The 71,353-nt window shown below is 51.8% G+C and overlaps 1 long non-coding RNA gene across 1 annotated transcript; it reads right to left on the bottom strand.

Annotated features, from left to right (window-relative positions):
* Positions 1–33,467: 33,467 nt before the first annotated feature.
* LOC132015229 (uncharacterized) lies at positions 33,468–58,796 on the bottom strand. The gene is made up of 3 exons (XR_009403597.1): positions 58,714–58,796; positions 35,972–36,046; positions 33,468–33,664 (listed from the first exon to the last, which is right to left on the bottom strand). It is a non-coding gene; the product is annotated as an uncharacterized LOC132015229 (long non-coding RNA).
* Positions 58,797–71,353: the final 12,557 nt, after the last annotated feature.

Genomic DNA, 71,353 nt, shown 5'->3' with positions numbered 1-71,353 from the left:
GCGATGTTGTTGACATGGCTTCAGCTCAGGAAGTCCTTGGAGAGGCCTCCCTTGCCTGCTCTTCCTTTTGCTCAGCATGGGGGCTAATATGAGAACCAGACACCAGGCGGGGCTTGGCCAGAGGCTGAGGAACTGTTAGAGCTGGAGTGCCCAAGCCTGACAGCTGGATCTAAACCCCGAAACCCAGACTCCCACAGTCCAGTGCCCAAGGTCATCCATGGGGGTGGTGGGGCCGAGAGAGGAAGCCAAGCCCCGCCCCCCTCCTCCAGTCCTTCCCAGGGCTCTACTCTGCCCTTCTAGCTCTGGATTCTAGGGAGAGAGAAGAGTTCTGTTCATTTGTCTGGGGCTTCCTCACCTTCATTCGCTGGGGAGCCCTTTAGCCTGCCTCCTCGCTTCTGAAATCTGGTGTCTCTTCACAAAGAGATCTTGCAGTAGAAGGGGTTACAAGATGTGCAAAGCCCTCCGGTGTTTCCCCAGGAGGGCGGTACTCAAACACTCAGGGGGAGAGCGGCGATTTTTTCAAGTGCCCAGCCCCACTTGTCTTGCTCCTTCAAGACCTGAGTAAAGCATACTTCTGTCAAAGCTGAGGTCTCTAAAATGATTCTGGGGGGGTGGGCTGGAAGAGCTGGCAGGGGCACAGTTACTACAGCCTGGACAGAGCTGGATTGGGAAATAGCAGCACTGATTCACAAAATGGGGGTCTGGGGGTCTGTGTATTTGGGAAGTGGGCTGGTGACCTGGTCGATGCTGTGAATGGGGGGTTAGGGGCCACGTGGGTGGGTTGAAGTTGTGGCAGGGGTGGCTGGGTGCTGAGCGGGCTGGCCAGCAATCAGGGTGGGTGGATGCAGCTGGAGTTGACCTGCGTAGGGTGGTGGCTTGGTGTGGGCAAGGCGGATACCCCAGGCTGCAAGGGAGTAGAGGGAAGTGCTGGGAGTCTGGAAGGGGACTGGGAACACGTGTTCAGAAGGCTGGCGGGTATCAGCTGGATGGTGGCAGGTAAGAGTGGGCTGGTCAGGTGGGTGGGTGGCTAGGCCACCTGTTGGGAGGGGGTTGAGTACACAGACTGGGATCGGGCCCAGGAAGGCACTTTTAGGCTGAAGATCTGGACTCTTCACTCCAATATCTCCTTGGCATTTGATGTGTGGCAGCTACCGGATCAAATGCCAGGCTCCCCTGCTGCCTCCTTCAACTGCAGACCAGCTTCCAGCCCCATGGACTCCCCACCTGCCAATTAACCCGCTCTGGTGCCGAGGGAGTGGCCCTGGGGCGGAACGGTGGCTATTCAGGGCAGTGGTCAAGGCCCAAGCTACTTGAGCCAGACCAGCATGACCTCTGGATGCTTTCCAGAAACCTCTGGCAAGCGTTCTCCCTTCTCATATTGCACTGGCTCAGCTGTTTGGGGAGGACGCAGCGTCAGGGAGGACGCAGAGGGCTGCTTTCCGCAGGGAGAGGCTGTAATCAGGACTCCCGCAGAGGAGCAATGGGGCTGAGCGCATGGGAAGAGAGGTGCCAGGGTGGGGGGGGAGTGAGACCAGGGCAGCTGCAGGGGAGACCCACAGACCTAAAAAGATCTACTCCAGGGGCGCCTGGGTGGCTCAGTGGGTTAAGCCTCTGCCTTCAGCTTAGGTCATGATCTCAGGGTCCTGGGATCGAGCCCCGTGTCGGGCTCTCTGCTCAGCGGAGAACCTGCTTCCCTTCCTCTCTCTCTGCCTGCCTATCTGCCTACTTGTGATCTCTGTCTGTCAAATAAGTAAATAAAATCTTTGGAAAAAAAAAATCTATTCCTGTAGCTCCTTTGCAAGAGGTCACATGTGAATATGAACAAACTTGGGCTTTTGTATCACCCAGGAAGAAAGAGCCAAATCAGAGGACGAGTTAGGACGGAACAGGATGACAGAGGGCCCCCTCAACCCCCTGAGAGTGCAGAGGCCATTTGCATAAGTGCTGGAGAACAGGGGCTGTGTGGTCAGCCTGCTGGCTTTGTGACCCAGGGCAAGGCACTCAGCATCTCTGTTCCTTGTTTATTTCATCAGTAAATTGGGGATAATATGACAATACCTAACTCATGGGCTGTGAGGTTTCAATGAATGAACGTGTCAGAGGTGCTGAACAGAGCGTCCAGCCAATGGCAAGGAGTATATGAATTCACCATTATTGTTATTTTATTGGTAATATTATGAAGGCAGACTTGCCAGCCACTTCTCATTGCCTGGCTACCTACCTGGGCTTGTCTCTAGAGTCTCTGGTCTTTTCCTTAAAGGGGAGACCCAGGGACAGCCAAGCGCAGCTCTGTTGGTATCCAGTCACGCCACTGCTGAGTTTTGCAAGGCAATGGAGGTACATTCATTAATTTGGATATTCTTCATCTATATCAGGACTCACCCCCCCAAGTCTTATCCCCCCCAAAAAATCAAGCCGCACTGCCTAATGGAGGAGCCCCTTTCTGGTTTAGGGAAGACTAAGGAAGAGAGGAGGCTCCTGCCAGGCCCTTGACCCCAGGCGTGCCAGGGGACAGATGCGGAGACCACAGGCCGCTGTGGACGGGGAGATGTGCAGGGGAGATGACAGGCTGGTGGGTGCCCTCATCGCCAGGCCCCGTCACCCCACGAAGGCCTGGGCATCAGCTGTCCTGCCAGGAGTGGCTCCTGTGGAAGGGGCTGGCCGCCGGGGAGGAAGTCCAGGGTGTGCCAGGCTCCCTGAAGTCCAGGTCAGGGGCCAAGGCCAGCTCTCAGGCCACAGCTGCTCCACTGGCTCGCCCCCCAGGAACTGTCAAGTGCACAGTCATCCCAGCTCGGGGCCAGGTGCTCACTCTGGAGTCCCACTCGACTTCCAGCCACTTCCTGCTTCTGGTGTCGGCGACTTTCTGCCCCCAGCTGGGTCTCAGACACAGGACAGACCCGGGGTCCTAATGAGGTGACTTTGGAGCTTCTCCAAGGCTTGGGGAACAGGGGCACAGGTGGGGCAAGGGAAGCTGGTGAGGGGTGGCAGTGGGCAACATCACCCCCTCCCTGTAAGGGCCTATGGAAACCTGGACAAGAGAAGTGACCTCTCGGTGCCTTCTTGCCCTTAGCCCTCAAGTAATGGATGAACTTCTTTCATGGGGAGGGCTGGGAGGATATGTTAGTGATGTCCAAGAAAATTGAAACTGAATTTTAAAAGGAGCTGATTACCAGAGCCATAAAAACACAGCTTCCTTTCCCTCCCCTGCCGTGCACACTCAGCCCCCACCTCCGTGCTAGTGCACGTGCACCCTGGCTCGGCACAGGGGGCCCACTCTGTGGCCCGGCCCGGGGAGCTGAAACAGAACTAAATCCAGGCCCCGAAGTTGGCCTGTTCCCAGCAGAGGCAGGTTTCAAAAGTGTTTTGCGGGTGTCCTTCTGCCTGCCTTTCAGGGGACTCATGGAGGACCCGCATTGGCCCCCAGGCTCTGAGCAGTTCATGCCTTCTGTGCCTGGCATGCCGTGTAGGCCCTCATGGGGCGGGAACATTCTGCAGGCCTTGGCCTCCCTGGACAGAAGGCTCTCATGGAGCTACTGTTTTTCACTCCAAGAGTCCTGCCTGGACTCTCCAGAAAGGGCCAAATGGACCGGTGAAGTGAGGAGCAGAACAGCACCCCGGGGGTCTGCGAGGATGGGGGAGGATGTGGGAGGCGGTGACCCCGCTGATCCTGGCTGCTCTGTAGCTGCGGCTGAACAGTGGGCTGTCCCTAGTCACCTGCGGCCAGGACTGGAACCCCTGTCCCCTCCCAGTCAGGTGAGGCCTGGCTGCAGCCAAAGCATCCAGGTCAGGAGAGGCAGAACAAGGGGACTCCTTGAGCTGCCTCAGGCCAATGAGTCACTGTACAGGGGAGGAAATGGGGCCCAGGGAGGGGAAGAAGCTTTTCCAGATCGCCCTGCAGGTTATGGGAGAGCCAGTCTCCCCGACAAACTCCTTGGTGACCCCTGCCTGCGTACCCCCCCCCCCCACCAGCACCACCCAGTTCTTTCTCTACTACAGCACCCAGCTTGGGTCTGACTGGTGAGCTGGTCACCGAAGGGGATTGAAGGTGGTGTCCCTGGAAGCCAGGTCCCAGTCCCCAGAGCACAACACCCAGAGGATCCTGTCCCCTTCCTTCCAGAACAGATGATAGCCCCATGGCCCAGTATGCTGGGGAGGACAGAGCCTAGATGCTGCAACTCTGTGGCAGTTCAAGTCCAGGACAGCAGCCCAAGAGGTGACATGCACACTGGTCTGCTGTCTCCCTTGGCCGGGGCAGCCAAGGCTTCCCCAAGATGGTCAAGGAGTGCCAAAGAGGGACAGAGGCTTCCCTTCCTCCCAGCACTGCCAGGCAGACAAGCAATTTTAAGGTCAAACACCCCAGGTCCAAGCTCTTTTATCCCTTTGCTACTTGGTATAGTCCCGGCCAGGGAACCATGGTGGGTTGTGGGGAAGGCCTCCGCCTTGGCCAAGAAAGCCCTGTGGACAGCCTCTCAGGAGGCCCTTCCAGAGGTGGGAAAATTGTCAGTGTTTGCATTTGGCGTGGATCTATTAACCTGTCTGAGCACAGGCTTAGCACTGACCTCATTCAGCCCTGGACAACCCAGAACCTTCTTACCCAAGGGCAGCTGAGGTGGGGTGGGGCAGTGCAGGGGTCCCATGGGGAGTTGCTGGGAGGGATCCTCAGTCCCTTCTGACATCGATCCCTTCCTCCAAGAAATGGTCCCAGGAGGACGGAGGAACCCCAATGCACAGGAGGAGACAACTCAGAGTCTGGTGGTCACTTTCTCCCAAACACCTTCTATGCCTTAACAGAACTACTTTTTTTTTTTTTTTTTTAAGATTTTATTTATTTATTTGACAGACAAAGATCACAAGTGGGCAGAGAGGCAGGCAGAGTGAGAGGAGGAAGCAGGCTCCCTGCCAAGCAGAGAGCCCGATGTGGGGCTCAATGCCAGGACCCTGGGACCAGGACCTGAGCTGAAGGCAGAGGTTTTAACCCACTGAGCCACCCAAGCACCCCAGAACTACTTTTTCTTGATAGTCCCCTAGCTGAAAGACTACAGGTTCTGGAAATGATTCATTATGGGCCCAGGAGACTGCTGCCCTCTCCCCACCTTAATACACCATGTACCTCCAACTTGCCAAATTCCTACCACCTCACCCCCACCCGTAACACCAAGCCTTCACTCGTGCTGCTCTCCCAATGCAAGACTCCATCCTCTTCGCCTGAGTGTCCCTGAAGGACGAGAGCAGTGGAGAGACAGGCCAGGATGGGTCCCGTGCTCCGTGAGACGGGAGAGATGCGGAAGAAGCAGCAAATAAGTGAAGGAAGAGAACCAGGAGAGCAGTTCCCAGGAGCCAGCGAAGCAAGTCACAGGCTAACCGGCAGGTCAGTGGCAGAGCACGGACTTGAGAGCCCAGAACCCCGTGTTTGAGTCCAGCACCCTGTTCTCTCCGTCCACTACCCCAGGCCCAAAGACGATGTCCTTGGAGGGCATCAGGAACATGTGAGGGATGTGGAATGTCTCTGGGCCCATCATCCCTGAGCCATCATCCAGGGTCAAACCCCAGGGCCTCCACACCTTGGCTATGAGGCTGCCCTGCTCAACCGTTTGATGGGACCCCTCCCTCCTCTGAGCCATCACCTGTCCCAAGTTCTCTGTCCCTCTCCTCCACAGCCCAGGGCCCCCACCACACTTTCTCTTCAAGAAGCAGCCTCTCTCTGCCTAGGAAGTCCCCGGACACTTGGCATCCCCTCCCCCAGCCACCCACCAGTGAAGGGGGATGGGGGTCGTGCCTGGCTTGACTTCCTACCATTTCCACCCCCCACCAAGTTCCAACCACGAGGAAAAAGGCCACCTCCCAGATTCCCATCTTCACAATGAAAATTCTCTCAAATGCAAATGATATTGGGGGAAAGAAGCATCCCAGGGCATGCTGGGACTGGTCCTGAGAAACCGCTGAGGGTGCTCTTGGACAGAGAGGGGAGGGGGTAAACCCAGCAGGATCACCGGCTCACTAGGTGAGCCTGGGCCGCAGTGAGCCTGGGCCAGTGATGTGACCTCCCTGTGTAGCTGCCCAGAGGAGGGGACAGTAAGTGTGCTCCACCCACAGCGTCACTGCCAGGGCTAAATGAGATGCTGGGGCAGAGCTCAGATGGCGGGTGCTCGTGATAAGTCAGCTAGTGTTATATTTATGCACCCTGGCTGCGGCCCCTAGGGTCTGGTTCCTATTCAGAAAAGGCCACATCTGCCCCACTTAGCACACCACATGGGGGTGGGGGGCTTGGGGGGGAACACTGCCATCCTGAGGCTGCACCCCCACCCCCAACTTGGGCCAAATTACCCTGACTCTGCACCAGATACACCCTCTCCTCTCCAACATAAGCATCAACCTCCACCCAGGGGTCTGCTCCCCCCTGACACCCAGCCTCTAGCTCTGCGAACATCTGGGTAGTGTGTCTTGGCTCTGTGCGAAGTGGAGATGTCTGGGCAGTGTGCGCACTCCGCTTTCCGGCCTGCCCCAGGAGTGGGGTGGGGGCCCGGCCCATTGTGGTGAACATGTGGGATTGTGACAAAGCCCAGCCCCTGCCCTCCCTGAGCTGGGCCTCCGCCCCGGAGGCGGGGGGCACATGGTGGGAGAAGTGGGTTGGAGAGAGCCCCCTGCTCCAGGGTACTGCCTGCCACGGGCAGAGCCTGGTGCTTCCAGGCCCTGCAGAATAGGAGGGCCAGCGGACCCCCTTGCCCAGATGAAAGTCAGGAGGGGCACTCAGGGGCAGGAGGTGTGGGAAAGGGGGCAGGATCTCCATGGAACCGAAGCCCAGGGACTGACCGTCAGGAGATGTGGCTTCTGGCCTTGGTTCTCCTGTGCCATTGCTGTGTGACCTTGGACAAGTCACTCTCTGTCTCTTGGCCTCCATTCGGCCAAGAGCGACAGGCTGAGTTAGACCAGTGGTGATTAAATCCAGCCAGCCTCAGAACACCCAGAAAGCCTATGCAAGGTTAGCCCTCCTACCTGGGTCACCTCTCCCTGAGATTTACTTTCACTAGGTCTAGGGTGGGAACAGGGCTTGGGAATTTTTAATTTTAAGGTGTGCTTCCAGGTATGGGAGCCACTGGCCCAGATGGTGTGTAAGAACCTATTGACCTTCTGGTGGCCTCCCTTGGACGCGGTTCTCACAGTCACTCCGGAAGGCTGACATCAGCTTGCTCTGGCCCAGATAAGCACAGTCGCGCTAACAGGTCAGGAAGAGCCTGCAGGACATGCCTGTGTGAGCGGAGGTCGGAGTGGGGCTGCGTGTGTGACAGTCAAGGGTATGTAGCTCTCTGCATGTGTGGGGAGTGTGATCATATCTGTCTAGGGTGTGTGCCTGGGTTTGTGTGTCATTAGATATATGCACGTGTGTCTCTGAGAATATACTGCATTACACTGAGCTTGTATGTGTGCGTGTGTGTCCATTCGGCACCCATTTTTCTCCTGTCACCTCTGTGAGAACTGCTGGGGGAGGGACAGAGGCTGAAATGGTCCAGGAAGTTCCTCTTGCCCCCCCCCCCTGCTCTCCAGGTAATGGAGGGGACACTTATGCCCATGGGGAGTGGCAGGGCTAGGCTCTGGCCCTTATACACTGCAGGGAGGGGATAGGGAGGGGTCTGGGCTGGGTCAGATGAGGGACAGGTCAGAAAGCCAGGCCCCGGCTACTCAGCACACTCCCACTGAGGTCTTGACCAACCTGGAGCCTTGGGGACTCCAGGCAATAGGTCACAGAGATCCTCCCTCCTACGCGACTTCTAGAACATATTTGTGGATGGCCCTGAGCCTGGGCAGAAGTCCCAAGGACCCTTTGATCCTGCCGATTTTCCTCCATCCCCCTCTGAGGGTCTAGGAGGTTGAGAGACTTGGGCAGAGGAGATGGGACCATATTCACTGTCCAGGTTGCTGTCCCTAGCTTGCCCTCTTCACCCTACCCCGGGCCCACATGCTCTTTCTTTCCCTCAAAATGAACCCGTCTCCTCCAGCTGCACACGCATGCACATACACACGCACTTTCACAGGAGGGAGACCAAGCCCAGGATCTCCTGGCTTCAGACCCCATGTAAGTGCCTGGCTGGTGAGACCTTCGGCCGCCTTCTGCCAGGGCCAGCACGAAGCCCCCACCTGACAAGGCACCGATGCTCTAAGTCTGGAGGCTGGCTCTTAGCTCCTGGCACAGCCTTGGCCTTGCTGGGGGACCCTGAGTGAGAACAGGGCCATGTTCAGAAGTAGGCAGACCTCAGCCTCCTTCGGGGAGATTAAGCGATAGGAAAAACGATTAGGATCTTACCAAGTACTTCCTGTGTGCCAAGCACACTTTACACAGAATGACTAATCTGACCTTCACTAGGACCCTGGGATAGATACTATTATGATCTGATCTTGCAGGAGGCCACTGAGGCCAGAGATACTGTAGCAGCTTGTCCAAGGTCACAAAGGGAGTGAGTGTTGGAAACGACACACAGCCGTGATGTGCGTCTTTAACTGCTGAGTCAGGTCGCTCAACAGCAGCTTTTCCACTCAGGGGCACTAATGATGTGCCAGGTGCTGTGCTGAGTACTTTCCATCTGTTCACTGATTTTGTGGGGTCCTGCTCCTTTAAGGACCAAAGCTGGAGGAAGAGGAAGCAGGAGGGGGCATGACATGTGGTTTGGGAAGAGAGCCAGGGAGAGCTGAGGTTATGTCAGAAACCTTTGCTTTAAAGGGCTGGACAGTAACTATTGTAGTCATCTTGGTCGCAATTGCTAGACTTCGCCACTGCACAACCAAAGCAGCCAGAGACAACTTGCTGGAGAATGGTCGTGGCTTTGAGCCAAGAAGATGGGATTTATGGAAGAGGAAATTTGAATATCATAACATTTTCATGTGTCACAGAATATTCTTGTTTTGGTGTTTTTCCCTTTTAATTTGTGGGCTGTTACAAAAACAGGAGAGCTGGATTTGGTCTGAGGGCTGTCACTTGCCAGCTCCCAGAAGGGCTCAGTTTCCACCAGGCCTCGCCTCTGGGCTGGCTCTTGCAATTCTCCAGCTGTCCCAGGCTGCTGTGCCCTGACAGCATGCTGACCCATGAGTTCTGAAGGAGTTTTGAAGAGTCCCATGAGTTCTGACAGCATGAGTTCTGAAGGAGAGTTAGACAGGGGCTCGTCCTGACCCAGAGCTGGGATCCAGATCTAAGCCAAGAACTCCCCTTGGGGTCTAAGTATTCAGTACTACCATTGCCTGCCTGAGGCACATTGAGCAAGTTTCTTAACCTCTCAATTAGCTGGGATTCCCTTCAGGTGCCAAGGAGAGAAATTCAACTCAATTGCCTAGGCTAGTAAGGAGATATCTTGCCTTCCGTATGGAAATGTCCAGGAGTAGATCTCACAGTTTCAGGTACAGTTAGATCCAGGTGCTCCAATGGCATGGTCTGGAGTCTCCCTCTTTCCACCTCTTTGCTCTGTGTTTCCAAGTTAGCTTCAAGCTCCATTAGGGTCTTTCCAAGAAGTGGCAGACACAGCTATCAGCAGCTGAAGACTCGCTTTCTAACCGTTTGGCAACGCCAGTTGACAACAAAGTCCACTTCCCCAAGCACTTAGCAAGTTTCCAGAAGATACTCGCAGGCTCTTGTTGGCCGAGTTTGGGTCATGGAACCCCTGCTGAATTGATCAACATGTCCAGGGAAAATGGAATGTCTGGTTCAACTCTGGATCTTTGGGGCAGGGTCAGCCCCCACTGGATCAGCACATGCTGGGAGTAGAGGAGGTTTCCCAAAGGAAAACCCAGAAGGAGGGCGCGTAGAGGCTGTACGCAAGAACAGCGGCTGCCTGCCATAAAATCGGACGGTCTACAAGCTCTTCTATGAAAGGGGGTAATGACTGTACCTCACAGCCAGTTGGCAACCCTGAGCCACTGTAAAAAGGAAAGAGGGAAATTCGGTGCATCTGGTGGGTGTCTCATTCGGGGGACCTCTTATATTCACACCACAACCTCCTATTTTACAGGAAAGTCCCACACAATATAAGATGGTGCAGCCGCTATAGAAAACAATATGGAGGTTCCCCAAAAAGTTAAAAATAGAACTGCCGTATGATCCAGCAATTCTACTTCTGAGTACATACCCCCAAAGAAACGAGAGCAGAGACTCCGACAGATATTTGTGCACCCGTCTTCAGAGCAGCACCAATCACAACGGCCAAAAGGCAGAAGCAACTCAAGTGCCCATCGATGGACAAATAAATAGACAAAGAAAATGTGCTGTAGTCAGACAGTGGCTCACCATGCAGCCTCGAAAGACTTCCTGACACACGCAACAACATGGACAAGCCTTGAAGAAGTCATGCCAAGGGAAATTAAGCCAGTTGCAAAAAGGACTCATATTGCGTGTTTTCATGTACGGTGCCAGGAATAATCAGATGCAGAGAGACAGGAAGGAGAAGGGTGGTCGTCAGGGGCCAGGAGGATGGGGAACTGGAATCACTGGGTCATGGCTGTGGGGTTCCGGTTTGTGATGACAAGAAGTTCTCGGGGATGGTTGCACACCAGTGTGATTGTATTTAATACCACTGGGCCACACACCTAAAAATGGTGAACATGGTAAATATCATGTGTCTTTCCGTAATGTTTTTTTTAATTTGAAGAATGTCTTATAGAGGTCAATTCTAAATTCAAGGATAATTAACTCAAAACTCCTTTCAGGAGCAATGGAAAGTCGGGGGTGAAGGTGTCATTGGGGCAAATTCCTCCCTGAAGCCCTCAAACCATGCCGGGTCAAGGCCGTCCCCACAGACTCGTGGGTGGGAACCCTGTTTCTCCGGGCTAGTGGGTGGTCGAGAGGCTGCGGTCTGGTGTTGTGACCCTGGCTGAATGCTCCTTCCCTCCACGCAGACACAGGACAAAAGCAGTTGCTTCCAGCACTGCCACATGCCCCACCTGAAAGTGGGTGTCCTGCCTCCTGCACCCCTACACAACAAGCCTCCAAGGGCTTCTTGCCTGAGAGGACAACAGAGGTTCAGGGCATGTGCCTGGGGTTGCACACAATCACTTGGTGGCAGAACCGTGCTTGGACACTGTGGACATCATGCCAGCTGCCGGGGGTGTTGGGGGGAGGACAGCCATGCAGTGTGGAATGACACGGCACTTACATGGGGGGGCGGGGAGAAACCAGTCAAAACACCGTTTGTACTTTCTCCCCACGTGGTGGCTTGTTCTGGACCTAGTGGTTCCACAGGACCTTTCTAGGGACGGTCCTCAGAACTGAGCAAATGGCCACGTTCTCTGAGACACTGAGGCCAGCTTGGAAATACGTCGCCTAGGCGTTGCATTCCTTCCACCCTGCTCTACTTCTGTCCCGTCACTCTTGCTTCCTGGGCATTGCACTCACCATTAAGCACACAAGATTTGCTCCAGGTTCTGTTTTCTGGGGGAACTCAAGCTGAAAAGGGTTGACTTTGGTAAATCCAACACAACACTCAGCAAAAATAAGTGCCGAAGAAGGGTGGATGGATAGATGGATGGACGGATGGACAGATAGGTGGATGGATGGAAACCTTCACAAAAGACAGAGTGAGGAAATGCCTCTTAGAGATGCAAACGTAGATACCTACATATTCAAGCTAAAAACACTGGTGCAGAAAACCAGGGCAGCCCCGCCCCACTTATATCCCCCCCACACCCTGTTCCCCTCTCCTATACTAAAAACACACATTCAGATACTCCCTCTGACCTGCGTACAGCTCTGCTTCTTCCAGGTCAAGTTTCTTATGCGTGCACCAAGAGTTGGGAAAGAGGTCTCTGACACATGGATGAAAACTTGCCAGCGGCTAGATAATCCTCTTGAAAAATGAGATCAGGGTGAACACACGTGCTCTTGCATACCAAACGCCGCTCCAGGCTCCATGGGTATAAACTCACAGGAGCCTCCCAGCACCATGTGAGGTGGGTACTATTACTCCTTGCTTCTTATAACAAATGATGTAACTGAGACCCTGAGCGGTCAAGTACCTTTCCCCCAAGTCACCCAGCCAGTAAGAGCCTGAGATGGGGTTTGAACTCCAGCCCTCCGCCTCTAGCTGCTGTGCTCCTACACACGTTCCTTTAGAGAGTGCAGACAACACTATCCTTGTTCACCAGCCTGAACTAGTGGTTCTGGTTTTCCCATCATCCCAGGCAGGGCAGCCGTTGAGAAAGCGAGGCAGGCATGAGTGACCTCTCTTCCAGGTGCCCCTCGCACAGCCATGTGACAGCTGGCTCCAAGGGGAGACTTGCCCCAAACATCCTCCCACAGCAAGACCTGAAAGATTCCCTCTTCTCTGCTTGGGACTGTCAGAGGAGGAAGGAGGAAGGGGCAGCTTTAGTCTGAATGAAGATATATGAGTCTCCATTTGCAGACTTCTCCATTCTCCAGATGGAGGGCCACTGGGGATCCCGTCTCGGAGGAAGGGGAAGTGGAGTAGTGGTGTAGAGAAAAAGCAAGGAGTGATGAAAAGAAGCTTAGAGTGTGAGGTGGCCTCACTCCTTTCCTGCCAAGCCAGTGAGAAGAGATCCATGTCCATGTGGCAGGCTGCTGGTCATTCAGGTGACCTCTCAGATGTCATCTCCCTGGAGAAGACTTCCCTCATGATGGTCTAAAGCTGTCCCCTCACACCAGCCTGCCAAGGACCCTCTGTCATTGTCTACACTGTACCCAACCTTCTTGAACTGTCTTGCCTATTTGTCTGCCTGTTTCTTCTCTGTTTCCCTGAACTATAACTCATGCTCCATGAGAACAAGGACCTCGGTCTCGGCTGTACCCCAGCACCTACTGCGGTGCCTCACCCACTATAAGTGTTTAATAAATATTTGTTAAATGAATGACTGGAATGTCAATAAGTGCTTGTTTAATTAAGGCTCAGGAAAAAGAAACCAACAGTGGAACATCCTTCCCAATTTATGGAATAATAAAAAGGGGGCTCAGATAAGTGTATTTTGTTTGCCATTCCTAGTTCATCTGGTTGAGGCTATATATTTTTCTTCTTTACATAAACTCAGGAGATGGGATTCTAGGAACTTAGGTGGATCATAAACAGGCTAGGTTATACAGCTGAACAGGCTGTGTACTGTACAACTCTGGGGAGTGCCATCCATTGGGGTCCTGGGGAAGATCAGCCCTGATACCTGTATGGGAAGGAGAAGATGATAGGGAGTGAGAGAAAAAGATGATTCATTCGTGAAGAAAAGAATCAGAACGGACCTGGGTGAGCATCCATGTTAACTGTTCTTTTTCTCATTTTACAAATAAGGGAAATGAGCCCCTGAAAAGTGAGATAAAGCAGAGAAGGTGCAAAGCCAGCCAGAGCTCCACAAAGTGCCAATGACATCACTATCATCATGTCTCTTACTATATATTTCATCAACCTGTAGGGATAAAGGAGACCTTTCACTCCTTGTAGAGACAGCAGTGCTCTGCTCCAAAGCTGAGAATTTAAAGTCACAGGCAGGGGTGCCTGGGTGGCTCAGTGGGTTAAGCTGCTGCCTTCGGCTCAGGTCATGATCTCAGGATCCTGGGATCGAGTCCCGCATCGGGATCTCTGCTCAGCAGGGAGCCTGCTTCCCTCTCTCTCTCTCTGCCTGCCTATCTGTCTACTGTGCACTCTCTCTGTCAAATAAATAAATAAAATCTTAAAAAAAAATAAAAAATAAAGTCACAGGCAGCATACAGATCTCCAACAGAATAAGTCACAAGTGGTCAGACACCATGTCTGTCTAGTCCACCGCCACAGCCCCCGCCTCTGCCCAAGCTCAAGGCCAGTATACACGATCAAATGATACCACCACCCTTTACTGAAAACTAACTACCTTCCAGGTGCTGTTTCAAGGACGTTATACCTACTAACTTAATGAATCTTCTCAACCCTCTTATGAGGCAGGTTTTATGACCATCCTCATTTACAAATGGGGAAAATGAGGACCGAGGAAGTAAGTAATTCACACATGGCCCACAGCAAGTAATGAGTAAATAAGTGAACAAATGAGCCTGTTACATCATCGAGTCTTCCTGAAATATCCCACCTAGGACCTCAGAGAGCACAGAGTCTGCCCTTGAGGCAGCAAGGGGTCTTCTCCCTGCAGGAATCAGCATGTGCAATGGTCCGGGGTAGGGGGAGTCTTAAAAGTGTCCAAAGATGAGATGGGATTGGAAGGGCTTGGTGGGGCCAAGGACGTAGCAGACCTGTAGAGGAAGTGTATTTTGTTGGTCATTCAGAGGTGCTAAGTGGAAGGTGGCAGAGGCCCATATACACACTCACACACACATAGTGTCTCCAGCTGACAGGAAGAGGAAATGCCTTGCATTTTCCAGCCGCTTGTCCCCAGGCCAAACCTAAATGCCAGCCCTAAAATAAAAATACAGCCTGGAAGCAGAGCTATGCTAACAGCTCCCTCCTGTCTCTGTCACCCTCCTCCCCTCATCCCCTCAGGTTTATTTTTGAATGAGGACACTTCATGAAAGTAACTTGATGCTGGAGAAACCTGAGCTTTTCTCTTTCATGTCTCCTTCCATTCAGGTTTCTGGAGGGAGAAGAGAAGGAAGGAGGAAAGCATGACTGCTTTTGGTTTAGGGGGAAAACAAAGGGCACACAACAGGCCCTTTCTGTGTGATTCGGTGACCTGGTTGGCACTGAGGATTTGTCAAGCTGACCAACCACGCCAAGCACAGCAAAAGGATTGGAGTCAAATATACCACCTCTGCCCTCGAGAGGCACTTGAAGTCGCCATGATGCACGGCCAAAACACAGGAAAGAAGAGCACACTGCCCAGGGCTAACTCCAGGACCCTCAAATCAGTCCTAAAAGGCCACCCCTTTGAATTTGTCTAGAACTTAACAGGGCAAATAAAAACCAAGGATGAATACCTTCTTACTATGTGTGACTGGAAACAAGGAAAGGAAATCCATTCTTACTATTCTTATTTAACAGTATATTGGGGTTGAAGCCAATGTGATAAGGCAAGAAAAATTAATAAAAAGCATCTCAGTCAAATGGAAGAAGCAAAACTTTATTTGCAGGCAACATGATCGACTACACACAAAAACCTATAGCAACTACAAAAAACTTACTAGAATAAGTGATTTAGAAAATTGTAGAATGCAAGATTGATATGCAAAAATTACTTGTATTTCTATGTGCTAGCAATGAGTAATCAGAAATTGGAATTTAAAAATACTGCCACTTAAGGAGCATGAAAAACTATGAAATTCTAAAGGATAAATCTGATAAAAGATGTGTAAGACATGCACACTGAAAACTATGAAGCATTGGTGAGAGAAATTAAGCAAAAGAACCAAATAAATGGGGAGATATGTCATGTTAATGGATTAGAAGATTCAACATTATAAGAATGCCAATTTTCTGCCAAATTAATGTATAGATTCAATGGAATCCCAGTAAAAATGCCAGCAGGCTTCTGGGAGAAATTGCCAAACAGACTCTAAAATTTTATGGAAATGCAAAAGATTTAGAACAGTCAAAATAACTTTGAAAAATAACAAAACTGAAAATCTTAATTTGTCTGATTTTATGACTAATTAGAAGACTATAGTAATCAAGACAGTATGGCATTGGCATAAAGATCAAGGAAAATGGTGGCCCAAAAGTGTATGTATGCGTATATATATATATATATATATATATTTTTTTTTTTTTTTTTTTTCACAGTCAATAGATTTTTGACAGAGGGGCCAGGCCATTGGTAAAGGATAATCTTTTCAACACATAGTCCTGGAGCAATCAGATGTTCATATACAAAAAAAAAAAAAAAAAAAAGGACTCTGATTAGTAATTTGCACCATTTACAAAAATTAACTGAAAGGATCATTAAGCTAAAGATAGAAGTTAAACTTATCAAACTTTGAGAGAAAAAAAAACTGGGAGAAATCCTAGTGACTTTGGGTTTCTCAAAGACTTCATAAATAGGATACAAAAAGCACAAGCTATAAAAGGAAAAGGAAATAAATTGAGCTTCATCAAAATTGTGAATGTTTGCTTTTCAAAAGATGTGGTTAGAAAATGAAAAGGCAAGTCACACTCTAGGAAAACCATTTTCAACAAATCTATCCAACAAAGGCCTGGTATCTAGACTGTACAAAGAACTCTTCCAATTCAATAAGAAGACAACACACAACCCAATTTTTTTTTTAAAGATTTTATTTATTTTATTTGACAGAGAGAAATCACAAGCAGGCAGAGAGGCAGGCAGAGAGAGCGAGGAGGAAGCAGGCTCCCCGCTGAGCAGAGAGCCCGATGTGGGACTCGATCCCAGGACCCTGAGATCATGACCTGAGCCGAAGGCAGCGGCTTAACCCACTGAGCCACCCAGGGACCCCACAACCCAATTTTTTAAATGGGCAAAAGATTTGAACAGACACTTCATGGATGATTTGGATAACAAAGCAGCATATAAATAAATGTTCAATGTCATTAGTCATTAGGGAAATGCAAAAAAAAAGAAGAAGAAAGAAAAAGCAGAAGGAAATATCACTACTCACCCAGTCCGATGGCTAAAAATGACTTCAAAAGACTAACCTCAGTGTTGTACGAGATGTGGAGCAACTGGAATGGTCGTCCATTGCCAATAGGAATGCAAAATGGTGCAACAATTTTAGAAAACAGTTTGGCAATTTCTTTTCACTGCTGGGTATCTACCCAAGAGAGGGCAAAACATATGTCCACACAGGTATGTATTCATGAATGTTCATAGCAGCTTTATTCATAACAGCCAAAAATCGGGAATGGATGTACAAATTGTGGCATATCCACACAATGGAGTGCCACTCAGCAATAAAAAGTAATAAACTATTGATAGACACATCAGCATGCGTGAATATCAAAATAATCTGGTTGAGTGAAAGAAACGGGACACCCTTCCAGAAAAAGTACATATTGTATGGTTCTACTAATATAAGATTCTAGAAATGAATCTATAGGATCAGAAAGCAGACCAATTTTCAGGGCAGTGGCTGTGTTCATTGTCTTAAGTGTGGTGATCATTTGACAGAGTATACAAATGTCAAATTTACCAAGCTGGACACTATAAATATATAGTGTGTAGTTTATTGCCTGTTAGTTATAGCCCAATAAAGCTATGATAAACAAAGGTGCTTTTGGGGGGAAAAAATAAAAGCCGAGGATGGGCTTAGGTATGGATTCCCAGCACTTTTTTTTTTTTTTTAATTTTTTTTGTTACGGCCCTCTGAGAATCTGATGAAAGCCCCAGATGACAATCTAGTTTTAAAAAAAGAAAGAAAGCCCCAGAAAACCCCACATGCAGAACTCCACATAGGATTCCAGGTGAGTGTGTGGGTTTCTAGAATACCCATGAAGCCCATCCTCAGGCCTCAGTTTCCACGTTCCTGGTCCACAGCAGCATCAATTACTCTCCCCAAACGTAATGCCCGAGGGGTGCCTTCCCTCAGTATTGTCCACCTTGGCCTGGTCTCAAGCATGCGCGTGTGATAAAGCCAAGGGCGATTACAACAAGGCGTTAAACCCAGAGACAGAGCCAAAGCCCTGGACCCTCTATGGATCACACCCATGAGGCATCGTGCATGGATGCCTTGCCTCTCAGCCCCAAGAACAGTAAAGACTCAGAGTGGGCTGGAAGAAACCAGGGCTGTCTCTGTTTCCAGCATTTTCTGCCCTGCCTATGTCTCCCAGACACTGACCTCCATCACCATGGGCAGACACATGGCCAGAGGCTGTAATGAGATGGACCTGGCCACTGGTGCTTTCCTGGCTCCTGAGCCTCAACCTTGGACACCGCTGACCCCAAACTTTGCAAGAATGACCCCAGGCCCTAGCCACAGGCTGACCCCTGGGCCTAGCCCAGGCCCCAGACAGAATGCTAACTCCCATCACAGCTGGTCCTGACACTCACCTCTCCCTGGCCCCACGGGGGAGTCTAGACAAGGAATCATGGGAGCTCAGGGCTGAATCCCTCTTGGGGACACACAGCAAAAGTCATGTTTTCAGTTCCATTGCCTCTAAACATGAGCCTCTACATGTGGCCCAGTGACATGAGAAGGAAAAGGTGGAGGGGCAGGAAGGGCCTCAGTGCCATCTGGCTCTGTGAGCAAGTATTTCCCGTCCTGGAATAGGGAGATCCAGAGGAGACCCAGAACAGCCCGCCCTGTTTTGACCTTGCCAGATTTCGGGTGTGTGTGTTGGGGGGGGGGGGGGGGAGGTGGTGAGAGGAAGTGGTCTCAGGGCCACTCTTCACCCTGGGTGTCCCTGGGGAGAAGTGGTTCAAACGTCCAGCAGAGGGCGCCGCATGCCTGCTGAGTGGGCACTGGGGACTGTTTCCTGGGTGCAGGGGTGTGGGTGAGGGGCCTCGGTGAGCCCTGGCCCCACCAGGCAGCTGCAGGAGGAGGGAGCTCGTGGCACCCGTCTCCTTGGGCTCTCCTCCCCACAGCCAGGCCTTCCCGAATTCTGCTCTGCCTGCGACAGGGGTGGGTGGTGTTGGTAGGTTCAAAATCCTGTCTGGGCTGGGCTGTCGGGGGCAGGGGGTAGGGGGGAATGCCCTCCCTTGACGCCCTCCAAGTGCTCTGACAGTTAGTAGGCACCCAGTGTGAAATGCGAGGGTGCTTTGGACTCCTCTCACCTGTCCCTGTGTCCCGAACCAGACCCTGTCCTCCAAGAGCTTTGAATCTACACAGTCTGGATCACAGCGCTGGTCCCGGATGCCCGTTGGAGTCACCGGAAGAGCATTTCCAAAACTACCAGTGCCTGGCCCACCCACAGCCATTTAAAAGGGGGGGTCTCGATGATTGAGAACCAACTGCTCTAAGCAGGGCCCCAGGGCCAGCCGCATCAGGGTCACCTGGGCGGAGGTCAAAAAGGCAGAGTGAGGCCCACCGTCCTAATGAACCTGGATCTTGGCTTTTCAAGATCCCCAGGGGGGTATCGTGAGCACATCCAAGTCCAGGAAATAGTGACTCAGGAGCAACGCCACAGCTCCCGACCTTAGCAGTGACTTCTGTGATTGCCCTGTGGGGAGACGGAGGTCTGTGTCTGATGCTGCTTGACAAGGGGACAAGAGGGAATAGAACGGGGGCAGTTGGAGGACGTTCAAAAGTGGGTGCCCCCTAAGGGCTAGAAGAGTCTGACACTTCTTGGCAGAGATGGCCGGTTGAAGAGGCATTTGTGGAGGAGGAATGGCTGGTGAAGACCATAGGGAGAGGCCCAGTGCCGGGGGGTGCGGGGCGGGGTGGCAGCCTGGTGGAGAAGGGCCTCCTTGAGGGAGAGGTGGGGGATCTACCTGGAGAAGGAGCCTGGGGCCGGTCCTAGAGAGCTGTGCCAAGCAGAGCAACTGGCCTCTTTCCTACAGACAAGGGGGAGATCTGGAAGATTCCTGAGCAGCACAATAACCTATAAATAAGATCTTAGAAAATCTGGAAGATAACGCATGGTGAAATGGAAGAGAATGGCCTGCTTTCCCCAGAATCCCGGGCAGAGTAATTAATAATGAAAATAATGACAAGGAAAGGAAGAGCTAAAAAAGGTTCTGGTGCCCACTCTCTTCCCAGCACAATTCCAAGTACTTGTTTGGATGACCAGTAGGGTGGGGGTTCAGCTGACAGACTCCGGCAGGCTCCTCGGCAGTACTTCACTGATGGGTCAGGGTCCCCAAAGCCCCTGTTGTCAAAATTGAGTTGAATGTCGTCTGTGGTTAAATCTAGGCCTTTGCCGAATGGACCACACACAACGTGCAGCATGATCAAACAGCACAGCCATGGGGAGCCCCCATTTCTCTTGTGTTAAATGGGGTTAGTAAGAGCTGCCCCTCACGGAGCTTTTGGGAAGATTCAGTGAGATTGTTTACAGGGAGGGCTTAGCGAGATGTCTGGCACACAGTAGGGTCAGTAAATGGAGCCATTATTACCTGACGCAGAGACACGGCCGTGGGGGTGATGTTGGAGTCTGGAGATGGGCTGTATCATCTGGACCTCAGTGCAGACTCCTGGACTGCTCGCCGCCTCTGCTGGCCCTCATCCCACCCTAATCCAGCACCCCGCACTGGGAGAAGGGCCCTCTACATGCTCTTCCTTCAGCCCGAGTCCCCGACCTCCTCTCCCTTTGGCTTAACTCCTCTTCACCCTGGAAATCCTAGCCCAGTGGGCAAAAGAGAAACTGAGTCATGGGGCATCGTCCCTTGCTCTGTGACCCCCCATCACCCAGTGGTGGGTACTGGCGTCCGGTGTCTGGCATCTTTTCCACTTCCCTATCCCCTACCCAGGCTACTCAAGGGCTCCCTGGGGCCAGGAATTCCCAGGCTCAGCCTGTGACCTGAGAGCTTGGCCCAGCCACGGCATGGTGCAGGCAGGCAATAATGCTGAGTGATGGAAGGAATGAATGAATGAACATTCCCTCCCAGGGATATTTCCTCCAAACCCGGTGTAATCCCCCCAGAGCCCCTGCTTGATGGGGAACGTCATGTAACGTCATAAAGAGCAGTCAGACAGCTTGGGGTGGAATCCTGGCTCCCTTCCACATTGACGAGTCGTTTGACTCAGAGCACGCTATGCGATCTCTCTGTGCCTTCATTTCCTCATCTGTAAAATGGGCTCATATGGTTGTGGCGAGGAATAGATTGATCAATATGTGCAGAGCACTTAGCACAGGTTCCGGCACTTGGTAATCTCTCAATGAATAAAATCATTTTGATAATTATTATTATTAATCCTTAGCTTCCGGGACTACAACAAGCTTAGCTCCTCTGAGTAGAGGCATCTAAGGTACAGGAGCCCCATCACCCTATCCTTGGCATCTGTGAGAGATTTCGGGGTAGGCATTAAGCCTGGTCTGCAGCCTGGAACAGTGTGCTGGGAGGAGGAACCCCACCAGTGGCTCCCTCTTGCCCACACACACAAACCCCTCTGGGAGTGGATGGAGCTGCCTGGGGACTGCCCTTGTCAGGGACCTGAAATCTCTCACACCTCCCAGCCGGAACCTGGGCAGGGTGCCCTGACTCCTATTCTGCCCCAGTGCAGAAAAGCTCAGACCAGGCAGAATGCTCCTGACCCTATTTCCCTCACTTTTTCCTCCAAGTCATAAATCAGTGCTACCCAAAGTGCCCTGTAAGACACAAGCTCTTAGGGCTATTCCCAGTCGAATGTTCCAGGTCACATTTCTACCAGCATCCCTAGCACTTCCTCGTGAATATTAGTTACTAAAGGCCCTGACAAGTTCTACAATAAAGAAATGTGTTTCCCTCTTGTGTTAGTTTCCTAGGGCTGCCATAACAAAATACCACAAACTTGGTGACTTAAAACAATATACATTTATTGTCTCACAATTGTTGAGGCCGAACCCCAATATCCACATGCTGGCAAGGCCAAGATGCCTCTGAAGTTTCCAGAGGAGAATTCTTGCCTCTTTAAGGTTCTGGTGGCTGCAAGGCATTCCTTGGTGAGAGGCGGCTTGACTCCTCTTCGTCCTCATATGATCTTCCCTGCGCGTCTGCCTTTCCTATGTTGTTGGACCTAGGACCTACCCTCACCCAGAGTGATTTCATCTCAACGTCCTTAATTACATGTGCACAGGCCCTTTTCCCAAATAAGCTCACACTCAAGGTTCTGGGGATGAGGATTCAGACATATCTTTTTGAGGCCCCCATTCCACTCTCTACACCTCTGCTCAACCCAGAACTTCCCAGATCACGGAACCGCATCCTCCCGACCCCACCTTTTCATGAACATTAGCGAATTTACAAAACACAGCTTAGAAAGTGCTGTCACATATCCCAGTGTCCTGGAAGCTGCAATCTGACCATCCTGCCCACCCCTGCCGCCATGTTAGAAAGGAAGACACTGAGGCTTAGAAAGGTGCTGTCCCTTGTCTAAGGTCACCCAGGGTGTCATGGAGGCCCGAGTGTAGGCTAGGGCTTAGAAGTCCCCACAGCCATTGTGCCATAGGTGCACCCTCGCAACTCTGACTCCTGGAAGGTCACCTCACTCCCAGGCCCCAGACAAGCTTCTTGTGGGACAACGTCAGCCAGATCGTCCATGTAGCAGGACATCTGCTGGCCAGGCCTCAGAGAGACCCAGAAAATAAATGAGAAGGGTGGGTTGGGGGCTTGGACCCCCCGCACCAGAGATTGATGTGGCCACATCCAGAGCCACATAATGGGCCTTGCGGACTGGCCAGGCGGGAGATAAAAGGCAGGAGACATAAATAACGCAGAAAGAAAGGGTGAAAAGCTGGCCCAGAGGAATAAATCCCTGGTCCCCGACAGGCTCAGTGTGGGAGTCAGAGCAGTGTCAGTGGGCGGGGGGGGGGGGGGGGGTTCTGGGAGGACAGCGTGGCGGACTGCCAGCTGCCCCCGCAAGGACCCCCGGTCACGTTCACCCCACACGTCACACTCACAGAGACAAGGCTGGGGGGTGAGTCCTATTTCCATCGCCAAGTCACACAACTGGCGAAGTCACCCTCTCTGCCTCTTTCATCCTCAGTAAAATGAGATAAGGATCAGGCCTGTGCCTCTGGAGAGAGTTCGAGGACCACCTACATTAGCATCGCCCAGGCAGCTTGGTGAACATGCAGATTCCTGCCCCACCACAGACCTGTAAATTAGGACCTCTGGGAGGGGGTCCAGGATCAGCATAGCTAACAAGATTTCCAGGTGTGAGACCTAGTGGACTCTTTCATCATATCGGTTAGATACATAGATACATGGATGGACCATTGGATGGGTGGATGATAGAGGGATGGGTACATGGATGGATGATGGATGATGAATGGAATGGATGGATACATGGATGGGTAATAGGTACATGGGTGGATGGTGGGTAATGGATGGATGATGGATGATGGATGGACGGATGGATGATGGATGGACGGATGGAGAGATGGATGGATGGATGGATGGATGGATGGATGAGTGAAGGATGGATGATGGATGGATGATAGATACATGGATGGATGGATAATAGGTGTTTGACACCATTTATTAACTGTTGGCTGTATACTAGGATGGGTGCTTCGCTTTTTTTTTACCCAATTCAGTTTTTGCTTTATTACCCTCACTTTACAGAAGAAGAAAGGGGTTCAAAGAGGTTCCATGACCCATGTAGGGTGAATGCAGGGCAAGCATTTGGCCTGGATCCATGAAACCCCAGAGCCAGTGCCCCTGACCACCACAGTGACCACCACCACCACCCCATGATGAGGGAACATCAGGGCTATGGGGGGTGGGGTGTTCATCCTCCAGTCGTTGAGCATTACAAGTTTATTGTCTTTATGACACTGATATCCCTTAGACTACAATCCCAAAAGCCCCCATCCCTACCCCATGGGGTCCTGCTCTCTCTGTGCCTGAGGGCCTGGGTGAGAGGAAGAAGTCCCCAGAGATGTGGATGGCAGCCTTCCCCTTGCACCCACCCGACGGCAGCAGTGACACTGAGGAGGAGCCTTGAGCTTTTTGAATGCTGGTTCTGGATCACCCGTGGGCAGTCTCACAACCTCAGGGGAAGTAGACACTCCTTTTCTGTGACATCCATGAGTCCTTCCTTCTCTTTTCAAATGGCCCCAAACATTCTCACTTCCCTAAGTCTCCAAGGACCCAGCACGCCTGCCAGCTCCACCCTTTGCCCTCCCCTCTGACATGGACCCACCTGCTTCCTAGAGGTCCTGGGGAGGAGAGGGATGAGCGAAGGGTTCTGGGGGATTTCGTTCAGGGTGGCCCGACCCTGCCTGGCCTTTGGGCATGATTTTCCAAGAGATACAAAGAGAAAGGCTCTGCTTCAGTTGGGCCCGCTACAGAGGGAAATGGAAACCAGATGCAAGGGGCTTGGGGGAACAATGTACTCAAGCCTGGGGGCATTAGCACCTCGTTCCTACTGTCCTCAGCCTTGGTGTGGGGTCACTGGAGGGAGCACAGCCTTCAGTGGGTGGGGGTGGGAGGGCTCCCAGCTGCCTCCTTCACTCAGATGAGACAAGAAGGGAAGAGAACCCTCCCGAGCTGTGGAAAACTGCAGGACCCCTGGGAATTCTGGGCTGAACAGACAGACCAAAACGGGAGGTCTGCCGGCCAGAGCCAAGACGCAAAGGTCTCGGGCATGAAATTGCTGGAATGAGATCGCGTAGCACCAGCGTTTGGGCAAAAGATGACCTGACCGTTCATTCTCCCGCTGGAGGTCTGCCACTGTCATTTCTCTGGGGCTAAACAGGCCCCCTGTGAAAATGAAGATGCTTCCAGGAAGAGGACCACGGTAAACCATTCCCAGCCATTCCTCCCTGAGTTCAAGTGCATTGCTCACAGCCCCGAATTTTAGGGTGGGGGCTAATTTTTCATCCTCTAGTGTAACGGTTCTCAATCCTGGCCACACATTGGAGCTTTAAGGAAGAAAGTAGAGAGGTCCCAGTCTCTGGCACAGAGATTCTGATTCAGTGACTGGGGTGGGGCCAGGTGTATTTCAGATTTTTCCAGGTGATTCTAAGGTGCATGCCCACTCAGCGTCCAATACAGTGAAAAACCTGTATAGGTTGGCAAAACCTTTCAGCCTCGCTCCTCATGACTTCTGGACCAGCAGCATGGGCAACGCCTGGGAGCTTACGAGAAATGCAGCCCCTGTGGCCCCACCTTAGCCCTCCTGCACCAGAACTTGCCCTTGAGCAAGAGCTCCAGGAGATCTGCAGGTGTACTGCGGTGTAGAAAGTGCCGGCTTAGGGGGAATGCAGAACTTTGCTCTCACCCTCGTCCTCAGGCCTCTGGGTGGAGAAGGTGTCATCTGACCTGTCCTCCCTTTACCACACCCAGAACGCCACCTCCCCCCTAAATCCTTGGCAGCCACAGAAGTTGCTTATCTGCCATGAGAAGGAGTGTAGGGTGTTCATGTAGGAAAGCATCTTTCTGCTCAGCCCCAGGGCGTCCTGAGCCCTCTTCCCTTGAGGGAGTGTGGGTGATTTACTGTTTCAGACACTGGGCCAGAGGGGCGGGAGTGCCACGAGACAGGGCGAGGGCTGGCAGCCGGCCTGACCAAACACACGAGTGTCAGCAGCCGCCGAGGCCCATGAGAAGCCCCAGCCCTCAAAGATGCATTAACTCTGCACAGAGAAAGATGAGCTGTTTTGTTTTTCTCTTTTAACAAGCAAGGCTTGTTCCGGGGACTTTGAGCATATGTTGCCAGGCCTGGGCCGGCCCGGGCTGCACCTGCTAATTCTGTTCTCAAGATGAAAACACCCTCCAGTGCATCCCCACCCTCGTGCTCCCCACCCCAGCTACTGCCCCCCTTTCTTCACAAGCCCATCAGCTTCTGGAGTTCCAGGAAAGAAAGCCTGGATTGGAGCTGACAAGCAGGTGGATTGGGGACAACATAAAGGAGCAGGGTGGGACAGAGACCACAGGTCCAGAGTGGCCCTGGGCCCAATGAGGTCCAGGTCACAAGGAGAAGCCAGGAGGGAGTGTCCCCAACCCCCCAACTGGAAGCAACTAGACACCCGGTCCAGCAATGCCAGGGTAAATCCATGTGGGAAGGAAAGGCTTACAAGTGAAGAAAGGACCTTATTTAAAAAAAAAAAAAAAAAAAAAAAAAAAGATTTTATTTATTTATTTGAGAGAGAGAGAGAGCATGAGAGGAAAGAGGTCAACTGGAGAAGCAGACTCCCTGCCGAGCAGGGAGCCCGATGTGGGACTCGATCCTGGGACTCCAGGATCATGACCTGAGCCGGAGGCAGTTGCTCAACCCACTGAGCCACCCAGGCGCCCCAGGGACATTTTTAATGGGGATCCATGTGTTAGAGGTGTTCTCTCAACTATATTACTCCTGAAAGGGAAGGCCCTTCCCCTGTCTTCTGTGAAGCATCTTGCAGGGGGCTGGAAACAACACAGTGGTCAGTGGAGAATGAGTAAGGGATGAAGGAAAGATCAACGGAAGGGCAGACGGAAGGATGGATGGAGGGTGAAAGACGGGAACTTCTGGTTCCAACATTATGGCGAGCTAGGCACCTGGCAAGGCCTTCTTACTAAAGAACTCGATCCTGGGTAAATTACAGCACACATTTTTTTAAAAGATTTTTTTATTTATTTGAGAGAGAGAGAATGAGAGAAAGAGCATGAGAGGGAGGAGGTCAGAGGGAGAAACAGACTCCCCACCAAGCAGGGAGCAGGATGTGGGACCGATCCTGGGACTCCAGGGTCATGACCTGAGCTAAAGGCAGTGGCTCAACCAACTGAGCCACCCAGGTGCCCTACAACACACGTTTTTAAACATGTTTCTGAGCTTGCAGAATGTTCAAGAAATGTTCAAAGGAGGGAAAAACTCACAAGAAACTGAAACCTGAAGGTGATACTGACCTGAGGGTAAATATGTTGATTGGCAACACCAAAAAGAGCCACCTTCAGGTCGGGGAGCTGAAACAGATACTCCTATGTTATGTCCAGGGTCCCTGAAATGGCCCACAGGGGTTCCTGGCCAGAAGAACCTCTCTGGCTCCCAGCCAAGCACGAATTCTCTCTGGGGATGCATTCCCAAGGCAGATCCTCATGAGATCCAAAGATTAAGTTTACCAAAATGTCAACTTACAATCAAAAATTACCAAACACACAAGGATGTGAATGACCAGAGATTTAGCAAGGACCACAAAGGTTAGGGTCCTGGGATCGAGCCCCACATCAGGCTCTCTGCTCAGCCCCACATCAGGCTCTCTCTCTTCTCTGCCTGCCTCTCCACCTACTTGTGACCTCTGTCTGTCAAATAAATAAATAAAATCTTAAAAAACAAAATAAAACAAAAAAGTACAACTCTATTTTTAAACAATGCAACGGAGTAAATAGGAAATCTTAAGAAATCTATAAAGAGGTTACTAGAATTATAGGTGAGGTGAGCAAGGTTGCAGAATATAAGGCCAATATGCAAACATCAATTAATTTCTATATACTAACAACGAAAAACCAGAAATTGAAATGGAAAAATACCTCTTGCAATAGTATCTCAAAGTGCTTAGAAAAACATTTCATGAAATATGTCTAAGACCTATATGCTGAAAACTACCAAACATATGGTGACTATATCAAGCTCACAGGTCAGAAGACTCAATATTGTAAATATGTCAATTATCTGCAGTTGATTGGCAAATTTAATGCATATCTAATAAAAATCCCCAAGAGCTTTTTTTTTGGTAGAAATTAACAAGGTGATTCTAAAATTTACATGGAAGTGCAAACAACCTAGGATAGCCAAAACAATATGGAAATGAAAAGCAAAGTTAGAAACATACACTACCTGTTATCCAGACCTGTTATTAAGGTACAGTAATCAAACCATGTAATAGTAGCATAAATATAGAAAAAATATAAATCAGTGGGACAGAATGGAAATTCTGGAAGGAAATCCACACATATATGGCAATACATTGATTTGACAAAGATACTAAGGTATTCTAATATAGAAGGACTAGTTTTTTCAATAATGGTTCCAGAATTGGATAGCCATATGAAAAAAAAATTCAACCTTTACCTCACACCATATACAAATACTAAAAATGGGGCAAAGATATGAACATAAAAACTAAAACTTCTATGTGAATATATAGGAGACAGTCCTTGTAACTTTGAGTAGGACACAAAAAGCATGATCCATAAAAAATTTCATAATTTGGACTTAATTAAAATTGAAATTTTCTACTTTTGGAAAGACACCATTGAGAAAAAGAGAAGTCAAGCCACAGACTGGGAGAAAATATTTACAATACATATATTTGACAAAGGATATGTATCCAGAATATATAAAGAACTATCAAAACTCATAAGAAGATAAGCAACCCAACAAAACATGTGCAAAAATTTGAGCTGTCATGATCTGCACGTGAATGTTAAGAATCTCTTTATCTATAATAATTCCAAACTAGAAACAGCTCAGATGACCACAGCAAGAGGATGGATAACAAATTCTTCTGTATCCGTATGATGGGAGGTATCCAATGGGAACAGTAGTGCATCAGTAAAAGAGAGCAAGAATACTTACACATGTAGTAGCATGAACAAGTTTCTGATTGTTATGCTGTGGGTTGAATTGTTCTTCCAGAAAGATGTGTCAGAGTCCTACCATTACCCTGAGACCTGTGAGTGAGACCTTATTTGGAAATGGGGTCTTTGCAGGTGTAATCCACTTAAGATGAGGTCATACTGGAATAAGGTGAACTGGTGTCTACATAAGTAGAGAAGAGAGGCAGAAGAGACACAAGGACAAGATGGAGGCAGCAGTTACAGTTTCCATAAACCAAGGCACTCCAAAAACTGCCAGCAACCACCAGTATGAAGAGAGAGGCCTGGAACAGATCGTTCCTCAGAGCCTTGGGAGGGAACCAACCCTGCCAACATCTTCATTTCAGACTCCTTTCCTCCTGACCTGTGAGAGGATGAATTTCTGGTGCTTTAAGCCAACCAGTCTGTCATGCTTTGTTATGGTGGCCCTTAGGAAACTAATAGTGTGCAAAAGAAGAGAGATACAGAATACATACTATGCCAGTCTGTTTTTATGAAACCCTAGAAAAGACTAATCAATTGTGGCAGAAGGCAGGTCAGTGGTTGTCTGAGCATGGGATGGGGATTTATTGGAAAAAACCATAAAGGAGCCTTTTGGAATGACTCTATCTTGACTCCGGGTGGTGGTTACATGCGTGTATAAAAATTTGTAAAAACTCAACGAATGGTGCCCTTAAGATGGGTGATGGCTTTGCAAATAAATCAGATTGAACTTTTGTAAACAAAAAAAGTATGTGTAATTGTCCAAATTCAAAACTCAACGTATAAACCCTGTTGTGCTGGATTGGAGTCTGAGCTATGGGTATGAATGCACACTTATCTTAAGATAAATGACAGATAGATATGTGGCTATACATAGGTTAATATACACACATGCATTCCTAGCTCTGTGCCCTGAGAGCATCTAGAAGCAGGGACACCCAGTAACAATAAGCACACTTTGTGGCCAGATCTTGGTTTCTAAATACCATCATCCAATAAAAGGAGCCAATCTCCTTGGCTAAATGTCTAATTCTATGACTGGGGCAGAGGAAATAGAAGAGGAGCCTAAAACATCTTGTGGTACCAAGAAATAAGGAGGTGTCTTTTTAAAAAAAACAAAAACAAAAACAAAGATAGTCAAAACACAGAGGCGTTAAACTGAAAGAATTTCCAATGCCTGAGGCTGCAACAATTTGTCCAAAAAAATAAGTCCCCATGAAGCTAGATTGATATAAATGAGTGACTTAATAAGTAAATGGTGGAGAAGAGAGAAATCTTTCCTATAGAAGAATTCTAATTAATAAACAGGGAGAGACTAAGGGAAAAAGGAAATCACTATTAAATATCAAGATAATATTTCGCAGGCCAAGATCTACTGAGGGATGCTAAGATGAATGGGCCAAATGACAGGAAGAAACCAAATATTTGTGTAGCTGCAAATCAGTTCCCCCAAAATACTTATTAATTAATTACTATGGTGCTTCTAACACACGTCCACAAATTCTTTGATCCTCCTTTCTCTGGGAGGTTAGCTTAATTCCCCTCTCGGCATGTGTGGGCTGGATTTAAGCCTCACTTAGGGTTAGGGAAAACTGTAGCATTGATAGTGAGAAATCTGGGCACTGCTGCCTTAACCACAGTGATACGATGTATTGATATCACAGACCCTCAGATTCGGTGCTATGAAAAGGCCATGTTCCCCTGAGGAAGTTCTCCTGCACAACCGTAGCCGCAGTCTAATCATGAGGGGAAAAAAAAATCCAAATTGAGGGACATTTTACAAAATGCCTGACCAGCATTCATCCAATACATCAAGACCACGAACGACATGGAAAGACAGAGGATTGGGGACCTAAGGAGACATTATCATTAGAGGCAATGTGGTATCATCGACCAAATCCTAAAACCGAAAAGACATCAGTGGAAAACCCGAGAAAGCCAACTGAAGTTCATAGCTTAGAGCATAGTATTGGCCCAATGTTGAGGTCTGGGTTTTGGTGAGTGTGCCACGATTTAAGGTGTTCCCACCATGGGGAGCTAGTGGGAGGAAGGGCACAGGGAACTCTCTGTACTATCTTTGCAGCTCTTCTAAGTGAGTCTAAAATCCTTTCAAAATAACAAGTTTTAATAAACTAGGTATAGCTCTGTAAATACATGTATGATGTGGGATCAGCGTGATGACCATGAGCTTGCGCATCAGGTTGTCCATGCCCAGGCAGAGGCAGACGTCACAGCTTTCCTAGCATTTTCAATCATCTCCAGTATAGCAGGGGAGAGTGAAGAGATGGAGAGCTTAGACTGTAGTGACTTTTTAAAAAAGATTTTATTTATTTATTTGACAACACAAGCAGGGGAAGCAGCAGGCAGAGGGAGAAGCAGGCTCCCCACTGAGCAGGGAGCCCAGCGAGGGACACAATCCCAAGGATCTAAGCCGAAGGCAGACGCTTAACAAACAACTGAGCCACGCAGGTGCCCCTAGACTGTGGTGACTTTAAGAAAGCTGCCCTTTCGTCTCTCTATGCTAGTACCCCATGGCTTTTATCCTACATTGGACCTCAGATTGTCCTTTCATCTGACATTTTCCAAACTTTCAGATTCTTAAGATTGTTTTCCCCTACATATTTTGCCTGGAGATCATGTTTTAATCTCCATGTCTTCTCCTAGTTTATTATCTAATTATTATTTTTTATTATTTTTATATATAGCTCTAAATCCACACCTTTTACACCACTAAGCATGTATCATCTTGCAGGTGCAGTGAACTAAAAATCTTATTTTGATTTGCACTGTTTGATGGACTGAATGGTGCCTCCTTTCCTGCCCCAAATTATAAGTTGTTTGGGATCAGTTTTGCTTTTTTCTTTTACTTTTCCCACATCTCTTTCATGATGAGCGTATCACACTGAAGAAAGATTACAAGCAGGTTGGTCCCAAATGGCGCACTGAGACACACCGGGGCGCAAAAGAGGATCCACAGAGACCCTGCAGGGATATTTTAAGTTTTGAGGGAAACACAGCGACACCTGTTGGGTGCTCTGCAAACTACTAGCTCTCGCAGTCCACAGCTTCAACATGAGATCATGCAACATTCCTTTCAACAATGTCATAACTTTATGAAACCCGGATTTTGATGGTTGCTGTGATAAAAAGCAAATGCCATGTGAAAATCATTGTGGTGCAGGAAGTGAGGTGATGAGACACGATTCCAAGGTCTGAGAGTCATGCGATGCCCAACTCATATCCCATTAGTAAATAACTGTGGTTAAGAATGAAATATAAATGGTTTTTCCTTTCTTCGTTCAATTTCATTTATTTTTTGATGACTAAATAATATGCTTTGAGTTATTTAGACCAACCACTTAATCCAAGGACTTTGAGGGTATTTCCTTTGGCCTAGAGAACCATAAAAACGTCGCTGACACTAAATGGGCAACAAACAGAGAAAGTCTGGGGACTTCTGTTCTAGGCCATCTGGTTCTAGCTTTTCAGTAAATACAAAGAAATGTGTGTATCTTCTTCATACTTGAGCTCGTGTGGATATGCAGATTGATAATGGGTCCTAGGATCCTTCATTTTATAGTTGAAGAAGCTGAGCTCCAAAGGGAAGTCGTCATACAGCTAACCAGAACCCTCTTTGTCACACCGCACTGTTTCCCAATCTGAGACTCCAAGATGGTAGACCCCTAGGGTTCCATAAGCACCAGCCTCACCAGTCGACATTTGCAGGGCCTTAAGATTACTCTGCCTTACACTAAGCATGGTGTGGTCCCTGATTCACTAATAAGAAATGTCTCAACCTTACCCCATTCTTACCCCAATCTTACTCCATTACCACTTTATTAAATTTACCACTTTGCTGAATCCTAAATATCCATCTACCCTTCTTATGAATTCTTATAAATAGTAGATGACTCTGGAAATGGAAAAACCATTGGGCTGTTATCTGTTGGTACCTGCATGTGACTGAACTTATCACACACAGCCTTTCCTGGAAGAAGGCTGGATAAGGAAAAAGGATGAGCTCTCTGAGAGCAGTGAAGAGAGAGGGTGTCTCAGACGGGGTTCAGTAGAAACAGACTGATTCTACGTGCAGAAAGTATGTATAAAATGTTTACAGGAGCTCCAGGAACCAAGGAAGGCATGCCTGGAGCGAATGGGGCTGTCCCATGCACTTGTAATCCAGGCCTGAGCCATCCTACAGGACACCCGGGAGCTGAGATGGCCCCTCAGCATTGTCTCAGATGGAAGCAAGAGGGCCACGTCTTCATACGCCAGCATTAGCCGGTCACTGTCTGAGAGTCGCCACCAGAAGGAGAGGTACGTGGGCGAGGCAGCTCCCTGCAGACTGTGCTCTGCATCCCAGTGAGGGGTGCAGCTGTGGGCCATCAACAAACAAGGGCCCCAGCAGAGGGACACTAAAGCAAAAGTTCATTACAGCCATGCTGAGGGTCCTGAAGGAGAATTCTAAAGAGCGTAAGTGTAATAAAGGGAAACAGCAAGTCCCCTAACCTCAGCTGGAAAGGTGGGGTGGGGGAGAGCACTGCTTCAAGGAAGACTCCCTGGAAGAGTGACATTTAAACTGAGGCTTCTGCTTTGTGGAGAGCTAAAAAGCTGGGGAAAGCAATAATGGACAACATGTGCAAAGGTCCAGAGGCAGAAGGAGCATTCTGTAGCAGAGCCTGGGGCAGGAGGGACCATCACAGATTGAAGCTACAACGTGGGTCAAACAGGACAAGGGTGCGGGGAGAATTGGCGACCATATCTTTAGTGGAAGTTCCTGACCAGGGAGGTGAGTAACGTGATCACATCTCTCTTTTCCTTTCCCTCCACTCAGGTTTAACCAATCTCACCTGGATGTATACGGGCTTTCCCCTAAGCCCCCACCCACCCTGTGCCAGGGTCTCCACGGGAGCCAACAGCCTCTCCTAGAACCCCCGAAACCCGGGATGTCCCACACACATCTGAGGATCACCACAGAAGAGAACAGAGACGGGGAAAGAAATCATTGTCCTCAACCTTCAACCTCCTCCCAATGCCCCTTCCTGCCTGGAGCAGACAAGGCTGCCCCTCTCCAAAGAGCCTTGTGGGGGAGGTTGGGAGGGAAGTGAATAACCCCTTTGCCAACTTCTCCCAGAAAACAGGGTGGAACGAATTAGCAGAGCTCAAAGGTCCCATCTGGGAAACCACTCAGGGTTTCCAGGATCTGACCCCGTGGCAACTCTGAGGGCACCGGAGCAATCAAGGAAACAGTGGAGGCAAGTCTTCCGTCCCACGTCTGCCCACCTCCGTGGGAACTTCTCCCGGAAGCCTGGGTGGGGGCCCAGAACTGGATTGGCACACACCGGCCTGCCAGGACCACAGAGGTGACCGGTCACCCTGAGGAGAACAAGAGCACTCACCCAACCCCATCAGTGGTTTTTAAAAATGCTCCATACAGCTCAATTAAATCTACAAATCACTTTGACTGCTTTCCTTTCTGCCTCTTTAGGATAATGCCAGGGAATCTTCTCTTCGCCCAAAGCAACTGTTTAAATCAGCTGATGCATGATTTAAACTAGTCCTGTAGGGCTAGTCCTCCACACACAGTCAGCCGAGCCTGGGTGGCCTGGGAGTGACACTGACTCAGGTAGCCTTTCTTCATGGGCCAGGTGTCCTTCTCTGGCGGGCAATGTTACCGTCCCTGTGGCAAAGATGCACAGATGAGGAATCTGAGGCACAGAGACGTTAACTAACTTTCCTAGGACCACAGTTGGTAAGTGGCAGACCTGGGTTTTAAATGAGATTATGGTTCTTGGGTGTCTTTTTTTTTTTTAAGACTTTATTTATTTGACAGAGAGAGAATGAGAGAGCACGAGCAGGGGGAGCAGCAAGCAGAGGGAGAGGGAGAAGCAGGCTCCCTCAGCAGGGAGCCTGACATGGGCTCGATTCCAGGACCCCGAGATCATGACCTAAGCCAAAGGCAGCGGCTTAACCCACTGAGCCACCCAGGTGCCCCTGGTTCATGGTTTTTAAACCGGGTCCTGGGGGCACCCAGAGACTCCATGGAACCCCTCAGGACAACAGGGGGCTAGTTTCCAGCCCCTTCAATCAGGGGATCAGAGAATCAGTGTCATTGGTTTTCTCTCCAGCATAAAGATTTGGGGAATAAAATTTCCTAGGCTTCAAATGAGTTTGCAAATTACTAGTGAGAGTTTTGTCTGAAAAGGCAGGTGAACTGCTTCTCTTCTCTGAAATGCTGGTTTAAAGATCTGAATTAGAACTCAGGAATCAGGGGCCCCTGGTTGGCTCAGTTGGAGGAGCAACTGATCTTGATCTCAGGGTCATGAGTTCAAGCCCCATACTGGGCACAGAGCCTACTCAAAAGGAAAAACAAAAACAAAAAAAATCCCCAAGAATCAGTATTGAATAAACGCATCAGATGATTCTCATCTCCCAGCCGATTTGGGGAATAAGGAGGGACAAGCCTTTGTGTTCCACCTCCCTGTCCTCAGGGGGACCTAGGTCAAGCCCCATGCCTCAGTTCTTCCCACTCCCCGCCTCCCTCCTAGAGGTACAGTGACCTGTAGAAGGTAAGGGACTGTCACAACATCGATGATGTGCTCTTTCCCAGCCACAGCTGATGGGTAGAGGTGCTCCTGAACTTGTAATGACGCAAAGCAAGAAGCTGGATGGGGAGGGAGACTTGGGGTTGGGTTTCTGGAGAATGGACACAGCCCCAGTCCCCGATGGAGAAGTCCAGACAGTGGAAGGGAACCCGCTAAGAGGGAGGCCAGGGCTTGGTAGTCAGACCCACAAGGGTCCACCTCTGACCCGCACACCAACTCTGTCACCTTGGGCAAATTGCGTCTGTGGCTCAGTTCCTCATCTGTAGAATGGGAGGAACTAGAGCGCGTGCGTGGAGCTGTCCCAGGTCCTGTAAGTAGGAGTCAGCTCGGCAGGTACCATGCTCGAGCCCAGCTCAGCTAGGCGGGCAAAACAATTCATCTTTCCATAGCGATTTCATCTCTGGCTTGAGCTCTCTAAGCACCTGCAGGCTTGGGATGGGCACAGACTCAGGGAGTATGGGACAGCACTCCATTTTCGCCAGGAGAAGTTGGAGTTATTTATATGAGCCTGGGTGCTGCAAGGAGTTAGCATGCCCTTGGGGTCCCCTGCGGGTGTCCTGGGTGGAGTCCTGGAGACGCAGGCATCCATCCACAAAGCTTACCACCAAAACTATCCTCATTCCTGCCGCTTGCCTGCAAGGTGCTGGGGCCCGGGGACCCTTTCTCAGGTCTGGGCCTCACCCGGGTGTGGAAGCCAGCCCGTGCCTGCGCTTGCCCCTAGCCCCTCCATCCCAGCGTCCTGCTGCCTCCCAGGGCTCTCCAGGGAAGCCCCTTCCTCAACAGTCAACACCTGCTCTTGCTCCAGACCTTGCCCCCATATTTCCATGAAGCCTTTGGAGTCTCTCTTTTTTTTGTTTTTCTGAGATCTGGGGCTTGGGGTCAAAGCCAGGCAGACTTCTTTGTTTCCATTTGACATCTGTCCCGTCCCTCTTCCTAATCACACAGGCCCTGTGTCTTGAACGCAGAGCACAGAGTGAACTCCCAGGAGAAGAACTGTTAACATAGCCAACAAGTGCTTCCCACCTCATTCACTGGATTCGGAGAGTCATGCACTAGCAGAGGAATGCAGTGTTTTTTGGAAAATGGCACGAAGGTCAGAGGACCAAAGACCCCAGCAGAGTCTGAGCTGGGCTGGAAGGGTGGGAAGTCCTAAGACGTCTTTCGAGAAAAATCTGGTGAGCAGGACCAGGATACCAAGAGACGGAAAAATTGCAAGATGGATTCAAAGTGACCCGCTGTGACAGTTTGGTGGCTATGTGGTTATAGAAAGCCCCCCAACCCCCAACCGGGATGTTCTGTAAGGGAGGGGGCCCAGATGGGCACAGTGGGGGGAGCTGAACTGGGTGTGTATCCCCCACCGTGCCCCTCTCATACACACTCACTCAGGGGGCTCAGGCTTCCGGAGCAGGCTGGAGCCATGATGCATCTTTCCTCCACCCTAGACTTGCAAATAGAACCTGAAAGGAGAAGCAAAATAAGCTTGCATTCTTTCCCTGTGCAGAGCAGCAGTTTGAACAGCTAAAGAGAGAGCAAGAGGGAAGGACTAAAAAGACGAAAATGTGGCATTGAATGAACTTGGGCTCCTCTCTCCGGGATCCTTCCCCTGTGCCAGTATCTAAAGCATCTCATGGGCCATGTTCCCATTATGCCCTCCAAACTGTCCTGCAACCCCCGTGGATTCCCCCCCTGTGACAGCATGATGTCCCCGCACCCTGCAGATTCAGAGAGGCGACCGAAGCTGTGACTTCCATCCCCAAGGAGGACTTGCCCGTCCTGTGTCCCTATGTGCTCTGGAGGAGAGGGAAAGCTTTGTCTTGGCTGAGGGGCCTCGCCTACTGTCTCCGTTTGCCCACGAGGATGCTCTGGGGAAGTCGTGAAGCCCTGGGTTCCGGTCCCAGCACAGATACCAGCCTGGTGGTCCTTCTCCTCTCTGAGTTTCCACGTGCAGAATGGGATAGCCAGGATGGAGATCCGAGGCCCTTCCAGGGCTGAGATTCTAAATTGCCGCTTGCCACAGCCAGATGTCATCACTGGGAGTGGACGAGGAGCCTGCTTTGATTTTGCAAGGGGTTGGGACAGGCTCCCAGCGCAAGGCCAAGGGTGTGGCTGGTGGGGCTGGGAGGACAGGCTGGTGGGGAGGCTTTGCAAGTGCTCAGCACACCAGACATTCAGGCCAGCTCCTGGGCATGGGTCTATGACAGGATGGAGGGGGATAAGTGTTCAGAATCCCCAGGACACAGTTCAGCCAGGAGCTCAGAGATGGATCAGCTGTGCCCCTATATCCGGACAAACCTCTGGGCTGGACCCACTGGGGCTGGGGCGGGCATACGAGGCCAGGCAAAGCTCCAGGGTGAGCACGTGCTTGTGGATTTCCTGGCTATTGGGAGCCCATGTGTCCAGAGCTCGTACACGCGCGCTCTCTCTCTCATACACGCACACACACAAATGCAAGTGCAGATTTCATAGTCAATAGATGCCTTTCCGGGGAAGATGGCAGAGCCAGAGTTGAGATGGGCTCTAACCCATGGCAGGGGCCCAGCCAGGACCCCGGGACTGTTGAACTGGCTGTTAAATTATTAACTACTCGAATATCAGAAACACTAGCCACGGTCCTAACACTGGGAGCGCCACCCACCCCACCCCACCCCACCCTCATGCTCCAGGCCCGAGATCTCATGACTTCCGCACACCCCGCCTGCAACCATAGGGTGAGCACCGGAATGAAGGGACGGATGCCAGGCCCAGTCCAGAACCAGGCTTGGCATCCCCTCTGACGGAGCAGCCCAAGTGTTACCGGCAATTACTAGCCTCCCCCTGCCCCATACGATCTCCGCTCCCATCTCAGTCCCTTTCTCTGCTTTCATCATATCCCTCTTTGCTGCAGAAGGAATTCTGGGTACAGAAGAGAGTCAGAGCTACTCCCTGCACATTCCCACCTTAAGTCTCGAGGTCCCTGTGTCAAGGCCAGACATTCAGGAATGGCTCCAGGGGCTGCAGCTGGGCCGAGGGGACACACAGAGGTCTCTCCCACGCTCCGGCCACCTGCCCCCCCCACACACACACCCTCTCACCCAACATCCCAGGAACTCTGTCCCCTCCAGCCAGCCTTCTGATGACTATTCCACACCAGCTCAGCCCCCCAAAGCAGCAAGGCGGCCCCTCCCTGCGGCTGGTTGCTGACAACCAGGAAGGGATTTTAATCTCAGAAACAGTCAAGGTGGGGAAGGGGAATGAGAGGCGGTGGGGAGGGCCATATGGAACCTGTTTGAAGAGCTGGGTTGGAGCCCGGCTACACCAGGCGCTGGGGCACCAGGCCAGCTCTTGGCTATGCCTGCTCAGCTCTGGGCCGCGAGGGGAAGAAGCGTGGGAGAACAGACAGGCTGCCGGGCTGCCTTGTTCAGCGGGCGGCTGTCCTCCAGGTGAGGACACCCTGGCTGGTAGCCCAGGGGCTGGATGGGAGGCTGGCTCTAGAAGGTTCCACAGCTCTGCCCTAGGCCAGGGTCACAAGGCTCAATAGAGTGGCATTTGGGGTCCATTCAAGACAGTCTCAGGGGCTGTCTGGAAACAGCACAGCGGTTCAGCCCTGCCATTTCCTCCGCCTGGCTCCTGGTAGAGATGATTCCGGAAACCCTCAGACAGTACCATTTTGTTTCCGGCTTAGCTCCCCTGTCTATGCACACAGCCCATCTCTGTCTGTTTACCCATTACTAACCCAGTCCCACAATAGGATGTCGGGCCTGCGTGAGGCCAAGTGGTCCCGCAGACGTTATGACCCGTGCGGCGACACCATGTGGACTTCGACCTCACCGCCTGGAACTCAGAACTGATCTGGATTTGGACTGACCTTGCTGGGTTTTGGACCAACCTCACCAAATTTCCAACTCACCACCTTGGTACGTGAGCAGCCTGCCTGAACTTCTGTCTAGACTCCCAGGGCTTCGGGATGAACGGACCGAGTTTCTGATGGATTTTGCAGAAGTTACGACGAAACTTGCCTGCGAGTAGCGTGGCCTGGGTTTCCCGAATTTTCAACCCACCTGACTGGATTTCTCACTTGTTTGACTGAAAAGTTTTAACCGATTTCATGGATTTGTTATTTTAAAAACAAAACTTCCCAAGTGTTGGACTGAGCTCTCTGGATTCTGTTGCCCTGAGTTGGCCAGATGATGGGAGACTCTTGGAATGAGACTGAATAACAAGAAGTGGTTCGGGGAGCCTCGCCTGGCTGGCCCTTGGCCCACCCTGGCCTCACGCTCACCTCGCCCAGAGCCAGCCTGCACACCTGAAGTAGGCGTGGGGCAGGCGGTGCCTGGCTTCCAACGTTCTGGAATCTTCTAATGTTCCAGCGCCTGTTTGTTGCATTTCCATCACTTTTTGCCTCACCTCTTGTTTCCAGCATTGCCAAGCTCTCAGGGACGGGCTTTGGCAGCCCTAAGCAACACCGTTTCTGAGTGCCTCTGACCTAACTCCCTTTTCTTACCAGAAGGTCCTATAAAACAGAGCTCAAGAGGGAGGGTTCTGGGTCAGCCTGCCTGGGCTCAGGGCTCACTCCCAGTTCTAGCTGTGTTGCGTGTCCCGGGGACGTGTTAATGAACTTTTCTGAATGTTGATGTCTGAACCTTTTCTGAATGTTGGGTGTGATTCTCCTCCTTATCTCTTGAGTTTGTTTGGGGGTTTTTACCAAGAATGCTAAAGATGGTTAATGCTGTGGGGCATGGACTCTGAGCCAGGCTCTGTTCAAAGGCTGCACATGGCCTTAGGATCCCCGCAGAATCCTCACCAAAGCTTGAAAGTCTAGTAAGCAGAAGGACCGGGACCATCCAAGTGACTGCCCTCTACCACTCTGCGATCGCTCCAGTGAGCGTTAGCCAGCGCGGTCTTCCTTGTCACCATAACCGTGATACTATTATCAGTGACCTGTTTCTTGTTGGGAGATTAGGCTGCTCTCTGGCTCCAACGTTGGTGAGGCATTTGTCATTCGATGGTGTTGCTTGATGTTCTTTCGGGAACACCATCGTGGAAGGGTCTTCCCGGCTGCCCCCTCCCCAGCCCTCACCCCAACACCAAGGGAGTCGTGAGTATTTTCAAACCCTTCAGGCAGGTCAGAACCAGGGGGCTGGTTCTGTTTTCAGGGGGCCTTTGTCATTCTACTCACCTCTGGTCATCATGAGGACCTCCCGAGTTTCTTTACGGGCACCTTAATGGGAACCGGATTGGCAGAGCCTTCACCCATCCTTGGTGTGAGCTCGCATTTGCCAGCCATGGGCTGTGAGCTGGGGAGAGTGATGGTGGAGACACTGGACCCAGGCACTCAGGAGGTTGTATGAATAAGTATTCATTCCTCACTGGAAAGGAAGTTCTTCTTTAGCAGAAAGAGCTGGTGAGTGGGGCTGGGGCTGCTGTCTTCCATCTCTGTCTTAGCTTGCTTTCCTCTGGACTCTGTCCAGATAGATGCCTTGATTCCCCTTCATCTCCTGTCTTCCATGACTTTCCTCAGGCTGTTCTCTGCCCCATGTCTCTTCATCCTCCTTTATGTACTTATTCAACATTTATTGAAAATCTTCCCTATGTTAGACCTGGTTCAGGAGCTGGAGCATGAAGACACAATCCCTGCCTCAGTGGTTCCTAGTGATGGACACACATGGAGTGTCAGGGATCCCAGGTCTGGGACACTGAGTCCCACCAGGGCCAGACAAGAGAGAGCATCAAGGAACTTTCCAGGGTCCTGCAGGGGTTTAAGAAATATCTGTTCATATATACGTGTGTTGGATCCACAAGTATATGCATGTATATACGTGAGACCACGTCTATAGGTGAGGACATGGTAGTCATGGGCCAGGGAGGTGAAGGGGAGTTCTTGGGTCTCCTCACCATGTAGACAAGGGAGATGGTGGGCTCCTTGGTGTTTAGAAGCTAAAAAATTGATCCTGGGAGAATGGGTCAGAGGTGGGTCAGGGAATGGGGCTGAGCTATGAGATACCAATATGTCAGCCTCCATCGGTGCCTTCCTCACCACCAGCTCAGCCTGGCTGCTGAGCTCCTCCTTCAGGAGCCCACCAGAGACAGCCAACCCACCTCTACCAAAGGGACCCTCCTCCTGATGCCCTAAATGTATGTCCCCCCCCCAAAAATCCCTCCATTCTTGAAAGAGCCCTCCACTACTCCAGCCTACAACTGGAGCTTGGTGGAAAGGTACCAAGTGTACCCAAGAGTCCTGACCACTGAATGTTTGGGACAGAGACGTAAGGTTGGATCACAGGTTAATTTCTGTCTAGAAGCTCACCCCAGTTGAAGCCTTTCCTGTCCTGGGAATTGTCAGTCACATGGCTTGTCTAGTCCCAGGTGAGCCCCAACCTGAGAGGCTAAGAGGCAAAGAGAAGGTCCCCCAGGTGCAGAGCCCCACATGCTACCTGAAGTGCCCCATTGTTTTATGATGATAGTAGTCTGGCATCCATGCAGGCCTTTGTCATTTCCAAGGAAATGTCCACACATCGTCCCCTCAATTACCATTTGTTGAGACCCTACTTTGTGCCTCGCATTGTACCTCACCAATAAAAACCTGAATAGGCACAATGCTGAGCCCTCTACAGGCATCACTGTTTGGTTTGTAAAGATAAAGACACAAGACTGTCCATTTCATAAGGACACACAGTGCTAAGTAGTAGCTTCAGAACCTCAATCCACCTCTCTCAGATGACTCACACACCCTCCCTCCCTGACGCCCAGGGTGGGAAAGCCAGCCTGACTCCAACATCCATGTGCCCCAGCACAGAACACTTCCCATCATGCTGCTCCTGGATCTGAGCCCATCTAGAGTGCCCACTCTGTCTGGTTTTGCCCCATAACCCTGGCCTGCTACCCAGACCCTGCCACAGAGGATGCCATGACAGGCAGGAGACAGACTCTGAGGAATGAAAACAGTCGTCCACCTCGACTGGCTTGTGAGGCATCAGCCCTGCCAGCTAGATGAGCCTGGCCAACGGCCGACCGCTTGGGGCTCGTCTCCCCCTGGCTCCCTCCCCCAGGGAAGGAATGACCCAGCATTCCTCGTGGCTGAAGCAGAGAAGCATTCTTTCTGAAATCACTCTGGCTTTAACCCCGCCCATCCAGCTGAGCGCTTTGGGCTCCATGACAAGGTCAATAGCTGCCCAAACGTCATCAGATCAGATCTATTTTCAGTGTTCAGACTGGCCAAACCAAGCCTGCTTCTGGAGAAGTCTACCTCTTTCTACCAGTTCCATGTCAGCTCAGTCCCTGGAGCGCTCATGTCTCTCACTCAGAGCTAAGGACTCTCCCAGTGTTCTCCGACGTAGTCAGGGGATAAACTGCCCACCGGAAGCAGCATGTGAATGACCGAGAGGCAAACACGGGGCGGGGTTTCCAGACCCCTGAATTCCACCCCCAAAGTATAAGACATCAGGGGAGCTCCAGGGAACCCCCAAGACCGTGGGTCCTTGCCCCTTCTCTTGGGACTTGGAAGTCTGGGAAATCTAATTATTCAGAAACTGGAGGACCATAGAAGATAAATAGTTGCAGTAAGAAAACCTGAACTCAAGCCTTTGGTCTGCCCACTCATTGTGTGGCCAAGGCCACATCGCCAGGGACTCTGGGCATCAGTTTACCCACGGTGCTAAGGAGAGGGCTGGACTTTGTCTCTGAATACAATTCTGGCTTTGGAAAGAATCACGTGCTTTAACATGACCCATCTAGGAAAACCATTCTGATGAGAAAGCTTTGTCTTCAAGGCACTAGTCTCTCATTCTCTACGTTCACATTATCTCTGGCAACACATGGGATGAATTATCCGAATGCAGCTTAGAGCAACAAGAAGATGAGGAGGAGGAGAGCTGACGTTTATGAACCGCTTACCATGTGCCAAACCCCTTCTAAGTGTGTTCTCTGTGTGCGAACCCATGTAATTCTCCAACAAGCCTGTGAAACAGGTGTGACGGTCACTACGGACCTCCTCCGTCTTACAGATGAGCAGCGTGAGCTCACAGAAGGATCACTGGGAGCCAGGCTCGCGTAGCTAAAAAGCAGCCGAGCCCCGCTCTTCAGAGGGCATGGCGGCTGTCACCAGAGCATACGCATTCAGCAACCACACCACAGGGCCACAACCAGGTGAACGAGGGCCGGCCCAAAGAGAAGCTAGGGCTTGGACGTAAATTCTTCTTATTTTAGTTTGGGAAGTCATAAGCGACCCAGAGAGCAACAGATGATATCCCCTGGGAGTTCTGATGAGGGAACATTGCTTCCAGCTGCCAGGAGAGGGAGGTTTTAGGGAGGAGGGAATGTTTTAGTGGAGCCTTGAAGGACAGATAGGATTTGGAGCCTCAGAGATTTGGGGAGGAGGAACAGCGGGGACTGGACTTAGGGAGAGTCCCTGGCTCTGCCGGGGAAGGACAGGTGACATGGGAAAGAGGCAGATCAGAGAAGAGAACACCAGCCAAGCCACAGAGGGTTGGAAATGCCCCTCTTCCACTGAACGAAGATGATGGAGAGATGAATGTGTTTGTGAAGGGAGAGGCACAGCCAGGACTGTGCTTTGGGGATCTCGTGCAGTGGACATAAGCAAGGAGGGGAGAGACAGCAAGAAGGAGCCACTCAGGGCTCTGGCTGGAGACAGTACAGCTTAGGGGCTCAGTCGATGGGGGAATGAGCCCACTGCTCATGGAAGGGTGGGCAGAGCCAATGAGGGGCTGCAGAAAGGCCCCCAGAAATGGGCAGAAAGAAGCTTTAAGCAGCATTAGGCCTGCCAGGCAAAGACAAAAAACTGCCTGCGGACCCGGGGAGAGTCAGAGGCATGGAACTCTAGAGAGGCTGTAGTGACAGCCAAAAACGTGGCTAGAGCAGGGACAGGGCATCCCTCAGATCTCCCCCTGGGGCTTTCTGCGGCCAGAAGCCAGAAAACAGGAAAGTCTCCATGAAGGATTGCAGGGGTTGCTGTCTAGGGACACAGATCAGAACAGAGGACTCTAGAAAGAGAATGGGTTGGGGAAGGGAAGGAGAGAGAGAGAGAGAGAGAGACGACTCCGCAGTCCGGACCAGATTTCGAAGCTGTTGTAATGCTTTGGGAAAGAGACACTGAGACGCTGACCTAGGGCCATTGCCGGGGGAAAGGGAGATGTTGAGGTGTTGCAGGAGTTTAAGGCAGGAAGATCGGCAGAATTTGTCAAGTGCTTATCCACAAAGCAAGGAAGGGCTGCTGTTGGGCTGCTGTTAGGCTGCTAGGTGCTGGGGGTACCCACGGCAGAGCAACTATCTTAACAACAACAACAACAACAACAACCCAAACCAGAACAAAACAAACCATGAGGACGTGTTCTGGCAGGATTTAAATGCAAAACTTGAGATCAACCCATAGTGACAAATGATCTCCTAGGCAGGTGACTGTGGGACGGCCAAGAAAGCAGGACCTTCTCCACATCTCGCAGTCACCAATGGGCTTCTTGCATGAGTCACCTTCTCAGTTCTGTGGAGAAGGAAACTGAGGCCTGGGGAACGCAGCGGTTTGGGGGAAGACTGCAAAGCAAGACAGCCACAGGGCTGAGACTAGGAGCTGTCGTGACAGATAATGGGCTGACTCAGTCCCCATGGGGAACTTACTTCCATCACCCTCTGCCCAGGATGGGCCTCGTCCCCTCCACACCTGCCCTCTCTTCATCCTGCTCCTTTTGCAGTCAGAGCCTCAAGAGGAATAGATCTTTGTCTTGGGAAAGACACAGGACCTCATCAAAGACGGGGCCTGGCCAGGCATCCCCCTGCATGAGCTCTTAGCTCCAGGGTCCCACGGTGCAGCGGATTACCAGGCAGGGGGGCGCGGGGACGGATGGCGAAAGTGGCAACACAGGTCGGTCGGAGCCTCGTACAGTGGTTTCATTCTCCTGCCGCAGATTTTTGGCAGTTCCTCAAGTCTGGCTCATTTTTTTTTGTCTAATTACATATCGCTGTGCATATCCCCCCGCATGTTATGTTTCACATAATAAATACATGGAAAGTTTCTCTCTTTTTCCATCAGCCCCTGCCCAGAAATGAACAGATTGCTGGTGTGTGCTTAGGCAATAAAGAAGTGGTGGTTTCAGACGCCGTGACACTTCATAACCCGAACTTTACAGGCCCCTGTTGCTCTGACTCAGAGCGCTTGAAAGAAGGACCTGGGCTTTCCGCATGTTGTTTCTGCCCTGGAAGTGAAGGACGCTTGTCAGGCACAGTGATGTCCTGGGCCAGCGAGAAACGCAGCCAGGCCCCTTCGTGTGGGGTTACGGGGTGTCGGGCTATTAGAGGATGATGTCCCAGAGGCCACATCTGGCTGCAGATGTTTACCTACAGCTGCCGTATTACCAGAAATGCTAGGGTCTCATGAGTACTGAGCTGTCACCTGGCACCTCATCTAACAATCAGGCCACGTGCATGTATTAAGCACCTGCTGCATACCCAGGTTTGTTCTAGAGGGGCTCGTGTGTCCTGAGCCCTGAGTGTAGCTCAGAGCACTCCTGTCACCACTGTTACCAGTGTGCTCTTGTCGTCCACCATGAGGCTGGGCAGTGGTGAATTGGGGCCACAAAGAAGGGGGGGATGTGGCCCTGGGGTTTACATTGTGGATTTGAAGCTGTGCTCATGGCTGACCGAGAGGACACCCTGGAAGGCACACAGGAGGCGACTGTGCAGGGCTGGAACTATGTGTTGTCAGTGCAGAAGGGGGTCCACAGGGCAGGAAAAGTAGAGGGCACAGAGTTTCGTGACAGCATAAAACTCTTTACCATCAAGGCCTCAAATACCTAATGAGCAGCTCCCGAGGCAAGCAGTAATGGAAGGGTGCCGGGCAGCCTGTAAGGTACAGAATGCAGAGCTCTTCCTTCCCTGGCTGGCGGGACAGAGTCTGCACCAAGGATGCTACAGCACGGGTGCTGGTGTAGGCAGGCCAGAGCCGAGGACTTGCAGGGGGTCCTACACAACCAGCCAGGAGGGTCCTTGGCTTTGTGCAGAGTACAAGTCAAAAACAAGCCAGAAGGGAGTGAGAAGCAGGGTTTATTGAAGACATAGAGAGGGGCACCTGGGTGGCTCAGTCAGTTAAGAGTCTGCTTTTGGCTCAGGTCATGATCTCAGGGTCCTGAGATCTCTGCCCCTCGCTTCTGCTCATGCTCTCTCTCGTGCTCTCTCACACACACCCTTGTTCTCTCTTTCAAATAAACAAATAAAATCTTCCAAAAGAAGAAGAAAAAGAATATGCAGAGAGAGTGTCAGTATGGACAGAGTGTCAGAAAGGAAAGGAAAGGAGACAGTCTCCTTTTTGTTCGGGGCCCAGTGTTTTTACTGCAGATTGTGGTCTGCTGTACATGTCCTCTCGGGCATCCAGGAACCAGTCAGAATGAGGACGAGGGTCCATATATCACTTATTCCTTGGAGCTAGGGGGTTTTGGGACCAAGACCCACGGTGAGGATAGCCTTGCCTTGTCACTCCTTAGCCACTCCTATTGTTCTAGGAACTCCAAAGAAATCACTAACTCTTTGGCCCTTACCAGGAAGACATTTATTTGTTGTACTCTGAGGCATGAGCAAGGCAGGGTGCAGATCCTTGTAGGAACAGAGGCAGGAAAAGGAGCAAAGAGCAGCTTTTTATGGAGGCCTTCTGTTTCCCTGTCTCCCCATGCTCAAGAAAAGCTTCAGAGTGCAGAGCGGTGGGAATGCATCATAATCAGGGTCACAGAGAAAGGGGCGCAGGTATGGTGACCTTTGACTTGGCCCACTTGACTCATCACGAGACTGTGCTTTGGGGACTGAGGGAGGTCAGGGAGGGCAGATATTCCAGGCTAAATGGCCATTCCAGCTTTGGGCCCAATAGCCCTGATGTCACCCCTCTAATACCAAAGCCCACTGAATGTGAATTCCAAGAAGGTAAGAACTTTGTCTGCTGCGTTCGAACGTGAGTTGGAACATCCTAGACGCTCAAAAAAGATGCACTGAATGGAGAAATTAATAGTAATTAAATCATGTCCGGTGCCTTCTGTCTGCCCCTCCAGGTCCACTCTCCTTTTGTCTCCACCATGCTCTCTGCCCAGGAGACGCTCAGGCAGAAACTACCTCAGCGGGGTCTCCTGCCCTCTGGCATCCTAAGGTTTGCCCAATGGGGAGCCAGGGCAGGAAACTGGAGGGAGGGAGGACAGTGAGGTCCAGGCACACGGTTCCCTCCCTACAAGCTGTCCTCTGTGGGCTGGGCCCTCCCCAGAAGTTCCTGTTGAGGAAGCCTCTGTAACATCATGTTACATAACATGATCTCCCTGGGTGCTGGCAACCTCTCCCTCTTGTAAGCAAGACTAGGGATGGGCCACTCCAGTCCCCGCACCATCCATTATGGTTCTCCTCCAACCTGGCCACGCCACTGGAAATATCTCTTTGGTAAATTCAACCTTCTCGAATTCTCCTAATTTGAATGTGCCTTCTGTTCCTTTTTGAGACTCCCCCTGCCACATTCCCCAACTTCGTATTTCTTGTAGCAAAATTCAAATACAGCACTGTCCTTGTCATCGCAATTCTGGGGATTTGGTGGAAGATGGAGATGTCTTGTGGATGCTTGACCCAGCATAACCTCTCTAACTAATTCTAACCTTTTTTCCTACTCCATAAATACTGCAGAACAGAAAAGGATCCCCCAAAATGCATACAGAACGTGCAAAGAGTTCAAGTGAATGAAACCAGTTGGCAATGCTAATGCGTTTCCCTTCTTCCTGTCCCGTTTATTCCACTGGTAGCCTCAGTAGACAACGACTGCCCACACAAATGGCAGCAGAAATCAAAGACCGTAGAACAGGAGATCTTAAAGGAATCTAGAGAACCATCTAGATCAACCCTTCCTCCGTCACCACTGTCTCCACCACCTCCACAACCATCACGTCCAAACTAACTCCAGCACCACCACGCCCAGCACCATCATCACCAGTGTCTACAACCGCCACCACTACCATGGTCAACCCTGACACACTGCCTGCAGCACAGCAAACACCACCACCGCTGTACAGAAAGAAGGCAGGAAGGACAGGACAACGTAATCCCCCAAATGGGGCACTTAGTGGTTTAAATAGACTAGAGCTCAAATCTCTTGTTTTAATCCAAGGAGCAGAGTTTCAAGTAAACAGTGACTTTGACCACAATTTAAAGTGTAAAACAAAAGGAAGTCTTTAGAAGGACAGTCTGGTATTAGAAGACAATATTTGTCTCACATTGATTTTCTTAAGCGGTTTCATTGGGAGGGCAGTTTTAAGTTCATGGCAAAGTTGAGCAGAAAGTAGAGAGATTTCAGACTATAAACCATCCTTCATCAGAGCCGTCTGGCAATTTTTTTCTCCTTGTCTGTGAATCGCCTTCTAATTCTCTTGTCAGCCTTTTGCAGAGTGGGAGTTTTTAACTTTAGCGAAATCCAGGTTATTAATTATTTCTGTCATCGATCACACTTTTGGTGATGTGTCTAAAAAGTCATCGCCAGGCACCTGGGTGGTTCAGTGGGTTAAGCCTCTGCCTTTGGTTCAGATCATGATCCCAGGACCCTGGGATCAAGCCCTGAATCAGGCTCTCTGCTCAGCAGGGAGACTGCTTCCCCTCTCTCTCTGCCTGCTTCTCTGCCTACTTGTGATCTCCCTGTCAAACAAATAAATAAAATCTTTTTAAAAAAATAAATTAAAAAAACAAAAAGTCATTGTCAATACCTAAGGTCATCTATATTTTCTCCCTTTGGTCTCTTCTAGAAGTTTAATACTTCTGCATTTTGCATTTATATCTATGACCCATTTTTAGTTAATCATGTTGTTTTTTTCTGACAATTTACCATCAAACTCTCTTTAAAAGACAAAGTTGTTCATGAAAAACCATGGAGTCCTATGTTTCAGTTCTATGTCACCAAACTCTGGTGATCTTCTGAAAAACAATCACAAATTGCTACATTATTGTATTTATGTTCCAGTTTCCAATCTGAAGCTTTATTTTCTTTAAATTCATTTTCTTCCTTGATCACAGGGATTAGCCTGTGAAAGCAAATAAAATGCTCTCCCTTGGGTTGAAGAACGGGCTGTAAAATTCACACGCAAGTTTCCATCAAGAATGATCACGGTCACAAATGTTAGAGGTGGAACTGTGTTTGGCTTGATGTGTTAAATGCAAGAAAATCCAACTATTTTCCAAGTAATAATACTGCTGGCTGGCTTTTATGTTTTTCGAAGAAGTTTTATATCCATTATTTAGTTTGGTCTTCAAAATACCCCCAGGGGATGGTGTATGCACAGACCCGAGAAGCTGAGATGAGAATGCTCAGGGTCACGTCTACGGCCATACCACCCCGAACGCGCCTGATCTCGTCTGATCTCGGAAGCTAAGCAGGGTCGGGCCTGGTTAGTACTTGGATGGGAGAATGCTCAGGGTCACAACGCGACTAAAGGACAGAGACAGGTCGAGGGCGTCCTCTGTGCTAAAGCACTTCACATGCATTTTAGCAGTTAGCAAGCACAGGTGGCTTGTCTTTCTTAGTTGTCCTGAACCCATGTAACAACTGTGACCGGCTGCCATTCTTTCTGCTTAATCAGGCTCAGCCCAGTTCCTCTGGGTCCTATGAAAATAAGCTACAAGAAGTTCATGAGTGGACAGCAGGACAGTAATAGTTGTCGGATTGATGTTGCTTCCTAAGCAGGCCTCAACTGCCCTTCACCAGAAGAGATGTCTGCTGGTTCCTCTCAAAGGAGCACTGGAGTGGGAGTCTGGGCTCCCTGCCACCTTCTAGCCATGGGACCAAGGACAACGCTGACGCTCAGGGTTCGGCTTCAACCCGATATGGAAGGGATTAGAAGAGAGCAGGGGTTTTAAAATTGTGCTCTGAAGAAGCATAGGGTCACCTCGGAAGCACCTTGGGGATACGAAGGGTGGGGTGGGGAGAGCTTGGGAAGGGTCGGAGACATGCTCCTCGTATGTGGAGGGAAGGGATCGCTGTGGTCGCAGCTGCCCACCTGAGTGTCCTCCGCAGGGAGGGTGACTATGAGCCTCACAGCCAGGGCCAGGCTCCACAGCCAGCCTGCCTCGAGTCGAACACTCTGGCCATGCACGGTGTATCCACACTGGCCATGGCAGCCGGACCTTGCCACGCACGCACCAGGCTCTGTGCTAACCCCTTGCATGCACGTGCAGCAGACACCTATCTCACACGGTCTGCGATTCGTGTGTAAGAAATAGGACTTTCTTTACTTTCTATGACTCAGCCTTATTTTCGTTTTGGATCCCTATGCCAATGGCGGCCATGTCTTAAACGGCCACAAGGTTCACGCCATCTTCCCCAGGAAGACGTCCCCATTCCCATGGGTGGGAGTGGGATTGTCCGTAGAGACAAGGCATCAAGTGAGACCCCTGATGCCATGAGTCCTCTTGGTCACCACAAAGGGGCCCTGTGATCCTATCTGCACGATCCCTCTGATCTGGAAGGGGGATGGAGGTCTCCACTATTGGGCCATGGCTGCATGGAAGACCCGCGTGCTGCACTTTCCTTTCTGTGGGCTCTCCCCCGGAGGGAAGGCCTAGTCTTCTCTGCTCCTAGAACCTGGACCTCCGGTGGAGCCATGGCCCTTCCCCAGGACCCAGCCACGATACTGCGCTCACTGCCTCCTCCTCCTCCTGGACTCTCTGCCACCATCCTCTTCCTCCCTGCTGGGGAGCGCTTTCTAGTGGGTGGGGGTGGGGCATCCTTACTCACTCAGGATGTTTTTCTCCTACATCTGCTCCCTTTGCCATTTCCCCTTTTGCACACAAAAGTCCGGAAGAGACTCCTTCTATCCCGTTTGCCTCCTTCAGCCACATCCTCTCCCTGAGGCAATGAGCCTGCACGAGGCTGGCTGCCGGAATGGTGGCTGGGTGGGGAAGGAAGGAAATACGGTGGGGACAAAAAAAACAGTCCATTTTTCAAAATGGTCCATGGTGAATGGTAGGTACCTCACGGACGCCGGAACCGAAGTACGACCACGCCTGCTTTATACAGACGAGGAGACCAAGGCTGGGAAAGAGTGAGCGATGTGCCCAAGGTCCTCGCTGGCCTTTGAACCCTGGAACTTGCCTAACCGATACCCCTAACCCCACGCATGTGCCCTGCCGGCCTCCCGGCCTCCTGCCTCCTCTGGACCCGCACACGCAGCATCCACAACTCCTACCGGACGCTGGACACAGCTCCTCTGGGTCCTCCCAACTCCTACTGACTCCTGGAGGCCCTGACATGGCCCCGGGGTCATACCGGGTGCAGAACCCAGCCTGCAGGCCTTACAACACCATTTTTCTTCAGGAGCAGACGTTTGATCGGACAGGGATGGCCGGTAATCAATAAAACTATGAGCTATCATTATGTGTAACCTCCTCTGAGCCGCACAACAACCTAGGGAGTGAGCTGCTGTGACATTCGGTTTAACAGAGGTGACACCACTTACCCGAGGCCCCAGAAGGGGGAGAGCACGGGGGAGGGGAGCTGCAATGAGAACTTCCAGCTCCCTAGGAGCTGCGTCCACCACACGGATGGTTCCAGACACGCAGGCTCTCGGGGTTGTCCCTCCTTACGATTCAGGCCATGAAGCTGCCCCCCACCTCGATGGCCCTGGATAAGGGAATGTCATCTCTCCACATCCCAGATCCCCCACTGAGCTATATTCTCTCTGGAAACCTTTGTTTTCCATGGCCTTCCAGCAAGGACTGCCCCCAGACACAGGACGGTTGGTCCCCCCCCCCCAACCCTCCCACCCCTCCTGCCCCACCCCGGGTCAAAGAAAGTCTCCTTTAGCCCTAAGGGACGATTCTCCTACCCCAATCTGCCCCAAGCCCTGGGCCTTTGCAGAATGACCTGAGGTTCAGCTCCCTGCACCAGCCTGGGACTCCAGAAAAACCGAGTTCGCAGACTCTGAGGACGGAGAGTTGGCAATAATGGGGCACTGAGGAAAGGGAGATGGGGAGGGGCGTCACCACCTGACCCCCTCTTAGACATCCCAGTGGCCCCCCACATGCTCCTGACAAGGCTTCCTCATGGCCCTGGCGTCCCTGTGCTGGAGAGCCTGGGGCGGGGCTGGACTGGCCTTCTGGCCGCAGCACCCAAAAGACCCTGCCTCTTCCTCCTTCTCGTCCTCCTCAGGACCCAGCCTCTAATCAGGCCAGAGTTGAGTTGCTCAGCTATTTGGGGCAAGCTCTCCCAAGCCTAAGGGAATGAAGACAAATAAGGGATGACAAGTCCCCCTTCCCCTGTGTCTCACTGTGAGCTCAAGGCCATCAGCGATCGGTCCCTGGCCTGGTCAGGTGCAGGAGGGAGGGGTATAAGGAGCCACATTCCAGGAATAGGGGTGAAAATGCAGCCCAGCCCCTTTGACACACAAATTATGTCCTTCGGGGGAGGAGGGGTGACCAGCCCTGCTGGGGGGATGCGGTGGGGGGGGGGGGTACACTGTCTGTCTTCACCTCCTCCACTGTACCTGGCTGGACAGGCAGACACAGCAGACAGAAGGGTCAAGCTCATCCGAGGCCCCAGGAGAGCCCCACATTGGATGACTGGGGTCTGTTTCCAGGCAGCCTGGCAGCTCAAGGCAGGACATGTGAACACATAGGGGGAGGGGGCCTGCGGTTCCTTCTATGAACCCAGACCCCGCGGACTGGGACCTGGAGCTCTTTCAAGGAGAGCACAACAGAAGCGTTCCTCTGAGGACCAAACATTTTCTGCTGAGATCCCGGATCCTTACAGACAAGATCCTCAAAGGAAGTTACTTGGAGATACTAAGGAGAACAGACCCCAGGGAAAAAAAAGCTCAGTGTACCTTCTGGTGGGATCTTTACAATGACAAGGACAGTCTCTCTATTTCCTCACCAGGTGCCTCTGAGACTTCTAGTGTCTTCTCTGAATATATCCTATCTGCATTTTCTTTCTGCAGGACATTTTCTAATTCAGACTGGCCTTCCTTTCTGTTAGTCAGTCAACAAATATTGATGGAGCTCCTCCAAATGGCCAGCGGGCTAGTCTTTTTGGCAGGGGTTTGTCGACCTACCCACCCCAGGAACCCTGGGCCCACTTTTCTGAGTCTTCCCACAAGCCACCTGCAGAGAAGGTGGTTTTGGAACCTACAGGCTTCCACCTTCTGCGGGCCCTGGAAAGCTCTAGAATCCCAACCCTCCAGCCAAGAGAGGCAGCTGGGAGAGCTGGCTAAGCTGCACACAAGCAACTGAGAGCTGTGCGGGGCTGACATCTGGGCATGCCCGTCCAGGTGGGCATACCGCTCAGTCCTGGACACAGCCCCTCAGGAGGCCCAGGGCTGCCAACCCCGTGAGGTCTTTGGGCAACACTCTACCCATTCCTTCTCCCTTGACCAGCCCTTGCCTGCTCTGACCACCTGCCTCCACCCTGTCTTGGTCCCTCTTACATCTTTAAGCACCCAGAGCTGTTTGCCCTTTTGGGCCCGAACCGCCCTGAAGAGCCCTCCATCCATCCCAGTGCTGAGTTCTGAGGCTGATTTGCAAGGCAAAAGGCGATCCAGAGTCTGTGTCCCTTGGAGGACCGGCTTCCACTGCCTCCAAGCCTTTATTCCCGGCCTGGCAACCAGATTCCGGGCATCTAGAAGAGGGGTCTCCCAGAGTGGTTAGCAGGGCTGCACCCACTTAAGGAATCACGAAGACCAATAGGAATGGAACCCTGCCCCCGCCCTGCCCCTCGCCAGGGGACTCGGCAGGGGACCCCGCAGGGGAGGACACGTGGTACCCACCCTTGCCCCTGGGGCCAAGTGTGGCTGGCCCAGGACCAGATGAAATAGCTCCAGCCGTGATGTCCACGTGCCGGCAGGCAGCATCTCGGGACCTCCTGAGCCTCGGTTTCCTCCTCTACAAATGGGAGAGGGTCCAGAACGGTGGGACAGACCTTGCCGGTGGAGTCAGACAGGCCTGGATTGAAAGCCCAGCTCTGGGCCGAGATCTTGGGTGAGTTCCCTAACCTATCCATAATGCAGCTGCATCACCGGAGGAGCAGGGCTCCCCCTCTGTGGCTGTTGACAGCGCTACAGGGAAAGTACATCAAGGACCTGGCAGAGAACAGGGCTCGGTAAGCAGGAGTTCTCATACTTCGTAGGCCTGTTTCGAGGATTAAGTCCAAGGAGATAATGTGTGTGCAATGGTTTGGTGAAATATGGTGTACAAATGGTAGCACTCACCGCTTACGGGTGTGTCTTCCTCTCCCTGGGCCTCATCCCCGCCTTCCCCCTTTCTCTGTCTCCCCCCTTTCTCTGTCTCCCACTTCAGTTTCAGCTTCCCCCTAGTTTCAGCCTCGCCCCAGAAGCTACAAGGGTTCCCCCCCGTCCCTCATGTCCAAAGTCAGCAGCACGACCCGGTCCCCAGTTTGACCTTGTCTCCCGCCCCCGAGCAGAGCCACCCCCAGCCTCGTGAGCAGGTGTCCCCTCTCCCTCCCTGCACACCCACTCATGGCCTCCTCCCTACCTTCACTCCCATCAGCCCCGAGCCCCGGAGCTCCCAGGGCCAGGCTACCTCCTCTCCCCATGTACAACCCCACCCACCCTCCAAGACCCAATTCAGTTCCAATCTCTAAGTCACGAAATATGTTTCCATCAGCTACTCTGTGGTGGGAGCTTTTGAAAGCCTCTCTCCTTGTGAGGATCCCCTTAAAAATGCATCCATGATTTTCTAAGGAGTGTGACCTTAAGAAACATACCTACCCTCTCTGAGCCTACCTCGTAGGACAGTTCTAAGGATTAAACTAAAATAATGGTTTGTGAAGTTCCTGGCATAGTGCCTAGTGCCTGGACAATGAATAATAAAGAGTGTCTACTTGTGTTATCCTGGTTCTGGGACATGCAGAAGCCACACAGACCCGCTGGGAGTGTCCGGGATGTTCGCTGTGTATTTAGCGATCCTTCGGTTAAAATCAAAGTCTTCCCAAGCTCCGTGTCACCGTAACCTCAGCAGTCCGGTCATTCAGGGCTGCTTTAGAATCATCCCATCTGTGCAGAGAGCTGTGGCAGGCATGGGGCAGACAGGGCGGGCAAGGTGGCACAGCTGGACAGATTCAGAGCCCAAGCCCCATGCCTCTGAACTTGGAGCTCCAAAGCAGGCAGGGTACACAGGAGGTGCTCAGCAACATGCCTGACTCTCCCACCTAGCATCTGTCCTGGTTAAAAACACGGTCCTGCCTCCCTGCAACCCTACCCCTCAGACCCCCCTCAATTAGATTATGTCTGTAAAGCCCCCCAGAGCTAAGTGCACCATAAATACAAGGCGTTTCTATTAGATCCAGGTTGAGGGAGCTGCCAAGGAGCCAGGCGAGGGACAAGGGCTCCGGGCAGGAGGGTCTGCACCAGCTGACCTGAGCAAGGCGTCTCATGGCCCCTGTGCTACTAGTCCAAAGTGATGGGGGCTGTGGGCTCCTCGGGATTATGAGAAACCAGGGAGGGTAGTGTTGGCAGAGATCTGAGCTTGCTGAGTCCTTGGGGCTATATTAGTCTAGTATTTGTGGGTTGGAATAAGCCCAGGGCACGTTCAGCTGAGCCACTTCTAGATTTTATATTTCAGGGGTGCCTGGGCTGCGCCGTCGACTAAGGGTCCAACTCTTGATTCCGGCTCAGGTCATGATCTCGGGGTTGCTCCGCACTGGGCATGGAGCCTGCTTAAGATTCTCTCTATTTCTCTGTTGCCCCCTCGCCCCTGCACATGTGCAGGTGCACTCTCTCAGTCTCTCTTTAAAAAAAAAAAAAATTAACTTAAAGGTTGAGGTCCTCCTTGTTCTCACTCGTTTGTGCTTATTTGGGGTCTGTTCTCTGAGACCCTTTCTCAGAAGGGCACGGGATGCTCTGGACTCAGAGCTAAAAGCCTCCACAGGCTGGAACGGGCCCCCGCAGCTGGGCAGATCAAGGTCTCTGAGTGCTGTCCGGCCCCCTCCGCTTGTCCCCTCTCCCCTTTGATGACACCCTCCCAGGACAAGAGGGAGCCACAGGCCTCATCTCTCGTCTCTTCCCGTACCAGCCTGTCAAGATCAGTGTAGCTTCTTATTCCTGGGGTTCTGGGTCCCCACTCTGGGGCCCACAGCCATGGCAGCAGGGGGTAAGCCACAGCCATGGTAGGATGGCTAATCCACCTTGTCATCGGGTAAACACGGACAGCAGTGGTCCCGCCGCAGGTCACCAGCACTGAGTGGGAGGTCTCTCAGATAATCAGCCCTCCTCTATCTGATCACCGCCCGTGCCACCCGACCCCCATCCCCGCATCACCGCCGGCACCCCCACACTCCACCATACTCCCCCAACCCCTCATCACTCCCCTCCAAACGTCCACTCTCAGAAACTGCCCAAGACGCTGCCCACGGGCCCCGGTCAGGAAGACTCCGGGAAAAGCACCGGGGTCGAGAAACTGCAAGGCGACCCTGTGAAGGGACTCGGGCTCTGCCGAGGGTGCTGGGCGGAACCGGCCTCGTCTGCAGGTGGAATGAACTCAGCCCAACGGTGGGCAAAGGCTGCCCTGACTGACCCATGAACATCCCCACCCAGCCCGTCTGCATTTTGAGTTGCCCTGTGTCGTCCAAGAGGCAGAGCAGTGGGAAGAGTCACAAGCCCGGAAGGAAGCCCTGTCCACAAGTGGCTCAGAGTCTCTCCCAAGAGTAAAAAGGAATCACCACAAGAAAAAGTACAACCTTGGATGGAGAGGCTGTGCGAGACAGGAATGAGGGGATCTGACCTCACCGTGTGGGAAGGCTTGTCTGAGAGAGAGTGAGGGCTGCCTGCCCCAGGTGTCCCCTCTCCCATCCCCAGGGCCCCGACCCTTGTCGGAACTCGTGGCTCCTTCAGGCACCGTCTTCTAGGAGGATGCCCACTGTGGCAGAAACCTCCCCACACAGCTTCCAGACCCCACTCCCCTCAGACCTCCTGAGACCTCCCCTCAGACCTCACCACTGGAAGAGACCTCAGCAGCCTGCTGCCCGGGAAAGGAGCCCCAGCGCTGACTTGTCCAGCATGAACAGAAAAGGAACAGACTCCCTTTGCATCACAGGAACGCTGACTCACTCCCTTTACCCCTCTAAGCTTCAGTGTTTTCATCTGTGGAATGGGCCTACCTCTGACTATTTGTTAGGAGGTTAAAGCAAGACAAGGGCAGTGAAGGTCCCCTTATGAGCTGGGGGCGTCCCAGATGTAGTGTTTTCGAGGTCTGAAGGCGGCAGATAGGGGCTGGGATGGTTTTCTCTCAGGTGGCTCCGCCCTCAGAGACGCTGGCCCCACTCTGTGATACCTCTGACTCAGCACTGACCGAAGTCAGGGGGCATGGAGATGCTGGAAGGATCTGGGGAGGGCTGGGGGGAAGGGATTTGTTGCCTTCCTGGGAGGGACTGGTCTCAGTCTTCATCAGTAACAGCTTCAGGGTGCAGACAGCTGGAGACAGTGAGCTGGGGGGGCAGGGAGCCTGAGGTAGCACAAAAGGACAGGAAGGCTCAGGCTAAGATGGGAGGGAGAGGGGCCCTTGAGGTGGTGCGCAGGGCCCCTGAGCCTGGCCTGCGTTAAATATATCCACAGCCCATTGTTTCCTCAGTAATTATATTTTGCATGTTCCCTCCTGAGAGGCAGCCTAAATGAGGAGCTGGCCAAGTCAGGGGCCGCCTGGAAGTTTTAAGAACACAATTGTTGTCGGGATGAAAATTAAAATTGTATATTTTTTTGTTAAAAAAAGCAAACACTCCAAGGTCATACATTGGCCCCGTGCCTCCTGGAATCCAGGCCTGTTTGCTATTCTTCCTCAAGGTGCCTGAGTCGGGGGGCCTTGAGCACAGGTCAGCCAGGGGCCACAGCTGAGAATCACACCCGGTGGGTCCTTAAGAAACAGCCCATCCTGAGCCACCCAAGCCCCTGATAGCACCCAGGCCCCCAGGGAGGCTCAGAGGACAAACTCGGGGGATGTGTCTTCACAGTCTGGAGGCAGAGAGACCCACATGTGAGAGATGTAAGAGAGGCCTTACATCAAGGGGTGACAATGGGCCCAGACACAAGGTTTGCTGGCCTGGGGTTACCAGGTCCTGGGGGTGGCAGGGGGACACATGTCCTCTTCAGCATGTGGAGCCCAGCGCTCCCCTGTCCTGAAGCTGGTGTGCTGGGAGGGCCAGATGGTGTACCACAGCTGTGCCCTGGCTCCTTGCCTTTCGATGTCCGCCCTCTCTCGGCTCCCCCAGCTCTCTCTGTTTCTGTCTCTCCCTCTGCAGCTGTTTCTACCTCTGTTTCTCTCTGTCTCTCTCTCTCTCTCACACACACACACACACATGCACACACACTCTTGCTCTCCTTCTCTCTCACACTTTTGCTTCCCAGAGAACCTCTGTGAAATTAAAAGTGCCTTAGTCCCCTGACAGGTGATGGGGGGACCCACTGAGGGACCACTGAGAGACCAGCGAGGGGTCAGCAAGGGGCAAAACCAGACTGTGATTCTGGGGCTTGGGGGTCCCAAGTGGGTTGAGCACTCCAACTCCCCACCCCACATGAGACGGCCTGGAGGGGGCCGTGGGGACCACCTAGTGCCTCTGTGTCCGCCAGCCACAGCTCTGGGAGGCATCGCCCTTCCCACTGCCCTGGTGCCCTCCTCCCCCTCCACTCCCTCCATCCCCACTTGGGAGGTGGGGGGCAGCCTCCACCCTTGCCCTTTGACCCTCTCTCTGACTGCCTTGGCAGCCTTCCCCACCTCAGACTCCAGGGAGAAGGGCTTAGTGGTCAGACCAGCAAGTTTATGAGGCCGAGTTCCCGGCAACCACAGCTCTGTGCTCCCGACAGGCGTGGGTTCCTCTCCCTCAGCCCCCATTCCCTGGCCTGTCTGTTCTCAGAGGAGATGAGGTAGAGGACACCCAGCCCGGGTTTCCACCGTGGCAGACCTCTTGAGCAGCGAGAGCCTGGAAGGCACAGCTGGGGAGGCCCTGATGAGAGCTGGGAAGCTGGAGACCAATTTTCACCCTAGAAGAGGGTGTAGGTAAACACCAATAGCAAATCTTTCCATGACTGGTTCCAAGCCATGCGCACATGAACTGACTTAATTTCCATAATGGTCCTGTTATCATCCCCATCTTATAGATCAGGGAACCAAAGTCCTGAGAGATTAAAGGGCTTACCTTGCAGAGACCCTGGCAGCTAAGCCAGGCTGGTTCCAGAGACTTCTCCCGGCACGCCCCTGTGCCACTCATGTACCATCTAACAGCCCGAGACAGTACCGACAGAGCTGGCTTCATGGGGGAGCCACCGTGGTGACACTGTGTCCACACTGAGTTTATGTTCTGCAGTGGCCACCATGACATTCTAAGGGATTTTGTATTTTGCGCTGGGTTCCACAAATTGTACAGCCGGGCCCAGGAAGGGAAGCCATTCTCTGAAAGGAAAGCTGGCTCCTGGGCTCTGTCTGCCCACCCCTTCCTGTTCCCTGACTTTGCTTGGTCTTCTCTAGCTCCCATGGGTATCTCCAGAGAGCCCCTGGAGGTCTCAGTGTCCTGGGCCTGGCCCCTAGGACAGCTGGGAGGTGAGGCTTTGGGAGCTCTGCCGTTCTGCTCCATCTTCTGGACCAGTTTCACTCCTGCTGAAGCTGAGAAGCTGCATGGGACAAGGGGAAGTCCTGGGCACATGGACAGGCGGCAGGGACAGGCGAGATCCCGAGACTCCATCCCAGCTCTGTGCTGCACACAGGGAAACATGAACACATGAGCCACTCTCTGGGCCTGTGTTCTAATCGGGAACATTAGCAGACAGGTCCTGAAGGGCTTTCTTTGAGGTCCCTCCTCACTCTGAGATTCAATGGTTTGAGAACTCACAAAGATGAACATATTCCAACCCAAGTAGTAGCTCTCGGTGTTTCTTTTAAAGCCAGCATGCTAAGACTGGGGTTCTTCTGGTTGGGAGGAAAGCCTGAGATGATCCTCAGCCTCTACGACCATCCTATCATCTCAGCAACTCCGAGACTCTGGCAAAGGCTCAGGTGACTCTTTCATAACGTATATCTACCTTGGGGTCAGAAGCCAGCCCTTGAGTGATCAGTGTGGGCAGAGGGAAGGAATATTCTGGCTAACCGGGCCTGCCAGCCCCACAAATGACAGTAGTGACAGTTGGCTGTCGGGGAGGGGCAGCGCTCAAAGGAAAGCTGGGTCGGGTCATCGTGGCAACCAACACCTGCTCTGGGGAGCCACACTGACCCCCACAAAGGGGCACCCCTTCCTCTCTTGGGGCACCGAGCCATTTAAGTAGCCCTCCGTCACAGCACGGCAGACGGGCTCATCTGGATCCCCTACAAGGGCTGAGTTTCTCCGGAGGAACCCCGTCTCAATCGAGTCTCCAGAGTGCTGTGAGGACCTGGCCTCACACAGTCACCACGCCTCACACGGGCGCTGAAGGACGGCTTAAATCAGAGGCCTCAGGACAGAAGTGCTTTGGAACGTTCTACACATAGTGTTCAGGATTCATCTCAAGGGTCAGCTTCTTCAAGGAGCAAGAGCCCGCATCGTTTAGGACTTGGTGTTGGAAGAAATAACCACAGAAGCCATCTGAAATGGCTCAAACCAAAAAAGGAACACACTACTCACAGAAGGTGGTCAAGTTCAGTCATGGCGTCAGTCTTAGGACTGGTCTGACCCGATGGCCCCAAAATGTCACCAAGGACCTATTTGCTTCCATCCACCTCTTCACTTTCCATATCTTTCCTCTAAAGCTGCTTTCCTTTGTGAGCTCAAGGTGGCTTCCAGAATCTCCCCCGTCCACATACATCCTGTGGCCCAGGGATGGAATGTTCTGGCTCACTCACACCCAGCAAGGTGGCTGAGTCCACGTGTCCACAGCGTAAATGTTCTCTGTGCAGGAGTCATGGAGGACCAGTCAAAGATGGTGGCCTGTCTGGAAAGCAGAAGGGCAGTCAGAGGCAACAGCACAAGCCTCCCACACCTTCCTTAACTCTGGTCACCCCGATTCTGAGCTCCCAAGTCCCGTGTTTCCTATCTTATCTGTGTCCTTTTCACCCGAGATTATAATGTAGGTGATTACCTGTTTGTTTACCACATTAGACTGAACTTCTTGAAAGCCCAGACCACGTCTTTTCCACTCCTGGGTCCCCTGTGTCTCAGGACCCCGGTTAGGGCTGGGTACTCCCCCGCGCTCAGCTCATGTCTCCTCAGTGACAAAGCTCCCAGAGCAGGGCTCGCGTGGAATAGACATCTTTTTCTGCCCAAAGAGCCGTAATGTAACTTCCTGTTTGTTTTAAAATAAGTATGTGTCGTCTTTTCCTAGCATGATTTCTTAACTTTATCTCTTCCATCTGGAAGGGTAGAGCCTGTCCCTCCCGGAAGCCGGGCTGCGTGTGCCATTTTGCCGCACTTCCTGCGGGGCCAGGGGCGTGCAGGTCCTCCAGGTGCCTGCCACCCCCTCAGCGTGAGAAGGTGGACGTGGATGCGGCCACACCCTGGCCCAGGCACGACACCCGCTCCACAGAGGCACTGGAACAGTCACAGGAAACCCAAGCGCTCATGGTTCTCTGCATCACGAGCCTAGATGAGGGGCTAAAAATGGCCTCAGAAAAACGAGCCACCGTGGATCAAAGACTTCTTCCCCCCCCCTTTGGAGGAAACCCTCTGGCACATGAGGTCATCACACGCTGTTCCCAGAAGGATGCTAACGTCCAGATGGGAGGCAGCCTGGTTGGCCAAACTGTCCTGTCTTCTTATTTACGTTCTTTGTCTAACCCGGGGGTGGTTCTCATCGTGACAGGAGGCCGACAGCCTTCTCCTGTCCTCCAGGCTCACCAGGCCGGCTGTGGGGCCCAGAACCGGGCAAAGGCCCCGTGTCAGGCTCCCAGCCTCGGCCAGCCCATCAAGCAAGGCTCCCACATGCCAGCAAGGAGCCTCAGCCATGTGTCCAAGGGGACCAGGAGCTTGGGACGGGCCACTCCCCAGACCTCACTAGAGTAAAGCTGCTGTGGGATCCCACCGCTCTGGAGCCAGCTGGGGCTAGGAAGCCGGGTCAGAGCATGAGGAAGCAGTAAGAATTGAGCAGTATGGCACCCCAAGACACACTCCCGAGCTTCCTGAAGGAAGCTAAAAGCTCCACTTGATGTTCCCCAAACTCCATTTGGAAAGATCAGACAGCAAAGAACATAGCAGTGTGTCCTGAGGGAGAAAAGCAAGCAAGTCCTGGAGTCAGAGGCCTGGCGGGCGGCCTCACTCTTCCACACCTTCTACTCCCTTCCATGGGCAGCGGGGGCAGGAGCTGGCTGGAAGGAGAGGGAAGCTTTCTGTATTCCAGGGTTTAAGACAGAGCCCCCATAAGTGGGAGGAAGGTCCGAGCTCTAGGACTGACTCTGAGTGGAAGTAGAGGTCAAGGGACAAGGCTGCGGGCGCCCTCCCCTGACCAAGACCTAGCGAGGCCACAGCAGCTACACGGGGCTCCTGAACAAGGAGAGGAAAGAAAGGTGTCTGCTGGGAATCCGGAGTGCTTGCGAAACCCCTTGAGAGCATCCTAGGGACCCCTCTGCTCTGGAGGCCCCCGGACTCTCACAGTGACTGGAGGGGGATATTGCGGGGTGAAGGGTATGGCCAGACAAAGCCTCCAGAAAGACTGAGGGGCAGAGCCTCTCCCCACAGGCCCCATCCTGGGAGCGCTTGGCACCGGGCAACAGCAGACGGCAGAGAAGCCCTCGGGCCAGATTCTGGGCGCCGTGGTGGAGGAGGCTGTGTACAGACCCCGCCTGCTTGTTTGGCTGTAACTGACATCTAACACAGCTTGGGTTCAGCTGTACAACATGGGGATTCCATATTTGTGTGTATCACAACATGAACATCCATCGCCACGCAGAGTTACAAAAATGGTCTTTCTCTTGGCAAGCACTTTTAATATCTATTCTCTTAGCAACTGTCAAATATATAATACAGTATTGTTAACTATGGTCAAAGCCTGCTTATCAAAGCCAATTCTGGGCTTTGGCCTGTGGGGTTGGGGTCTGTTGGGGCTTTGGCTGGAGATTCCCGGTGGGACCAGGCTTCCAGCTCACCCCCCTCTCCAGAGCCCAAGCAGACCCCTTCCCCTGCAGGGCCCACCTTCAGAACCCCCCACAACCAGGATTTCTTGGGAAAACTCTGCAGGTTACACTGCACTGAGCCCCACATGCCGTGTGCCCCCGCCAACACACACACACGGACACACGCATGGACACACACTCTCACCAAGCACAATCATCATACACGACAGGCCTTCTGTATACCTCCGTGGCTTCCTTGCATCCTTTCTAGCCTACACACATTCCCTTTCAGACCATTTTACGTACTATGCATAAAAATTACGTCAGCATTTTATTCAGTCCTGTCAATCGAATAGATCACACGAAGGTGGTTAGGGGCAAACATCATTTCATAGTGCCAGGTATTTTAAGAGAACGAGTGGAGTAGGCGATGCCTTCGCTCTGAGCGACTCTTAAATGGGACCATTCCAGGCACTGTGACCTGGCAGGAGGGAGGGGTAGGGGGAGAGAGAGGCCTGAAAAGGCTGTTTCCTGCAAATCGTTAGGTATCAGACCCACGTACCCGGAAGAGCAGTGAGACCCCGTCCTAAGCCCAGGGCCAGCTCTGCCGCCTTCCTGCACTACCTGCCCGCAGATGGAGGAGAAGCTCAGGGAAAAGCAGCCAGTCACTGTTCTGAACTTGAGGATGCCCTCTCGGTCTCCCGTTCAGCTCTGGCCCTGGAGGAGGAGACAGATGGCCTCCTCCACCATGGGCAGATCCCAGATCTACTGGTGCAGGGCCGGGGTTCCTTAAAAGAAAATAAAACAACGAAGAGATCCAAAACCAAAATTAGGTACAAAAGTGAACATGCACATAGAAAGAGAAAAATCAAAACAAAATCACACATTTTTAAAAGTTGACAAATTCCACAGAGGTCACAAAATCCAACATGCCCCTCCAGACCAGCTTTGGTCTGGCTAGTGCAAACTTCATTTCCCTTCCACTCCCCACGCATCGTGGGGCCTCTCTTGCTCACCCAGGTACTGCCCCTCTTTGCCTGGCAGAGGAGAAGGCACCTAGGAGCCAAGGTGAGCCATCCCAAGTCAGCCAGTTGAACTTCAGCCACACGTGGAACTCAGCAGCCACATAAGTGCATCTCCTTAAACCCCAGCACGTGCTCTCCGGCTAGGTGTTCTCTTCTCTTGACCGCTCCCAGGGACAGTGGAGGGAGAAGCCAGTGGCCTTAACAGAATACAGCAGAAGTATTTTATATGTGATTTTTACAAAGACACATGATCTCTGCCAGGTCTCCCCCTCCAACCCCCAGGGCTCTGGACAGCTCCAGAACACCCAGGGCCTGGGGGTTGAAGCCTCCTCAGATTGTTGTGGTCCAGCCTCTGCTGGAGGCCTGCACCCTTCGCTTCGCCTGGCTGACTTCAGCCACGTAAAAGTCATTTCCTCCGAGCCTCAAACCTAAAATAGGGCCTTGCCATTTTCTTCCATAGAGCCTAGCTCTTCGCTCTGTTTCCTGTTTTTCACAATTTGTAGCTATATTTGTGTGTGTGTATATTGATTGGTCCGTCTCTCCAGCAAACTGTCCTTTCCCCAGAAGTGGGGGAGCATATCTGTCTTGTCTGCCGTGTGTCCGCAAAGTCTAGGCCCCTATCTGTCATAACAGGGTGTGTGAACTGTGTGCTCCTTTGTGTGGCACTGAGCAGGGTTCTGAGTATAAAGCATCAAGGGGCTCTGGGAGCTGCCCCCACGTCTCTCACGCCTGCCGAGTTACCGTCTCTCAACTGGAAGGGTTAACCACCTGCTAAGTACACTCAGTGCACGAAGAGACAGAAAACCTAAAACATGACAACAGAAAGGAGGAAAAGATACCAAGGGTTGGTGATGTGAAACCATCTACATAGCAAGTCATCTCTTCTCTATAATGTTTATTAAAAATATGAAAAATATCATTCAAAATACGAAAACACAGAAGCAGTGCTCTTGAACAATCCAGAACGTCTGGAAGACTCAGAAGCAAGCAAGACAAACACAGAGTGGAGGGGCACCTGGCTGGCTCAGTCGGTGGAGCACGCAACTCTTGATCTTAGTAGGGGTTGTGGGTTCGAGCCCCACGTTAGGTGCAGAGATGACTTAACAATAAAATCTAAAAAAAAAAAAAAAAAAAAAAACCCAAAACAACAACAACAACAACAAAAACACAGAATGGAATGAGTTGAATCCCTTATGTCACATATGAAACACATGGCATTATATGACTATTTCTTCAAAGTACAAAATCAATCTGGAAACTAGGTTGGCCAAAGGAAGAAGAGAGAAAGGAGGAGGGAGGGAAGGAAGGAAGCAATCGAAAGAGCTCCAAATTTGGCAAAATGAAAAAGGCAACGATTGTCAGCTGGGCTAAACCGGGCCCATCACACCAGCAGCGGGGTACGGCTGACGAACAGAACTTTCAGGCGGGGTCACGTGGTGACCTGTACGTGGGTGGGTCATGCGGTGGGTTGCCTTTAGATTGGGGGACTGGAGCTGGCCACCAGCCTTCACACCACATGGCAAAAAGGCCTCCTGACCCTGCCCACCTGGGCCACAGGCTCACAGAGGCCAGTCCAGGAGCAGGGGCCACCCATACTCCTTCCAGGCCCCCAGGCCTGTTCCCATGGTGACGGAACCCCTCGGCTGCATCAACCAGGAGGGGAAGCTGATCCCAGGTTCCTGGAAGCCCAGTAGCCCTGCTCCCCGCTGGGGCCTCCCCACGGGCCTCTCCCAGCCCCCAGCCCCTCTGCCCAGTCTAGTAATGTCCTTCGTCTCCAGCTGTGTCTGTGAAGGCCCCTCTGCCCGCCCCGGCCCCCGTCTTCTGTCTGCAGTGCAGCACAAGTTCCCCACCCACTGCCCTGATCTATTTGGGGAGAATGGGGGAAAATGACTCTTTAATTAATCTCCTGCCTTCATTAATTATTGTAATGGCTTTCAACGTGGGGGAGAGAGGGGTGCCATGTGCCTAATATGTTTTCATGTCGACAAACACATTCTCTGCTTGGCAGAGGAAGAGGCCTGTGTGGGGCTGGGGCTGCGGCGTGATTTATAAGGAGATGCTCCCGCTACAGATGCAAGGTGGCCCTCCCTCTCTTCCTCTCCCTGGAAGACCTGGGTCTCCTTGCCTCACTTTCTCCCTTTTCCCCAGACTCCTCCCTCTCTCCACCTCTCTCCACCTCTCAGCCCTGCTCACCTCCCTCATGTCCCCACCAGCCCACTCTTGCCGTCTCTCTCCTCGCCACAGACTCGAGGACTCTTAGGGAAAATGGCTGCCGAGCAGACCCTGAAGGGCTCACAGCCACTGGCTGCATACGGCAAGGCAAGGGGTCTGACGGGCGTGCTGGGCAGAAAAGATGGGGACCCAGGTCAGCTTTGGGCCTGCTCCTCTGTGAGGCCTTCTCAGCCGGCCATTAAGGGTACCTTATTTGTCCTGTGAGAGGGGGGAACCTCATGGGAACAAAATGCTTTCTAGGTCTTAGTGGCCCTCGGTGGGGAAGGCCTCTGGAGAAAGCTCTCATTGCTGGCTGTGAGTGGCAAAGGCAGAATTTCTGGAAAAAGGAAGGAGATAAAGTTAAGGGGGGAAAACAAAACAAAACAAAAAACACCCAGTCCCACAAATCACTCTTCAATGAGGTGAGAGTCTCCACGGCAACTGTTGCCATGGAAACCACATCTTAGAAACCCACTGGTATTGGTTCCTGATTGCCTTTGCAGATGAGTGCTGGGAGCTGGGACTAGACCTGCTGGGTCCCTCGGGGGAAACGGGATGAGGGAGAGAGGAAGGAAAAAGGGAAAAGAGGAGGCGCAGGAAAGGAGACAGGAGGAGACAGGAGGAGGGAGAGAGGAGGAAAGGACAGGTCCAGGAAGCAGACAGCCTCTCTCAGGGGCATCGGGAGTTCTCTGGACTTTGCCCGGTGGAGAAGGAAGTGCTCAGTGTGGGCATGTGTGGACATGTGCCAGAGGGTTGACCTAAGAGGCCTGAGCTGGAGCCCCAGGCTGAGTCTCATGCCAGCTGGAGCCACGGCACCCACCTGCCCTTGCCGCACCCGTCCCCTCATTATTCAAGATGAATAAATGGAGCACAGCCCAGGGTGCCCTTCATTGACCTCAGAACAACCCCCCAAAGGGTCTAGAACCAGAGGAACCCAGTTTGGGGCTACCTGTACTCCCCTTGCCCCACGATGCCCAAGCACAAGGGCTCCAGAGGGAAGATGACTGGAAGCTGGGCCCCAAAGCGGGCCTCCTGCCCTAATTACTCCCACACTGGGGTTTGTGGCTCCCTTCTTCTGGGAGTTCAGGGCCACCGGGTGCCTAGCGCCACCTGCTGGTGATCACTGGAAGCACGGCAGCGGTGACCAGAATGGGGGGGTCCTCCCGTGTCCTCCCCCGCTGAATCTTAGAGACCTCTTCAAGGCAAGCGTCAAATCTGGATCCTCCTCTAACCCCGCCTCAGATGGCCTGTGGGCCAGATGAACTCCTCAGTCATGTGAGTCACAGAATTCATTCTGCATGGGACCTTGGCAAGTCAGTTCCCGTGACAGCTTGGAGATTCTGAGTCTTTGACTCAAGTTAAAATTTAGTTCCTCCCTGGAGTAATCTCTTGGGTGTGAGGGGAAAGACTAGAACCATACCCCCCCAGTACTCTCTCGGTACTGCTCCTTGGACTGGGGGCTCTGTGAGGCCCACATGGCTCAAGGGCCACCTGGCAGAGTTTCCCTGCCACCTTCTCTACCAGGTGGGCCCCACCAAGAGGGAGGCAGAAGCTTAAGCAGCAGCCCACACAGCACTCACTGAAAGATGTACCCCAGGCCACTGCAGCCCCACCTGCCCCTCCTTTACAGTCTGAAAAAGAGCTTGGGGCCATAGTGGTTCTTAGAAATGTGCTAGAGAAGAACTGAGGAACCAGATTTCCAATGGACATTGGCGCCCACGACCTCTGAACACAGAGGATTCCTCCACTTCCTGCAGGGAGATGCCACTTTGGGACAGTCTGAATGGATGACGTTTCCCGAGTACCTGTGATTGTATCTGTGACTGCCGAGCCATCTGCTCACAATCAAGGAGCTGACCGGGGCTGCAGAGGTCTGGAGGGGATTGTGGGCACCCTGCTGGCCCAGCAAGGCAGGAAGTAAATGAGCAGGAGATTTGAGTCAGGAGAGCCAAGTTCAAATCACAGCTTTCCCATTCAGTAGACCCATGACCTTTGCTGCTTTCCCATTTGCTAATTAGAGATAATAGCTCTATCCATCTCTCACAGTTCTGGGGAGGATTAGATGAGATAGTACATATGAAGGCCTCATCATCATAGACTCAATTCAGAAGACTCTGGATTTGGGTCAGGCTAACTCTGACTTATAATACCAAGAACATGTACAAAGTGTCTCTTCCATCAATAACTATTCATTGAGAACCTACTCTGGGCCAGGCACTGTGCTAGACAGCAGAGCTAGAGGAACAGAGAAGACAGATACAATGCAAGACTTCATGAAGCTTCTAGTCTGGCGAGAGGCAAAGGAACGTGCTGGACGGACATCAAATAATGACACAAAGAGTGGATTACTCTCCATTTTGAACAGGAAGCCAAGTTGTCCCAGGGAGCATGTGACTAAGGAAATCACCAGATCTGGGTGGCTAGGAAGGATTAATCTTTGCCTCTTCCTCCTTTCTGCTAACTGGAAAGAGGGCATGATGGCTGGAACTTAGCAGCCATTTTGGACCATGAGACAGAGCTGCTGGATAGGAGGGGCCTGCATCCCTGATGATTCTGTCAACATGCTGTATCCCTTCTGTGTTGCCTACTTCTGACTTCTTTATCATCTCCTTGAGAGAAAATTACTTTTCTTTAAGAAAAGTCGTGCTTTAGTTTTTTTTCTGTTCTTATCCCCAATAAGCTCTGAACCACCAGACCGGAGTTAGTAATGAATGTGCTGCCTCTGTATTAGACCATAAGAATCTTGGGGGCAGAGGGAATGCAGTGCCCAGCACTGGACTTTCCTCATAGGAGGGAGTCTCAGCAGCCATCGAAACATTAGTATGAGTGGGAAGGATGTGACAAAAGAATCATGGGACAGAAAAGTCAAGGTGGAGATAAATCTGGGGTAAGACATATGAACTATTTCCAGAGATGCCTGGGGGCAGAGCTAAAGAAGGATGGAACAGAGAAACTCAGCAGTCACGGGGCAGAACCTACTAGAACTAGAGCTGAAGGACTTGAAGCCAGGGAGAGCACTGACCTCCAAAGCAAGGTGCCTTAAGGTCCTAGAGGTCCTTGGGGATGGCTTCGTGTTGGCCCCAACTTTGAGCATGATGTCGAGGGAGGACCCGAGACTGGGGCAGCAGGGAGAACAGGGATTAGAGCCCACTCTGCCATTTGCTAGCTGGCTGAGTCCAGGTAAGTTTCCTGGCCTCTCTGAGTTTCAGTTTACCAATCAAACAACGAAAATAGCTGGAATAATATGTATGAAATTCTGCACACACTGGCATGTGGTAAGTGCCCAGTAATAATGGTGTGCTGGTGGATGGACTTTTTCAGGGAGGCCCATGATCCCAGTGTCCTGGTGTCCATGCTTTTCTGGGATCCCCTCCCCTTGTGTGTGTTCGGGAACTGTGGCTTGCTTCTAACCAAACACAACGTGGCCACTGTGTTAGGACATCACTGTCGTGATTATAGTACATTATATAAGACTCAGTCTTGCCAGTGGACTCACTCTGCCGTCTCTCCCCACTGCTGGCTTTGAAGAAAACTCTGTCCCGAGTCCTAAAGCTGCAAGACAGTGAATTCTGCCAACAACTAGCCTCGGGAGCTTGGAGGTAGACGTCAGCCCTGGCATCCTAGACGAGAACCGAGCTGGGGCTGACATCTTGTCTACCACCTTGTAGAGGACCCGGGCTAAGCCATGCCCAGAAACCATGCCTTAATACATGCGTGTTGTTTTAAGCTGCTGAGTTTGGGGTCGTTTGTCCCACAGTGCAGAGAGCAAATATAAGTGTTATATCAAGAATATTTTATGGACTATTTAAGAGAAACATCTTCATTTTGTCTGCACATCAACCCTCAGAGGTGGTATGATTACCCCCATTTATGGACAGAATTGCCTGAGGCCACACAATGACAGGAGGCAGGGGACAAAGGCTCCAGAGGCTGCGTGATGAAGAGCCTTAGCCTTAGCCTTCCCCTTGCTGTGTCCCAGCATGAAGACCTTTGGGAAGGTGTGCTCTGCCGAGCCCTCCACAGACCCAACCCCTCCCTATTGCCCCCTACCCAGCTGCTCCACACGCCTCACTCCTGAGGGCATACGAGCCTCTAACCCCCAGAACCGAGGCACTGAGAGGTAGAGCCCTGTTTCCCCAAGGACTTGAGAGCAAAGGGCAGAGCCGAGTTCTCCTGGGAATAAAGCTAAGGAAGGAGGCAGCCAGCTCTCCAGGGGCCATGCTGCACACCCTTCCTGAGCTGGGATGCCACCATGCATGACTTCCATGACATCTGTGTACTCCAGGGTCACTGCACTCTCTGTAACCCAGGGCTGGGCCTGGTCTGATGGCCCGATCTCACATACAGCAAAGAAGGGAGGGACACACCAGGACTACAGCCTTAGAGGTGACCCCCTCAGTTCCTGCAGCAGGGGCAGTTATGGGGCCTGGGGAACAGGAGAGTGCTCCTGTGATGGTCTCCAGAGGAGGCTTGCTACTTCCCCTAAGAAATGCAGGGAGGCAGGCAGATATCCCTAACTTGGACTGCATTTACAATTTCAACCAGCTTCTTCCATTTTTTCTTCCTCCCTCCATCCCACTTCCTTTCCTTACCAACCCCTGTCTTCCACCGGCAGCAAAAAGCAGTTTCTTGGGATTAGCTGAGCTCAGAGTTGCAAAGGAATGCCCTCCCCAGGCCACTGAGGGCTCTAGCCCAGGCCAGTACCTCAGAGGGAAATTTCCTAACTGTTTATACCAGGTAGCAGCCATACTAGGTTTTTCAATTTTGTTCTCCCAGAATTTCAAAAGAAAGTTACATTTTAAATATTCTCACCTTAGCATGGCTGATTTTCACCAACGACGCTGCGGGAGGTGATGTGGTACAAGCTCTCATCCCTGGCACCCTGTTCCACACCCCCGGACTGTGCACACGCCTGCCATCTGGACCTCACAACCGTGCTGGGGCACCTGAGCCCCATTTCACAGATGAAGAAACTGAGGCATGGTAAGTAACTTGCCCAGAAACACACAGCTAGCATGTGGGAGATCTGACTCCCCTGCTCCTTGCTTCCTCTGAAAAGGACAAGGAGGACAGGGACATGGTGTCTTGAACGCCAGCCAGGTCACAGTATCATGTTAATCAATAGAAACCGGGCTGAGTGCAGACAGATGAATGCACAGGTGGGCAGGGCACGGGGCGGGGGAGGGGTGCTGGCTAGACACAGTGCCTCCAACCTAGAGAGAGTCCAGCCTTAGAAAATGGCGGTGGGGGAGGCGGTATCTGCTTCATGACCAAGCCTCTCCCCGGGGCATCTGTCTCCCTCCACCTGCTCCTGACTCCTTGAACTTCAGGTTCACCATCTGTGCTAAGGGACTGACATCTATTTTTCTCTGGGGGAGGATGAAATGAGACAAAGCTCTTGACATAGGGCTTAGCCCAGAACGAGCCCATACTAAATGAATTCCAATGAATTGCATGCCCGCTCCACCAGAAACCTGAGTTCTACTAATCAGAGAGATAGAAAGCAATGGTGAGCCCTGGCTGGGTGAG

This window comes from Mustela nigripes, chromosome 4 (genome assembly GCF_022355385.1).
Source record: "Mustela nigripes isolate SB6536 chromosome 4, MUSNIG.SB6536, whole genome shotgun sequence".
NCBI classification, from domain to species: Eukaryota; Metazoa; Chordata; class Mammalia; order Carnivora; family Mustelidae; genus Mustela; species Mustela nigripes.
This window is presented reverse-complemented; position numbering and strand designations above follow the sequence as displayed.